General features: G+C 35.8%; 3 protein-coding genes and 1 long non-coding RNA gene across 9 annotated transcripts; 1 reads left to right on the forward strand and 3 right to left on the reverse strand.

Annotated features, from left to right (window-relative positions):
- Positions 1–888: 888 nt before the first annotated feature.
- LOC122307967 (two-component response regulator 24-like) lies at positions 889–2,485 on the reverse strand. The gene is made up of 3 exons (XM_043121102.1): positions 2,352–2,485; positions 1,691–2,023; positions 889–1,433 (listed from the first exon to the last, which is right to left on the reverse strand). Exons 2-3 carry the CDS (start codon positions 1,967–1,969, stop codon positions 1,254–1,256), a joined length of 459 nt encoding a protein of 152 aa, XP_042977036.1. The 5' UTR covers positions 1,970–2,023; positions 2,352–2,485; the 3' UTR covers positions 889–1,253.
- Positions 2,486–9,175: 6,690 nt separating this feature from the next.
- LOC122307304 lies at positions 9,176–14,350 on the forward strand. The gene is made up of 3 exons (XR_006241725.1): positions 9,176–9,470; positions 9,724–11,530; positions 13,951–14,350. It is a non-coding gene; the product is annotated as an uncharacterized LOC122307304 (long non-coding RNA).
- Positions 14,351–14,403: 53 nt separating this feature from the next.
- LOC122307303 (CLIP-associated protein-like) lies at positions 14,404–38,727 on the reverse strand. Of its 3 annotated transcripts, none has more exons than XM_043120092.1 (21): positions 38,031–38,727; positions 37,443–37,598; positions 37,291–37,353; positions 28,622–28,690; positions 25,176–25,341; positions 22,204–22,365; positions 21,886–21,983; positions 21,057–21,131; positions 20,907–20,975; positions 20,744–20,829; positions 20,541–20,658; positions 20,139–20,237; positions 19,696–20,053; positions 17,773–19,442; positions 17,532–17,633; positions 16,517–16,621; positions 16,297–16,371; positions 16,146–16,214; positions 15,945–16,013; positions 15,632–15,733; positions 14,404–14,838 (listed from the first exon to the last, which is right to left on the reverse strand). In XM_043120092.1, exons 1-21 carry the CDS (start codon positions 38,361–38,363, stop codon positions 14,674–14,676), a joined length of 4,209 nt encoding a protein of 1,402 aa, XP_042976026.1. In that variant the 5' UTR covers positions 38,364–38,727; the 3' UTR covers positions 14,404–14,673. The 3 variants fall into 3 exon arrangements, with proteins under 3 accessions (XP_042976026.1, XP_042976024.1, XP_042976025.1); XM_043120090.1 differs by having other exon boundaries at positions 17,773–19,526; positions 38,031–38,721; XM_043120091.1 differs by having other exon boundaries at positions 17,773–19,526; positions 22,204–22,362; positions 38,031–38,719.
- Positions 38,728–41,874: 3,147 nt separating this feature from the next.
- Positions 41,875–59,268, reverse strand: LOC122307306. 4 transcript variants are annotated; one of them, XM_043120095.1, is made up of 17 exons: positions 59,228–59,268; positions 59,003–59,091; positions 58,754–58,859; positions 57,333–57,401; positions 57,082–57,198; positions 56,915–56,988; positions 56,181–56,283; positions 52,723–52,765; positions 46,304–46,366; positions 44,848–45,074; positions 44,154–44,274; positions 43,968–44,068; positions 43,643–43,756; positions 43,397–43,567; positions 43,163–43,306; positions 42,936–43,081; positions 41,875–42,271 (listed from the first exon to the last, which is right to left on the reverse strand). In XM_043120095.1, exons 2-17 carry the CDS (start codon positions 59,064–59,066, stop codon positions 42,117–42,119), a joined length of 1,818 nt encoding a protein of 605 aa, XP_042976029.1. In that variant the 5' UTR covers positions 59,067–59,091; positions 59,228–59,268; the 3' UTR covers positions 41,875–42,116. The 4 variants fall into 4 exon arrangements, with proteins under 4 accessions (XP_042976029.1, XP_042976031.1, XP_042976030.1 ...); XM_043120097.1 differs by lacking the exon at positions 59,228–59,268 and having other exon boundaries at positions 57,082–57,178; positions 59,003–59,221; XM_043120096.1 differs by lacking the exon at positions 59,228–59,268 and having other exon boundaries at positions 41,875–42,267; positions 59,003–59,221.
- Positions 59,269–72,089: the final 12,821 nt, after the last annotated feature.

Raw genomic sequence — 72,089 nt, forward strand, 5'->3', positions numbered from 1 at the left:
ATATATGGAAGCTTGTACTTTATGTATAATATACATATGATAACATTTGATAGTTGTATAAGATCAAATTTAGCTACAATACAAAATTCAGATAAGTGATTTTAAATGTATAGCTATATTGATCTAATCCCTTGAGTTTCTAATGGTTTATTCTCACTATTTTGTTTTTAGAAAATAAACTTTATTTCATTCAATAAAACCGAAATTACAGCTATAACTAATAAATACATGGAAAATCCATATTACAAACTAAATTATTCATTTGTGTGGGACTTTTCCATGCACAAATTTTTTGTAATGGATATTGTATTAACTTTTATAAGCTCTTTAATGACAAAACCTTTTTGAGATCACCAAAATGGAAGGAAAGAACAAAAACCTTCAAAACGTACATGCAGCAACACCACCAAAATTAAAGCTTCGCAAGCCTTGCGCGCGCTGTGAAAAACAATATCCGATATTCATCCAAGATCATGATTTGCAAAACCGGAGATCGCTTGAGGCGTCTGCTAGAACTGTTCCACCGCTTGTAATTTGGATGAGGAGAAAGTTAATTAGGCATGAATTGATGCATGCATGCTACATGCATGTAGTTTCTTCCTTTTTTCTTCGTATATATGTAGATAGATCATCTGCATCCGTCGCGAGGCTGCATGCATGCATGCAGAGCTACCAGCTCACTTATTCCAATCCGGTCCTCAAACCCAATGGCGGCCTAGCTCTTACTCCCAGCTTTCAAGAAAATATAAAGTCTGAATCATTCTGTACATTGGTCATGATTTTTCTACCTAATTTTTTCTTAACTCTGTTTAACTGTTTTACTCCTCCTTCCTTTTGTACTTGGGAGATATTTTCCTTTATTAATAGGGAAAAGAAAACATGGAGAAATTAGGAGCAATAATATTCCGCAGTCCGAGCTGCATATTATATATCAAAGGAGCGATAATTGGAACACTAGTACGTAGTAGTACTGCTACGAAATATAGATTTTTATTTGATTTTGTCGAAGATGCATGCATGGTCTTCCATTATTGCAACTGCATATAGTTTGCAAGACTTGAGCATGCAGAGTACTTTATTGAGGACATTTCCACTTTCTCATGTTGGAAGACATTATACGTTACATGAGTTTCTAGCACTCATTGTCTGCAACCCCCGAAAAGACAAAACAAAACAAAAACAGTAGTTTTATTTGTATAACTTCATATTCCGTCCGTCCTTTTCTTCATCCTTCTGTAGTATTTAGCAATTATTCAACATTTTTTGTTGAGCTTGTGAAGGATTGAAACCAGCTTGGGGGTTGTCAAAGGCTTCTCTTGAAAATCATCAAGCCCAGATTCCATGAACTCCTTTTGTTCTCGCTCGTCTCTTGTGCATGTCGATACTCCAGCAATAATACTACGAACGCCCATTTCTCGGAGTTTCCTCGTTGCCTAAATACATGCATATAATTCAAATAGGGAAATTAAACAAAAGAAAAATCAGTAAAATAGGCAAAGTTCACAAGAACTTTTGCCATTCTTCCCGCTTATTTTTTTTTTAAAATAATAAATTCATAATTAAGCGAAGTATCGATGTTCAATCGCATATTTAATATATGGGTTGGTTTATTCATTACTGAGCATGCATGCATATAAATGATGCAACATTCCTGAAAAAAATATATATAAATATATATATATATATATACCTCGATGCCATTCATGACAGGCATGTCCATGTCCATCAAAATGAGGTCAAAATTGTTTCCTGAAGAATGGAGATCAACAGCCTCTTTGCCATTCCTCACCACCTGATTTTGTATGCCTAGATTTTCCAACATTTTGCTGTGAATCGTTTGGTTTACAGAGTCATCGTCCACCACAAGCGCAGTGATCTTTTTTGCTGCAGAAGTACTTCCTCCTCCGACACCAGTTAGATCAAGCACTCCAATATCTTTCATCCAGTTTTCAGTATTAGTGGACGACATTTTTTTGTTAATTTCTTGATCTTGCTTCCGGCCAAGAACAATCAACTTGCTTTCCTAAACGCACAAAAAACAAACAATATTAATACTGAATTATTTCATCATCTCTGTTAGTGTAAGATTTTGAAAACCAGAAAGAGAAAACAAAAAACAAAAAGAACTTCATTTTACAAGGCCCAAGTGCATGCAAACTACAAACATGAAATCTAAAGGGAAATGAGGTCTATTCATCATTCGTTGCATGCATCAAAAGAGGAAAAAACAACATGACAGCATATATATATATATATATAACTACTTAAATAATAGCATGATCAAAGATATAATGATCTTCAGAGTGAACAAGGAGCGAGCTAGCTAGGCATGGTAGAGTAGTAGTACTTGCCTCGACGTTTATGCCAGCTGGTGTTAGATAGAAGAGAAGAAAATTGGTGTGCTCTCCTTGAGGAGTCGGAGTCCTAGTTTATAAGGGAGGAAAAAGAAGAAAATGGTGGAGATATGAGAGTATCAGCTGGATTTTGTTAAAATTATTACATGCATGCAGAATCTATTGTTGTGATCTTTTCCTTAAATGAAATGTCCATGGCAATGAATTTCAAAGGGGCATCTTAGTTTATTTGAATAAGTGACAACAAAATTTAAGAATTTTGAGCAGAATAGCATTTAGAACTTCCAATATTTACAGCTGCGAAACTTTAAATGCAAACAAAAAACTAGATAACATAATATCCCCACGCAATCCACAATTTCGTTTGTTTCCAGATTTATGTGCCTTTTTCTGTGAACAATTATTGTAGTGAAATTCGCACACAATCTGTGCAATTATTATGGACTGTTTTTAGGAATATTTGTGCTTTCTAATAAGCCCCAACTCAACTTAAATATTATAAAAATAAAAATAAAAAAGTAAATAAATAAAAAAGCCCTACTTTCACTACATGCCTTGAAACGTACGTTTTGTATGTTTATGAAAATGGCAGGTTACAAAGGGTTAAAGGCATGAAAATTAATGATGAGGCAATGTGTCAAATATCATGAGTCGCCAATATCATTAAATTCTTGAGATCTTTGAGATTTGGACGTGTTTGAGTGAACACATGATGAGCTCTCTACTTGATCACGAAACTTCTAGATTTGATGAGTGTGTTTAATGGTGAAGTACCAGAGCAAGCCCGTCTTGAAAATAGCATCCCGATTAATTTTGAAAATGAACAAATACTCGACAATTCAAGAGGATTCAAACTCTAAACTTAGCCTTAATTAGCCACTTGAACCAAATTTGATTTAAGTCATGTGTGCTTATAATTAAATATTGTTTTAAAGAGAAATATTTAGATGATACAACAGCCTCTTGTACCATGCCTGATTTGGATTTAAGATTATTTATTTTTTTTTTTTTGCAATAGCTCTCGTGTGTTTTTAAAATTTGTATATACACAGAGATGCCTCTTCAACTTTTTACCTATAACTAACTTCATAACTTTTTATAATTTCTATATATTATCTATCTTCTATGACAATTGGCTCATAAACAAAATTAAATTAAACCCAAGTGTATGAGAAATAATAAACTTATTAATTAATATGTATCCCAAGTATGTTATTATACAATATTATGCATCTAATTAACGTGGAATCCAAAGTAAAATAAATACAAGAAAATCATATAAGTTTAATGATCTATATGAGTAATAGTTGAGAAATTTTATCCCTTGGACTTCATTGAACAAGAAAAATTTTATTTAAGATATCAACTGTAGCATTATTATATGCTTAATGTGAAAGTAAAATAAGATCTAGATTTTATATTAAACTTGATAAACTAGCTTACATATTAGAATGTAGCATGGGCTTCCAATAGATTACTTGATAGTTTCTATGAAGAAAATTAATTCTGAATATTTTATTAAAATAATAATAATTGATAAATATTATTTCATGAAATACTACAGTCAAGAATCTGAAACATAAGTTAATTAAGTTTTGTTTTTAGAATTTTATTTATACATATATCTAGCAAATTATTGAGATCTATATTTTTAAGAATTTTCATGAAATTAAGATTAAGATTTGTCTTTTTCATTTTACATAAATGTGTCATACGTCAGACAAGTCGGCCTCCCTCTAAAAAACTTTTGGTTCTATTGCTAGGTGTTGTATTAGAACATCCAAAAACAATTTACAAACTTATGTGAGTTGAAAGGATATGTTAAATTATAAAAAAAAATTTATTATAAAATATATAATGTTAAATACTTATATCATCATAGAATATATATATATATATATATATATAAACATATAGTAGTTTATAATGTCCAAATTCAAGTGCTAAAAACTAAGAAAAGGCTACTCTATATAATTGAAACTCGTAGAAACATATTTATTTTATAAAAAGATGCGCATTTACCTAAAGGTAAAGTACTGGGAAAAATAAAATTAGTATATTTGAAAATAAAAGTTAAGAATGCTTGAAATGATAATACAACTAGGAAAATTATTAGGTACTATATATACAATAACAAAAATTATCAGATGTGTAGAGTAAGGATGATATAGTACTCTCAGCCAATTAAAGGATGACATGCCATTAAAATTACTTATATAACCACTACTTTTTAAAGACATGTAATCTTATGATAAATTGGGAGTACTACATGTTTCCACAATGAGATTACCTAATAATTACTCTTATGATTAAGAGTTAGACAAGTACTGTTGAAATGCACTTAGATAAAATGAAACATAATATGCGCATTGGTTCTTTATGATGAATTATAAAAAGGAAAATAAAATTCTAACTTAATTAATTGAGCAAGTTCAAGGGAATCTATACAAGAGTACAATAGGGGAAATTTTATTGAAAGTTAAAGCATCTTAGTGAAGGAAATAATTTATACAATAGAACTCCTACCCGAAAAAGAAATGGAAGAAGGGATTGGGGAGACCTATTCCCTGCCAATACCCTTGGACAGGATAGCGGGACACTTAATCCCACTGGCCACCTCGTAGAGGGTTGCGCTGGCCTCTCTTCTAAGAGGGTGGAGAAGGGACTCCTCATTCTGATCTACAGATATATTGTTGTGGGGATAACCTTGATCCAATGTTGTAGGTGGAAAATCTCCAAGATGGATAATCCAACCATTATAGCCTTCACATAGGGGTGAACCATTGTACCCCTCCATTGTTAAGGGTGTTTGAGTTTTTCATAATGAATAGAGCTTACTCTAACACAACTTAATGCAATTAGAAAAGGCTCTACAATTAGATATGTGCCTATATAATATTGATTTTTAAATAAATAAAGAAAACAAGACAATTTACTATATCTCCATTTCAATAACTTACAACGATCAGTCTCTCCCCATATTAAAAGAGGGAGAATGGGAAGACTACACCACTAAGGTAGACCCAATCCAAGCCACTATGTGAGAGTGCAAGGCCCTCTTCACATATTTAAGGTTGGGGGCTGAGTAGCCAAACTCATCCAGCCTGGGCCCCGCCTGAGGTTGGCTGGGCAACCTGTCCACAATAGGCAGGCGAGTGCCAAGCCTCTTGGGAAAATGGGGGGTGGGTGTTGGGTGGGGCTCTCTCTCTCTCTCTCTCTCTCTCTCTCTCTCTCTCTCTCTCTCTCTCTCTCTCTCTCACACACACACACACACACACACACACATTTCCTGTTCAATCTCTCAGATTCTCTCTCCTAGCGTCTAAACAGAACACCCAGCCATGCGAGATGGGGTTGAGGCTCGGACCAAACTCGACTCCCTGCCCATGCAGATGTAGGGAGTGGGGGTGGCAAGTTGCTCGCCCATTGGGGTTGGATGGCAGGCCTATCCATATCGCCACTAGTGTGGTAGTGTGGAAGGTTCGTCACCACCCTTCAGGAAGTAAGAAATACCTATCACAATTAAAATGTTTTATTGGGTTTTGAAAAATGAGAAATGAAATTATTAGATGGAAAAATTAAAAATTTGAAATTAAAAGTGTTTTATATTTGAATAATGTTTGAGAAAGAAATATCTGAAAAATAGTCGAGAATACTTGAAAGAAAAAGGCTATTTGCACCCGGCACGGAAACCCCCCCGCATACCCGTTCCTCCACGTGTATAAATAAACGCTGCGTTTCATATACATCAAAATCACTAAGGCTTTGTTGTTCATTTCCTTCCCTTCGTCGAACACTCTACTTCTCCCTTCATGTATCTACGAAAATAGAATTGCTTCTCCCTTCATCTACCCACAAAAATAGGTTCGTCTTCTCATCTTGTTCTCGACTTCATCTTCTCAGACAAATTATCTACAAATAACTCAGCACTTCGGACAAAAGTGACAAGAAAAAATGTTAACGAAAAGACCATTCTCTGCAAAAGTGATGTTGAAAACCCAACAACTCGCAAACTCTGAATATTCTCAAAATTAAACCACATTCAAGAGGATTATCAGAGTAAAATGACACAAAGTAGCAAATAAACTTCTTTCGATACCATAGTTGTCAAATTCTTACCGTAGAAATTAAAACGTGCAAACATCGTAGAGTGAGACAAAAAAACCCTTGAAATCATTTGCAGGCATTCAAAATATTGAAACATTCACAACCACGAAAAAATTACTCAATAAGAAATTATAGGTTTCTTTGTTCTCACTTGATTCGCACACAAGTTGATGAAAAATTTTGGTCTTTCAAGGTTCCAAATGACGGGAAATTTAGAAAGACTTGATATCCAAATATCATTAGAATCTGAAAATTTTCTCATCAGCCAAGCGCAACTACTACAAAGGCTAAGGGGGAAAATAGAGCTGTTTCTCCCTTCATCTCCCCACGATAACATACTGCAAGCTTTCTCTCTGTCTCTCTCAAACGGCACTCTCTCTCTCAGACTGCCCGTGCTCTCTCTCTCTCTCTCTCTCTCTCTCTCTCTCTCTCTCTCTCTCCCAGACGGTACTATCTCCTTTCTCTTCTTCAATTGGTTTATTTTTATTTTGTTATTTTTTTCTTTTTTAATAAAGTCAACCGGTTACTCCAAAGGTACCCAACGCCGGGTACCTATAGCAAAACTCTATTTGAAAATAATTGTGTTGCCAAACAAACCCTAAGCTAATTTTGTTTTGTTTATGATTCTCTTTAGATTGATAATATTTTATGGAAAATGCTATTTGTACTTACAAATTTTATATAAATAACAATATGTGTTGACGTGCTAGCTTTTGACAAGGTGAAGATTATGAAATTTGAATTTAAAAAAAAAAAAACTAATAAAATAGGTTTTATACGTAAAATTGTAAAAATATGTAGAACAACTCATATTTTATTTGGTTGGCTATTTGGTTTTATTTGTTTATATGGTTGATTTTTTTGTTTAATATTCTTCTCACGTGTGGATGAGTATAGAGTCAGGATTTGAATTCAAGACTTTTACTCTGATACAATGTAAAATTTTTACTTATCTCCAAAACTGAAATTACTAAAAAGATGTAAATTTTATTATTTAATATTTGATTCTTTGATGGTCGTCTTCTTTGAGGCTTCATGATTTAATTGTGGTTCATTTTTGGAGATGTGCTCGATGAGCCAGAGCAAATGCCTGTCCGTAGTTAAGAGCAGGGGATAGCGAGACTTTACCCCCAATGATGGGAGCAAAATTATATAGGGATTGGACCAAATTATTAGTTTTGTTATAGTTTTCAACAATATATAGTGCATTATTGGACGTATTTCATGTGACTACTTTTATATGAAATTGATACCCAAGTCACACACCTGTGTGTGATGGTCCAAATATGTATTAAGGTGATTTAGAATATGTAATTATTAGGTAGTCTCAAAAGGACATGCGAGATTCTCAACTTACCATAAAATGACGTGGCATCATTAAGAAATTTTACTTGGGTAAGTAATTCATGTCAAATTCTGATTGGATGGAAATAGTACCACATCATTCATACTCTTGAAATACATAATAATTTCTATCAAGGGAACAGAAGAATCTAGAAATGATCAATAACCAACCGATTTTGACCTACGTCCTAGATTTATATTACTGAGTTATTCCATTCAACAGCCCTATATCACACAGGTGTACCTGCTAATGAAATAAAAAATAACAAAAAAATAAAAAGAGATTATGTATAATGTATGATTGCTAAGTAGAATTTTTCTATATTACCGAGAGTCGGAGGTATATGTGTATGGGAGAGCTCTATATTAATAATGCAAGGAAGAATTAATGTCATTTAAGTCAAATGTGTAGACGCAAATTAGGATTTGTTTTTTTAAGGGAAGAATAATCTTATTAATAAGCTCTATAACAGAGTTTTAATACAATCTAGAATCTCTTCAACATCAATAATGACATCGAAGAGATTCTCTTCGACATCTTGAAATAGTTAAAACATGCTTCCCTAGAGCATGGGCAACACCATCTATCTCTCTTTTAACATGCTTAACAGACCAACTAGAAAACGTAAAGAATTTTGTGTAGATTTGAAATGAGTGTGCATTTATTATCCCATCCATGATTGGTATCCCTTATGGCCTTGACAACACTCGAAGCATCTTCTCCTGGAAATCTAGATCAAGACTCAATTGAACTGCTTGGAAAGCAACATACGATTCTACTAACTAGGGGTCTGGATAAAAGGGTCTATTGATCCTCATGATAGCTAGCACTTGTCCTTCACAATCCCTTGCTATTATTCCAATGCCAATCATGCACCTTTGTTTGTTGAGAGCAGCATCCATCCCAGTTAATTTTGATCACATCCATAAGGGAAGTTTCCCACTGAGATCTATCTGCATGGGAAGTGCCAGTAGGAGTTGGTGACTTGAGTTTTCATGCAGGTTTGACAAGTGGAATGAGATACAAAATTATTATATTATCTTATCATTATAATTTTTTCAAATTCTTAGATAAATATAATAAAAATTTTAACTTTTTCAACAATAATAATATTAAAAAAATAATATTTTAAACTTTCATTTAAAACAAAAAATTCTCGTCTCACTAGACAGGTTATCTTGTTTGTTACAGATGAGTTGAAATTAAAGTTGAAAGTTAAATAAAATATTATTAAAATATATTTTTTTAATATTATTTTTTGTTTTAACATTTAAAAAGATAAATTTTAAATTATGAAAAATTTTATCAGAATAGAATAATTTTTTTTTTTTTAATTTGTTTTGCCTTAAATGTATAATGGATTAGCGTGACAACCCAAGTTTTGGTCCCTCCTGACAAAAGGACCTGGTTTCGGACTTGATCCCCCTTGTTGCCCAACTTGATCGAGAAGAGATTGTAAAAGATGAGTCTTTTGAATCTTTGATTGTTGTTATTTGGTCTATAATGAACACCCTTTTGGCTCACCATGATCGAGAAGGGGGAGTTGAAAGTTTACAACTGCTGCAAAAATGACAAGTGCAGGTGTGTAGCACACCTTCCCTTAACACAGACGCTCCAAACCCTTCGGTTTCAAGGAATGGAGGGATCCTCATTATCAACTTCAGGTATCACAGATTTAAAATATTGTAAGGATTGATGACTATTTGCAGGATAGATAAGTAAAGATACGCTTTTTGCATATTTACAGATTCGTTTATCACGGTATGGATTTGCCTTTTTTCTTAGTAATTTGGGACAATGAGATCCTCACATTTCCTTCCCAATCCCTAATTACCTTAATACAAGCAGTGGTATTTTGAATTTTGTGGTGGAAAATTGTCTGAGATTGTCACAATTACTGCTTATATTGTTTGTCAGCCATCTGAGAAATCAAATTGAGGGAATCACATATAGGCAATTGGGGGTCCGATGCAACCGAGAGTTAGGTTTCTTAGAAGAGGGAGCAGAAGAAGAAAATAGAACAAAGGGGAAATTCTTTTTATTATGCAGGCTTTTACAAGAAACTTAAAGAGGACCCAGTTCCATTTTATTCCTTCAACAACAAACCAAAAAGGAAACAAAACGAACAAGACAAGGACAAGGACAAGGACAAGGAAACAAACCAACAAACAACTCAACTTCTGTTGATGTACTGCAATCGAGTACAAGCCAGAAGAACAACATAGAAACAGATAATAACAACAAGGAAACTCAAGGTACGATATGATAGGATCAGCCTGGGAATGAGTCCTCTATTTTGGCATGCGCTTCATTTCTGGTTGTCAATCTCCATTAGGAATGGGATGAACAATTCTGGTGTAAATGGCTTTTCAAGGAACTCGTCAATTCCAGCTGCAAGAAATTCTTGTGCATCTTTTTCACAATACATTGGAGCAATACCCAAAATCTTGCAGCTGATGCCCATCTCCCGAATCGTCCTAGCAGTCTGACATATAATATGGAAGAGCACGTTATCCTTTGGCTAAAGTACCAGAACTAGAAAGTTAATTGAGTATGAAGTAGCATGATCTCAAAGTTGAAGGATGCACTTCTTAGCAAGTTATGATGAAAAACCAGAGAATTGAAGTTTGGTCCTTGTGTTTATGAAATGAAATGGAAGAATAGTATATACCTCAGGTCCACTCATGAAAGGCAGAAACATCTCAAGGACAATGAGATCAAAAGTTTCTCCAGAAGCAATGAGCTCAACTGCAGCCTCCCCAGTCCCCACAGCTTCTACTTCCACGCCGTAGGCGTCCAGGAGTCCACTCTCCATTATCCGGCATGTTCTTGCATTATCCACCACAAGTGCTCTCAGATTGTTCCTCCAGGTCATAAATGGATGCTTCCTCCTTCTGCCATTTCCTTCAGATAAGCCTCCATCCCCATTGCCTCTCATGCCATCACTATCATAATCAGTATCAGATGCCATTCCTTCTTAAGATCTAATTAATACTTCTGCACAACAAAGTGGGGCAAAAAAGGTGAGCTAGATGCAAGGGACACCAATCTATAGCTTATATAATTAAGTAAAATCTATCCAAGAAAATAAAAGAACACTCCCAAATTGATATCATCACAATCTGTTCCCACACCTTCCTTTCTCCCTCAACAAACTGAAGAGCCTTATTTTATAGAAAAATACGTGCATATAATTGATATCCAAGTGAATCAAAGCTACAAAACTTGCAGCTAGTTTGGAAATGGGACCAAAGCACTAAACTTCATGGATGCTACTGAAGCTATCCTACAGAAAGGAGTCAGGACCAACATGTTATGACTAAAAATACAAGAACTCTCTGAAATAATGGTATTGAAAACAACAGTTTGCCTGCATTTCTATGCGCTACATGAGGATACAACACTATTAGATCATAATCAAAAGTAGAAAACTCAAAAGAAGAAACCAGGAACTATAGTACTATTCTAGGGCTTTAGAAGGACAATGCTAGGAACTACAGGCACTTACCACCAAACTGTTCAAAGCTTGATGTTGATGACAATACTATTGCCTGAAAATCAGCTTATATAGATGACTCGGCTAACATTTTTCTCTGTCTTACCATATCCGCTGGGCAAAAAACGTGCAAAGGGTGAGAGGAAGATCAGAAACCCGAGATTTGCGGTAACATAGCTATTGAAAAGGATACAATGTAATCCAATAGCCAGATTTCTTCTTTTCAAGGTAACATCTGAGATTTGTTGCATCTGTCCATTTTAATTACATGAGAACAAATATACTAATGATCGGCAAGTGACAAAAATGCTAATTTTTATTTTACCACTTTAGAATGTGTCTTGCATGGCACACCTTCTTCAAAATTTCAGTTGGTAAGGATTTACCATTCTAGATCAATATGTTTTGCTCAACTACAACAATAACTAGCATTTCACATATCTCCAGAAGTAGCCCTCTTACCTCAGTGGTAGCTTTTTGCAAATTGAGAAATGAAATTTCTCATCTATTGGATCTGATTTCATCAAGAGTGGGATAATGTATTCACATCTCCAGTACATAGTAGCCAATGTGTTGTAGCTATTGAAAGCTACATAACATTTATTGGTGATGTTAAGCATGAATTGGTTTATTGATTGAGGTGAAAACATATTAACACGCTTTGTAGATAAATTTATGCCAATTAAGTCGTGGTAGGCAATTGATGTAAAAACCTTTATCGCCACATTTCAGAATCTTCCAGTGAAGGGAAGACAATAACTCGTGTATCTAGAACCTATACAATTTTCCAAGCATTTGTTTTATCCCTAGTAAGTCGGGTGATGGGTAATTCTATATATAACCATGAAGTGTGTAAACACCATGTAATCGTTTTGAAAAGGAGTGGGGTCCACTGTAAAAATTAAATTTTTCATGTGGGCCCTATGTTTTATTCACTTTTTTCAAAAAGGTTGCGTGGCAGTTGCACAATTTAAAGTTGTAAATATCTTTTCTCTTTAAATTTAGAGTCTCATCTTAAGTTAAAACTTCAAAGCCTCTCTTGCATCGAGATGTCGTAACCCCCATCTCTATCTTTCACTCGGCATTGCGCCGTTTGTGATCTATTACGACGCTCTCTTTTACTTGTCATGCAACCATTAGCCCACCAAAAAATTATATTCAACAGTCCTACACTACAGGTCCACATATCTGTTGAGGAAAAAAAAAAATTCACATTAGCAGGTGTGTAGTATAGGATTGCTAAGTACAAGAATTTTTAGCCCAGGAAATATTAGAAACTATCGATATCCTCTCTCTCTCTCTCTCTCTCTCTCTCTCTCTCCAACTTCTTGATACTTCAATATATTTTCGAAACAAAAAAGTTGTGGGTATGGTGATGTGGGATATTATTTGAAATATGATGTTGTTGTCTTGCTCTAGTTGATCGGTTATGCTTTGATTCTTTGTTTCAGTTTGGTAATTATGATCTTGCGTTGTTTTCTCTAATTTTATTTTGATTTTGATTGTACTCTTGATTTTGAGTTTTTCTATTATTGAACGAGATTGTTGGGGCACCCGCTAGCCCGTACAACGAATTCAAACAAAATCTCAACCCAAGGGTGGGGACAGATTCACCCCCAAAATCCACTCGTACTACAACTAAGATTATCGTTCAATTAACCATAGATGAAATAAATTTGTAAAACCCATGTATAAATCTTCTTTTTCTTTATCTATATGGAGAAGTAACTTCTTTTTATAAGTAATAAGATAATTTTATCACCAAGTAAATAGACATAGTTTAAATATGCAAGAAGTATATAAGAGAAAACACATAAATACAAACTAGAACTAGAAACGACTAAAGCAAATTATGTAGATTATCTTCATTCAATACAAGAGCCTTAGCTCAAAAACACGAAGTACTAAAGAAAAACTCCCTAAGTTCTTCCTTGAGCGTTCTCTATGGTAACTAATATCAACCAAAAGTAAGTATAATTGCATGTTAATGTTTTGCTGGCATAAGGCATTCCCAATTGTTTCCATGTCTTGCAATAGCACCCTTACACCGAAAATATTTAAGATCTCATGCCAAACAACTAGTTGCTTTATGCAAAGAATTCTTAAGGTTGGCTCAAGTGGTAAAAGTTTTGATAATGGTGGTATGCTCCATCTAAGGTCTTAGTTTCAATTCTCTTGGGAGCAAACAATCTCTAAGAATTATTGGATTGAAAAAATCTTCTCTTAAATTATTCGATGTTCACTTGCGAGATTCCTTCCAAGAGCCTATACTCTCGAGACACTATACTTGAATACATGGTGTCAATAAAAAAAAAGTTCCTTTATGAAAAGAAAGAGGCTTTATTTTCTCTCTTTTGGGTAAGTGTGTTAAAAAAAAAAAAAAACACAACCGGAGAACTAGTTGGGTGGGTTCAGTGCAATTCATAACCAATCTAGTTAGGTACCAATTCTTAATTGAAACCAGTCTTAAATCGGTTCAATATCTTTTTTCATATTTTGGCTTGAACTAAATCAAACCGGAACAATATATATTTTAATTTTTTATATTATTTATAAAATACTTTTTATATTTATACTATACTAGTATAATTAGACATTTATGAATTAATAATTGTTTATACTAATAATATCCGCCTTGTGTTCTGTAGTCCTTTGCAGACACTATTTTCTGGCGACGATTTGGAGCTATGGATGCAATTTAAACGACATTATTTGGTTGGTAAAGATGGCTGAAAAGAACACAAGGCGGATACAATATGGTATACAGTACAATAGGCTGAAGCCCCGTCAAATGAACTCAAGTTGACAAAGCTGAGGGTCTTAAGATTGTGTGAGCCGCACATCTTTGAGTCATGAATGAATGAATGAAATGGAGAAAAATGGACCACACTCCAACTACAAATCCCGCTAGAGAATTTGAAATGGAATTTGGGTCGAGAGGTGAAATTTTCCAGCATAAGACAGACTAACCAATGATCTTGTTAACTTCTTTCAAGGGATTCCAACAACCACCCAGTGTTTTTACCGATGCACGTCAGATTTCAGTTACCTTGGTTCATGCATGTATGAGCACACCACCAAAACAAATCTAAAGTAGGAGATTTTCTTCCAAAACCTTCTTCTCCATATCAAAGATTATGTTCTAAGAATTTATATTACAATATCGGCACCATATAATACAATGCAATATTTGCTACCACACCAAAAGCACTGTTCCTCCAGAAACCATACAAACAAATAAAACAAAAGAAAATAAAAAAAGGGGAAAAACAAAGAAATCCCACCTATGCATTGCATCTCACACAATATACAAAATACACAACAATGAATAAGCTAACGCCCATGACCAACAATATCCTTTAAAATCAAACTCAGCTATCATGACTAGCATCTACTGCAGTGCCTGTCCTAGCTTGGGAGATTCGATTAGCATATATTGTAACCAACCGCAGTTGTGTGCTGTTAAGCCCCTCCAAGTATGGCAAGAATGATTTTCCAAGCATGATATAAATATCCACCAGACAGAAAACAACAGTCTGTGCCACCCAAGATTAAGAAAAAAAGAAAAGACAGTTAGAATTAGGCCAGAGGTGGGGTGGGGGGAATTACTGAACATGTTGAGAGCTTTACAATTAGGTACCAAGTTATTTTCTAATTTTCAGAATTCACTTCAATATATTGAGTGAAATGTGATAAATTTGAACAAGTATAAAAAGGTGCATTGCGTGTCAAGTCTCACATTGATTCTTACTAAGTGGAACTAGACTTCTAAATAAATCCAAGGACCTTCAACTGTTACATTGATTAGTCACTTTGAAGTACAAGTGCATATATGACTAGCACTTTTCCTTGGGTCATTACATTGATAATGGGAAAAGGACAAGATTTGAGAAGCATAAAATAGAAATATGGTCAAATGAATTTGTGTTGTGATTAGTTTGAACAATGCTCATTAAGGGTTGGTTTGGTTACATAAAACCAAACAATCTCATCTCATCTCATATAATGATTATAACTTTTGTAAATTCTCATACAAAATATAATAAACAATTCAACTTTTTCAAATCCCAAAACAAAAATAATATTAAAAAATTATATTTTAACAATTTTTATTCAACTTTCAACTCTCATCTCATCTGTGTAACCAAACGAGGCCTAAATATTGTATATGAACCCTTCCATTTCTCGCCAAATAGCTCAGTTCTGGGGATAAGTATGATACATGCCATGTGATTTATATTTTTTACTCCACTTCTCTCATTTCAAGCACACAGATATAGTGCATCAATGCATATTCTCAAGTGCAGATAAAAAATATATATATGGTACCTTGCGAACATCTGCACTCTGATTTCCAAACGCTTCAAAAAGAGCAGGCAAAAATGAGGTTAACTGAGCCATCAGCTCCTCTTGTGAAAGCCGACCCACAAGCTGAAAAGAAAACAAAGAGTCTTAACAAAAAAGTGTAGATAAAAATTGCAAAAAGAACTAAAAGATAAATGGTGCAAAAATAAGGTCACTTGATTCCTCATTTGAATAGACAGGTGGTCCGCATGCGTTAGAAAACTTCTATAGGTCTACAATTAAAATCAATTACCTAGTGAGACACAAAATCAAATGACTGGATGTTCCAGGGAAATACCTTGGTCAAACAGTTTATGCAAGTAACAAGAGTTTTCTCATCTTCAGTAACCAATAAAGGAACAATAACCTGCAACATCATTAAATGCGAGCATCTCTATTATGATACCATAAAATACAGGTCAACACTCCTTTTTGTTGTTGGGGCGGTGGAGATGAGAGAGAGAGAGAGAGAGAGAGAGAGAGATTCCAATCCACATACACTTAAACATCGGAAAGGATCATACTGAGACAATATAATAGTCAAGCAGTGCTCTGCTTCATTTGAAACCTGAATGTGAAATGGAAAGAATAAGATTTGGAAAAGTAAGCAAGTGCAGAGAAAATGAAATATTTCAACAGAAATTAGTTACTTTTGGAACAATATCCGTCGTAACATGAAGCAGCTTCTCAATCACTATCTCAACAGAATCTTCCATTGCATCTTTCTGGAAACATGAAACCACAAAGAAGAAAATAGGGGATGAAGGCAGTATGAGATACCCATCAGCAGGAAAAAAGAAAAATGTAAAGATAATTAAAATTTAAAATAATATGAACATCAACAGCAAAGAATCAGTATGCGTAACAAACCTGGTTTTTAAGCATCTCAATAATCAATGCAAGAGAAAGTTCTCGAATTGAGGAGTCAGAATCATCTGACACCTCAAGCACAACCGTCAGAATCTGATTGAAGTACTGCAAATACACAATAAAACAACCATTGACATCAAATTACATATATCTTAAGATGTTGCTAAGTTAAAGGTGACATGATACCTTAAGTTCTGTTTTTCACAAGCACAGAGATAGTTCACATAAAAGTACAGCCAACTCTACAACTATGCTACAACGAAAAGGTAAAATAATGGATAACAAAATGAAGCAATATGGCCGCATGTGCTTGGCCGAGCATCACCCAATGAAAAATTCCATGCTATTTATCTAATCAAAGATAATAAATAAACCCCATTAAACATGATAGTATATCAAGACTGTATTTCTAGAATAAACCTTATTCTAGAATATTTCTAGCTGTCAGTTACTGCCAAAATGGTTGAATTAACTGTTCTGCAGAATAAGTTCAGAAGTACTATTAAGAAATAATGCTTAATAAATTAAGTTGCTCAATTATGACCAAGAAACAAGATCTTCTCAAGATAGTAATATTCAATAGAACAGGATACATATTGGCAGGGAGAGTAGAGTGTTCTAAAGTAGATTAGATTTATAGGTAACAGCCTACTACAGATAAATTAATTTTAATTTCCAACCAAAAAGATACCATAATAAAGGCTCCAAACCTTACTAGAACAAGAAAGTGGATTAACTCGAGACACATGAAATTCATTTGAGAATACAATTTCTTCTGCCTGATCACTAGGAGATTATCATCCAATCTAGCTTTCGTTCTAATAACAAATGGGTACACTCCTAATTCTAGCTAGGTGTTTCTCCTGTATACGACCCATGCACATGGACTATGCGTATTGATATTATCAATGAAATTTATGATTATCAATCAAAAAAATAAATCGGTACACACACTAGCATGCATTAACTTATGAAGTACACCATAATCACATGCAAGCATGAAAATTGAGTATACCTTAGTCCAAATTGAGTGATCATTAGCCATGGAAGCTACAGTTAACTGCTGAAGAGCACCACGCTTACTTGCTGTAGGGCTCTCATTATTCCCATTACTTATCTAAATAAAAACAAAAGTAACCTTCACCATTAGTGAAATCTTCTTAAAGTTATATAATCAACATTAAAAGATGCCGAAGGAAATCATTCTGAGAAAAATGTAATGAAAAGTTTTACACTTCAGATATCACAGGACTCACCAGATGAAGAATTTGAGGAATGCTTAGTTCTGTGTCTGGCATACCACTAATATCAACAGCTTTTGGTTTATAATGATTAAGGTCAAACTCTGTTGGAGCTTCATTGGCATGGCTCAAGAAATCTGCATTCCCCAAGTGGTCTGACTTCATCAGACCATTGTTGTCAGGATGAGTAGACAAACCTTCCACGTTAACATTATTATCAACATTTTCTACTTGGCTTGACCAAGAGCCTACATCCTGACCAGTAGCATTGACTGTGTAAGATAGCTCCTTGGTTTTGGAACCAAGACCATCAGCATTAGAACCACTATCAAAACTCTGACAAAGGTTCTCGTGAGTTTCATCGAAAACTGCTTGACCAATATGTCCGGTGGAACCCCACTTCCTCCCACCATCACTATCAATGGAACCAGCCAAATACCTACTGTAGAGATGACTCTTTTTTGATGCACCAATATATCCTTCTTCAGAGGATGTTCCAACAATATCAGATGGATCGTAAGAAGACTTAGATCGCTGTCGCTCTTTCTTGTTCTGCAAAGAGTTCATTAGGTCCACTTCAATGCGAGGAGTGTACTGTTTAAGGGATCGTCTCAAGGAATTTTGCTCTTCAACTGATAAACTATGTATAAAATTCAGGACTGCTGTTGAATCAAAGTGGGAGTAAACTGATATAATGCATGTAATCGCTGCTTCCTTAAGCTTAGTGTTCTTGTCATGGACCAAAGGAGTCAATTTAGCAAGCCATAACTTGAGAATACCAGTATTGCTATAGCCTTCAGAATTCATTGCATGCTTGTTAAAGGAACTGATGGCAAAATCAATAACAGCTAATTTGGCCTTTGGTGATCGCTGTTCATCTAGTGACCGGAGCAAAGCCGGTAGAAGAGAATCTATACTGTAAGTTTTGCTTACAATTTCCAAAGTTGTAGCGCATGCTTGCCTAACTAACTCTTTTGGGTCAATCAACCGTGAGAAAACATGAGGTAAGATCCTTTCAACGTAACTCTCAAACGGCTTCCGGCAAGATGGAATAATATCTGCAAGTGTTAAGAGAGCAGCCTGTGCAACTTTATGGTGGGGATCATCCAAGTGCTGGAAAAACAACTTCATTACCTTCTCGAAATTCTGGATTACTTCTTGAATACCTTTTGGGCCTTGCTGCAGCATGGACCGAAGATAATTGAAAGCAGCAACCCTAGCAGACCAATCAGAACTTGTACTGAGTCCTTCACTCAGAGCATCACTAAGTGATGCTGGACCATCTACATAATTTGACATCTCCCCAAGTGACAGCTGGCTGTCATCGAAACTCTTTCTCCTGCCTGCAGACATCCGTCCAGAAACATGCTTTCTTAAAAGCGGCCTCTGAAAATTGGGAACATAACTGTTCTGTGATTCCCTAAAGTTCCCATCTTTGTACGGCGTATCCACGTGCTGCCTGTCAATGTTGGGATTCATAAATCGCCTAGCCTCCCTCACGTCATTATTCTCTTCAGAAGCCCTCTTAGCTGAGTATGATGAAAATGCCGGCAAAGGATCTGCCACATTATTTCGAGATGACACTTTACCAGAAACTTTAGAAGCTTGAATCTGGGTTATGATGTCAGACAAAACTAAGCCGCCATTTCGGTTACCACCTTTGCTGATACCAGAGGCAGCTGACTCTGGCATTAAAGAGTTTGAAGTATGGTTAGAAGCTGGGACAGCAGGAGGGAAGGGTGGATCACGAGATGATGGAGGGTCAACTCCTGCACTAGGGGCAATAAAAGAAAAATTTACCACTCACAAGCTGTTCAAACATTAACTATATTATACAGTTAATCAATACTGCATCATCGCATGAGTGATGAGTTCATAGAGACTTGACAACAATTTTGGAATGAAAGAAAAATATTAATAAGCAGAGTAATTTGGTACCTAGATCCAAACTTGATGATCGGAGTGTTGAAGAATTATGCCTCTCCGACAAATCCAAACCTCTAAGCATGCTCTCAATGGCAGTGACCTTCTGTTTGCTAGCATGCAAAACACTTTCAAGACTCCGTTCACTACCTTTACCATGTGACTTTGCTTGTGACAGAAGAAGACCAGAAGACAGAGACGTCCCTGACTGAATACTTGAACTTCTGTCCATTGCAACAATAGCAGAAGTTCCATACCCAGGTAGATTCGAGGGAGCAGAAGATTGAGAGGTAAATGGAGTCAGTGCACCTCTATCACGGATGGAAGGAGAAGCATGTCGCCTATGCATGCCTCCATCCTCTTCGTTTATTATCTGAGCAAAAAGATTCATTTCAAGCAATGGAATTTTACCAAAGAAATCAAGCAGAAACATCCCCAAGGGGAAAAGAAATATTTACCCTTTGAATGACAGGATCGAACAATGAAAATAAGCGCCGGGAACGCTCAGGCCAAGTTTTTGCAAACATTCTGTAGCACATTCTTGCAGTTGATCGTACCTGCAAAGTTGAATACATTTGGCATTTATAATTACTTTCTCCGGGAATTATTTGGATAACTATATATTTTTTAATGTAGCATGTGTATACATTTAAGGGTATTGGAATGAGTATGTAAGACAAAGTGAATTCTTCACTACAATTTGAAAATTAGCATTCAATTATAGAAAGCTGAAGGTGCCCAAAAAAATCAAACAAACATGATTCACCACCAAACCATGCATGCCAACCCAAAAACCATGGAAAATGCACGTCTAAGTCACTGGAACATAGCAAAATTATAAGAACTCCAATCACAAATACCTCACTCATTGCATCTGCGACACAACACCTTATAAAATCTTCATAGAGATCGGCTGATCGCTGTATTTCAGGAGCATCAGCCCAATATTCCAATATCAATAGTGCATATTCACAACACCTACCATACAAAAGAATAATAAAAGTGAGTGAACCATGACACATACAGCTATATTATATAAGATTTTAAAAATGGTTAGCCATGCCTTGCACGAAGTATTGCACTACGGTCATTTTTTGCAGAATCAGCTATACGAGGGAGAACACGGGCAACTTTACAATTGCGCAACATCTGTAAATCAAAAAGGTTCAGATGAAAGAAGAAAATACAAAATAACAAAGGAAAAAAAAAAAAGAGTTAGGCATTACCGTTTTTATGCAATTATCTGAAGACTCTGAAATTACAAGTACAGTGATCACAACCAGCTTGAAAAGAACCTGGTTATTGCATCATAAGATTATTAGAAAACTTTCATCATATTAAGATTGCTATAGTCAGGAAGAACAAGTTGAACTTACGGGAATGAACATCTCGGCACATGCCTCAAAATCTCCCAACAGCTCCTTCGACAAAAAGCATAATAGATGGCACGCCTAGAAATGATGAATTAGAGGGAAATAAATATACAAGAGCTACATACAACCACAAAGATTTTAAGAGGGATGGAAACAGATATGGATTGGAATGGAGGTGCTACTTGGTTGTAGTGCAATTTTTCAGTCTTTTTTCATACTGTAGTATGACCAAAAAATTTGGTTCTTCTGAAATTTCACCAAGACATTGGCCATGGAATGGTATAGATGTTCCCTTCTTTTTTTATATAAGTAAAAAGATATTCTATTGATATTAAAATAGGCATAGCCCAAGTACACAGGAAGCATACAAGAGAATACACCCAGTTAGGAAGTAGTTACGGATACAAGGTAGTACGGATTAATGCATATTTTAGCACACAAAATACAGTTTTTCCCCTCTTGGAATTTATTTATACAGTAGCTAGTGCCAATCAAAAGATATATCCCAACAAGGCATGAATAGAAACAAAGTATCAATGGGAAGTAGAGATTTTTAGTTCCAGAACTTAAACTCAAATTTGAGTTCCGGCAATATGTTCAAAAGTTCAAAACACTTTAGTCAACAGTAAAAATCAAAAGGCATTCCACTTGAAATAACAAAAACAATTACGAACAACATTAAACAACCAAAACTCATAGATAAGAAACAGAAACTTCAATTCAAATCTCCTGAAAAGAAAAGGGTGAGCAGGAAAACATACTTATTTTTTTATAAGTGGAAGGGAAGGAACATACTAACCGGCACCTACAATGCATGAAAATGCCAACATACCTGCTTCACTATGCTGGACCTTCGATCAGATAATTGTGCGCTTAGAGGGCCAACAAGTTGCTTCAAGAGTCCCCGGAAGCATGGATAGTCAGTAGCACCTGATGGAGAAACAAAATAATGATGAAAAATTATAGTAAAAAAGACACTTTTATTCATCAAATGAAATAATGATGACAAATAATAAACATTCTTTAATTAATCAACACTCTGGGAATCTAAATGATTAACAGAACATATCACTTTAGGAGAATAGAAAATGTTCAAACAGATGCACGGACAAATGTGCAAGCAAAGAGACAAAGAGGATGGTAAACCAACCTCCAGAAACAAGGCCTTCAACTTTCTGCATTGCAGCTATCCGAATAGACCAGTCTTTTTCTGGTACAAGTGTTGAAGCAATTTTCTCAATTTCCCGTATCAGCTCCTTCTCTGAGTACACTTTAATAGGTTCTATAGGCTTTTCTGTAATATCTCCTTCTGCTGCACAGAAATGGCGCTCACAGTAATAATGTCACCAGTTACACAGAGAAGGCAAGAATATATCAATATCTAAAGAAATGCCCACAATGTGAAAAATAGACTTTGCAAGTAAAGTATAATGAATTTTTTCAGAAATGCCCATATGCTTCACATATGATTCAACATCTTTTATATAGCAACAAAAAGAACAAAGCAAAAAAATTACAGATGATCTAACATCAATAGTAAATCTGGGGGAAAAAAAAAGGCAGCCATCAACAATTCATTGATACATACATTGAGATATGGTTGAATATATATATATATATATATTTTTAATGTCGGGAACCTCTCCAAAGTAGGACCCTTCAAACCCACCCCTGCAGAGTAAACCCTGGTTCTCATACACAGCACCCTCGGAAGTTTCTCTACATGAAACTGGTTAAATCGATGGCTTTTCACCGGGGGCCAAAGGATTGTTTGCACCCAAGAGATGTTGAACCTTGGACTTTAAAGGAAGTGATACCCCAAGACCAAGGCCTTCACCACTTGGGCCAACCCCTTGCGGTTTATGGTTGAATATATGATATAAAAATTCCAAACAGTTACAATCCACCTCTACAGTTGCAGGGAACACAAATGCTTGGGTGAAAATTCAGTATTTCCATCAAATACATAATATTTGACCATAAAAATTCATACAAAGAACAAGAAAAATTCTTAATATTTCCTTAGGTCGCTGGTTCGAATCCAATAGGTCGGAATTATTATTTTCTTTTCTACTTATCAAAACAAATATTATTTTCTTTTGTTTTTACTTGTAAAAAAATTAAAAAGAACAAGCAAATCAGTATTGAACAACAAAAATCTAAGAAGGAAAAGTACAAGTCCATATGACATTTTGCAAATATGAAAAGAACATCTTCTAAGGGCCATAATTGCAAGGACCATTAAACTCCAATTTCAAGTAAGGTGACCTTACAATGCTTTTTGTTTTTTTATCGGCACTGGGTGTCCGTGAACAGCATCCCGACTAATCCCAAGAGTACACAGGCCTTTGGCAAGGAGTTTCCCGTAAGTGCATTTCGGGTAACTCAAGGGGAAAATCCCCCAGCCCGATGGCCCCTAAAGATTATTTGCACCCAAGGGGATTTGAACCTTAGACCTGAGGGGGAGCATGCCCAAGCCCAAGACCAAGACCTTTTACCACTTAAGCAAACCCCTAGGGGTTTGGGTGACCATGCAATGCTACGATTGTCAGTTTCATCTTTCCACAACTAAATCGCTCACATACATTGGGAATATATAGATAAGTTTGCTTACAATCACAACTTATCAAAACAAGTTTGTTTACTATCACAAAATATTGAATACAAGCTTTGCAGGATGGTGTTCAAATGAGGTGAATGGATCACATGCGGGTGGCATGGGGGGAAGCTATGGGAGCATATAAGAAGAGGATAGGAGATTTTCTCTAGACACACTCGTCTTGTAGTGGTTGATGGGTCTAGAATCAAATTCTAGTATGACCTATGGTATGGTGACGGGGTTCTCAAGGAAGCCTACCCAAAAATCTATGGAATCGCATAGATGCAAGAAGCTTCAATTGCATATCTCTTAGAACTATCAAATGGATTTCCCCAATTTATTTTTATTTTTTATTTTTTATTTTTTTTTTTTATCAATAAACAAGAATTCTATTGATGATAACAAGCATAGCTTGAGTATAAAGGACATATAAGAGTGAAAAGTAAGTTTCTTCATAACCACACAAGATTGGAAAGTTGATGCCTTCAATGAGTTTTACAACCTTTTATACTCTACTAGAGTGGGTGGGAGAAGTAGATAAGATCTTCTGGCACCCTTCTAAGAAAGGAAATTTACCGTCCATTCATTCTATCATTCCCTAGTTATCCAAAATTTGAATCCATTCCCTTGGAATATTTCAAAGACTAAGAGCATGTTTGGATTGAAGATGGTATTTTGAGTTTTGGGAGTTTTGGTACATTTTGATGAGTTTTAATGCCATTGTATATTTGGGAATAAAATCATTTTTTACTGAAAAAATGTTTGTGCCTTTAGAGATAGTTTTAGTTGCCAAACATGGCCTAAGGCACCCCTACAAGTAGCCTTTTTGGTGTCATATGTGCAAATAGAGTGGGGAGACTACTGACCATCCACTACTTCACTGTGAGGTAGCCATGACCCTATGGAATACTTGCTTTGCTAGAGCAGAATTAGCTTTGGTGATGCTAAGGAGGCTGGCAGATTTCCTCACAAATTGGAGAGGTCTACATTGCAATCAACAATTTACAGCAAAATGGAAGATAGTCCCTATTTGCCTATGATTGTGTCTTTGGAGGGAAATGAATGAAAGAAATTTCGAAGATAACGAGTGGTCAATGGATGAATTAAGAATTTTCTTTTTCAACACTTTATTCCATTGGACAATTGTATTAGGCTTTAATGGTTTGAGTATACATGACTTTCTTGTAACAACTACCAATCATGCCTAGGTGTCGCTCTTGTATAGGTCCCATGTACATGGGTTATGCATATCATTCTCATAAAAGAATTTATTGTTTACCATTAAAAAAAAAAAAAAAAAAAAGAAAGATTCCATCATCTTCTCTAAAAAGAAACAATATAACCACTACTACCAAAGATGCAGACAAACTATTGTTCAGACTTGTAATTTGAAAATAATACCGTTCTGACGATGATTTGAAAAGAAAAAAAAAATGTTCTACATAAGTAGAAGTGCCGGAATATCATTTATCATACAATATAAAAGCAGAGTATTCACAATATCTGAGGAAAAGGATCCTAACCTCCAAAAAGAGACATCTCCCTTGATGAACTCTTGGCCTTTGGACTACTTCTCTTGGGATTAAGGCTTGCTGATTTAATCTCTACAGCAGCAAAATTACCTGTAATTCCATCTGAAGAGCGAATTTGTGGTTCTATTCTTTCTAACCTGGCATTGATATCTTTTACCTACAGTTACATTTTGTATCGTAAGCTAATGATCAACAGATGGGGAGAATATATCTTGCACCCTCTAATTAACACACGTTTTCAAAATGTACGCTAAACTTCAAAAAAGTGAGATATTGTACCCTCAAACTACTGCCAACTGCAAATGAATGAATGAAAAATATGTAACATGACATAATTGTAATGGTTGGATCTTAGTAGAGGGTGCACGTTACAATTTTATGACAGTTGGAGGATGCAATGTGTATGTAACATCCGATCCTAAAAATATGCCCTATTTATTTATTTTCATTATTTTGATTTATTTATTTTTATTATTTTAATTACTTCCGTTTTTTTTTGTCAGTGGATCTGTTTTAGAGGGTTGTTTTTCTGTTGGGAGTCTCCTTATCACTTTAGTTATCTTCAATTTCCAGTTTGAATAGATTCCTAGATTAGAACCAACACTTCAAATTCAAACTTTATCTTTATCTCCAGATCACTCGTGCACCTCATCCTTTTCCTCTCTATAAAACCCACAAGACCCTCAGAAGGAAAAACAGATAACATTTTAAACACCAGCCCAGTGTAACTGCCTCTGCAACCAAGAAAACCACCCTCACAGCCAACCAACTCGCCGGAAACAGCCACAGAAAGTGCCGACCAGCCCGATCCCGTCGAACCCACTCCCTTCCGGTAAGCCCACGCCGGAATCTTCTCTCTCCCTTTCTTTGTTTCGGTTTGACAGATTCTCTCTCTCTAACTCTCTCTCTCTCTCTCATGTCGCACACCAGACACTGTCGGCCTGCTTGTGCCTCTGTGACCAGTACCAAGACCCACCAGCACCTTCATTCTCCTTCTCTCGGTGAGTTCCCATTTCCATCGCATCACTGTTTTCCTTCATTACTCTCTGACCCGTGTGTTCTCCAGAAGGGTAGCCACCCTTTAGTTTCTTAATGGGCCCTTGGGCTTTAAGCCCATTCGGCCAGATGCCTGGTTAATCCTTAAAAGGACTGTTTTTTTTTTTTCACAAGCCTTGGGCCTTCCTATCTTCTAAAGAAGCTGTTTTCACAAATTAGTATATTGTTTTAAAGTGGACTGGTTGTGTTTACAGAAACTATTTTAGCAACTTAAATGGGTTGTTTTCTTTATTTGAGGCTGGGCTGAAAGTTAAGTCAGACCAAGTTTTACAACTTGTTTTTATTAGAAACTATTTAAAGTGATTTAAAGTATGTTTTAAAGCATATTTTAATATATATTATTGAGCCTTTTATTTTAGTTAATATTCCCATTGTCTATTTAGATCAGATTTTAGTGAACTTATTAGGCTATACTTTAATTAGAAAACCAACGAATATGTTATGAGTTTTGAAAAATACTATCTTATGTAGTCTTTGTATAATAGAATAGTTATTAAATTATCTCTTTGGTTTTATTTTAAGTATTTAGAATGCTACGACACGTTTTTCTAGAAATGTTAGTGACGATTAGTGTCTCGTATAGGTCACAAGCTACGACGTAAGATTTTGGAAGTAGCGCTAAGAGGTAATTAGTATGATCATACAATTGCATGTATACTGTAAATTCTCTAATAGTATGTGAAAATATAATGTTTTTCTATGCTATGCTACGAGCTAAGTCAAGGTTAGATTCCTTTTTATGATCTTGGATGAATTATGACATTATGCTTGTATGAATGAAATGTTGTGTGATAGAGTAAATAATTCTAAAATCATATGGAAGCCATGAGATGTTCATTAAGTCAACTATGCCATATAATAAAGTAGCTAGATTATGTATGCCATGCTCATGTAGTACCTAGATCATGTATGCCATGTTCATGTAGTGATAGATCATATATGCTATGTAATGTCAATTAGATCAAGTATGTTATGTAAAGTTCATATAGATCTCAGATCATGTATGCCATGGAATGTTTATGTTTAGATCACATTGTGCCATGTACAAGAATATGCCATGTATAAGGATATGCCATGTTATGCTATGCCATTTACAAGTATATGCCATGCTAGAAAAGTTCATGATATTAAATAAGTTCTCATGCATTAAGAAAGATAAGATGTTTAAGGGTGACACGGACCTAAGCGTGTCCACCACAAGTTATGTTAAGACGATGCCACGGACCTAAGCGTGGTTCACCATATGTTAAGTGAAATACGGACCTAAGCGTATTTCACTTCAAGTTACGTTAAGGATGACACGGACCTAAGCGTGTTCATCACAAGTTAGGTTAAGGGTGACACGGACCTAAGCGTGTTCATCACAAGTTATGTTAAGGGTGACACGGACCTAAGCGTGTTCACCACAAATTATGTTATGCGGTGCCATTGACTCAAGCATGGTTCACCTTATGTAAAGTGAAACATGGACTCAAGCGTGTTTCACTCCATGTCATGACAAGTTATGGGGTGCCACGGATCCAAGCGTGGTTTACCATATAATAAGTGAAAGACAAGATAAATAAGTAAATTATGCATTTACGTTTATATGTTCGCCATGATCATGTATGTTTTCGCTCATGTTGATAATAAATAGACATGCTAGGAGAATCTGTGAATGATAAATGTTTGTTTGAAGAGTCTTTCAAAAATTAAGTCTTGTTAAGTTATATTTTACGGTATGATATACTATTTACTGAGTATTCGACTCATTTTTTTTTGTTTCTTTGTTTGTTTGTTCTCTTCTATGTTTAAATGTTACATATGATGATTGTAAGGTCGTAAAGCTGGAGGACCAGGGGTAGACCTAGTGCAAGGATTTATTTCTTTTATGTTTTTATGATAAAAAGTCACGCGTAGGGTTAGTTTATGTTTTTATGTTACATTTTCAGTTTTTAAGTTTTCAACTAAACAATTATGTTCAGTTTAATTAATGTTTTCAATAAATGCGATATTCCAGGATATGAATCTCTTTACCGGGCTATATATGTATGTACGTTAGTAACATCTCTATCCTACGGGATTACAGTGTAGATTTTTGTAATTTAGGGTGCGCATTGCAAAACCCATGTTAGTTTTTATTTTATATATAAGTAAACATAAGCAAAACGCATGTTAGGTTAGGGAGTGGGAAAATTGTATTTCCCCTTAAAATACATAATAGCCTACTTTCCTGGTTAAAAATGTAAAGCAACAACTAATCTTACACCTAAACCTTTATTGCATATAACATTATCTAAAATTAGGCGGAAAAAGTAGCCAAAACATGCCATGCAAGATATAAAATATGAAGGAAAGGAGACAATAAATTAAGATGGAAGCATCCTTCATTAGAAATTCACCATGGATGCAGGAAGATGGTGACGCTGAAGTTCATCACGGAATTGAGTCCCAGCCTGTGTATACATCTCCTACAAACAAACAAACAGAAAAGCTCAGACTAATTTGTCTACGGTCCATCACATCCATATTTTATTTTATTTTTTATTGGTAAAAAGCAAATTGAAGATAAAACATTCAGAGTGTCTGAGCTCAGACTAATACGGCATTAACCTTCAGAAACATAGATTTCCTTATCATTTCATGCAACACATCAAGTTAACAAGTATACACATACAACAGCATCTTGCCTTCCATTAAACATCCATTTATTACATTCTTGTCATAATAGACTGTAGAACTGCCAAACCATTATTTTTACCATAATAGGCTGTAGAACTTCAGAAGAAGGCAATTTGAGGTTAACTCATTCTATGACATACTGAACCTAGAAGCTCCATGGCCCTTTCCTTGGAAAAAACCACATGGTGGAACAAATCTCTCTCAAGACTAGCTTTCTTTGTATGGACAATTAGCTCTAAGGAAGATTTTAATAATGAATAATCAGGAGGAGGCGTAGAAAGGTGATAGATTGGTGTATTTGCAAGAAGAGTGGAGAAGTTACTAGGGCTTTGTGGATATAATCTTTCACCTTTTAGGGATTGATTGGGTGATGCCCCCAACAAGTAGCGGAGTTAATGGGGGCATAGGGAGGAAAACTTCTTTTTTGATATGTAAGAAATAAATTTAATACGAATGAAATAGGTATAGCCCATGTACACAGGAAGTATACAAAAGAACACCCAAATAAATTCTAGATTAGGGACAAAAAGTCATGAACATTGTTTCCATCAAGTACATTGGTTGAGAACCAAAGCATTAAGGTGTGCATAAAAAAATTCTGAAGCTCTGCCATTGTGCACTCCCTATCTTCAAAGCACCGCTCATTCCTTTCCAACCACGTACACCACATGATACACAACGGAATCATCTTCTACACTGTCGCCACTTGAGGATGGCCTTGAATCTCCTTCCAACAAGCCAGTAAATCCACCACCCTCGATGGCATTAACCAATCGACATCAACTCTTCTAAAGATCTCATTCCACAGCCCCTTGTCACCTCACAATGTAATAATAAGTGATCCATAGATTCTCCATGCCTTTTACACAAATAGCACCAATCCATCACAATGAGTCCCCTCTTCCTCAAGTTGTCTGTGATCAAAATCTTATCAAGAGAAGCAGTCCATACAAAGAAAGCTACATTGGCAGGCACATGAGACCTCCAAACCCTCTTCCAAGGGAATGAAACATGGCTTTGTGTTGTCAAGATCTTGTAGTATACCCTGACAGTACATTTTTTACTACCATTGACCCTCCACTACATCTTATCCTCCTATGTCGTAGTGTTTCCCATGGAGTATAACAACCTGAAAATTTCTGAAATGGTGTGCAATTCTCAATCATGAATATCCCTATTAAAAATGACATTCCACTAGTAAGAACCATGAGAAAATACCTGCATATCTGCCACATAAGCCTCACTATTAGCTGCAATACGATAGAGTGCTAAAAATGTCCTATGAAGAGGGCAATCTCCACACCAAACATCATGTAAAACCTAATTTTGGAACCCTCTCCAACCACAAACCGGATATGACTTTTGAAACTCTGTCATCCCCTCCTAATAAATTTCCATAATCCCACACAATTACCCCCCCCCCCCCCAAACAAAAAAAAAAAACCAAAAAAAGAATGCTCGTGCCTAGAGTCAATAATCTCCTTCCATAGTGAATCCCCCTCTAAATGGTCTCCATAACCATTTCCCCAACAAAGCTTTATTAAAAGTCCTCAAATTGCATACTCCCAAGCCACCGTACGAAATTGGGGAACAAACTTTGTTCCAATTAACAAGATGGAATTTCGTTTCCTCCCCCACTCCCCCTACAAAAAAGCCCGAAATAATTTCTCGATCCTAGTCACCACCCCTACAGGCAATGGAAATAGAGATAGGAAATAGGTGGGGAGGTTAGTTAAAGTGCTCTTAATTAAAGTGAATCACCCCCCTTTTGATAAATACAACCGTTTCCAACCAGTAAGCATTTTCTCTACTTTCTCCACAACCCCATCCCAAATAGCTTGAGCCTTAAAAGTCACCCCCAACGGAGTCCCAAATATTTTATAGGCAAAGACACTTAACAACCCAAGAGACGCACCAAGCTGTTGATATTGGGCACCACACCCAACACAACAATCTCAGACTTACCAAAGTTCACCTTAAGCCCCGACACTACTTCAAAACATAACAAAAGTACTCGCAAAGTTTGAATCTGGCCATGATCCGCTTCACAAAATAGGAGAATATCATCTGCAAATAAAATATGTAAGAGTATGATAGGGCCACTAGTGCCCTTACCCACCGAAAACTTGGAAAGAACCCCTCCTCCAACAACTGCATTCACCATACTGCCAAGTGCCTCCATAACAACAACAAAAAGAAGAGGAGACAAAGGATCCCCTTGCCTCAATCCACGTGAATTGTTAAAAAATAAAGCAAGAATGCCATTAACTAGCACCGAAAAGCGAGCGGTAGAGACACAATGTCGAATCCAAGAAATCCACCTATCACCAAAGCCACACCTCCAGAGCAAGTACAAAAGAAAATCTCAATTCACATGGTCATATGCCTTTTCCATGTCAAGCTTGCAAAGAATACCTAGAACTCCTTCCCGCAACCTATGATCAAGCACTCATTGGCAATAAGAACCGAATCAATGATTTGTCTCCCCCGAACAAATGCATTTTGAGGCTTAGAAATAATTTGTTCCAAAACCGAGCTAAGCCGATTAGCAAGGACCTTCGAGATGATCTTGTACACTTTGCTCGCAAGGCTTATGGGGCTGAAATCCTCAACTGCCATAGCCCCATGTTTCTTGGTATAAAAGTGATGAACGTCGCACTGAGGCTTTTCTCGAACTTGAAAGAATGGAATTATATAAAAACCTGCATAACATCACATTTCACAACATCCAAACAAGTTTGAAAGAATCCCATCAAAAAGCCATCCAGGCCCTACGCTTTGTCCTTAGCCATACCACGAATGACCTTATAAATCTCATCTTTGTCAAAAGCTCTTTCCAACCAACTCGCACTCTTTGAATCAATAGACTCAAACAATAAATCATCATGCTTCGACCTCCAACAAGCCGATTACGCGAGGAGATTCTCGTAATAATGCACAATATGATTTTCTAATTCAGCAGGGGAAGAGAGCACTTGAGTACCTGATTGAAGTGTCTCGATAGCGTTACTGCGTCTATGTGAATTAGCCACTTTATGAAAGAATTTCGTACATTTATCACATTCTTTTAACCAAAGGGCCCTAGATTTTTGTCGCCACGAAGTCTCTTCCATCAATAACACCCTCTCCAATTCAGTCACAACCAAACTCTTCCTCAATAAGGCCTCCTCCGAGGTGTCTCCCATCAATTCCCTTCCCTCTAACTCCTATAATAACTCCATGAGGGTAGTCTTCTGATTGTCAATGCTACCAAACACTTCCAAGTTCTACTTCTTAAGATCTTGCTTCAAAGCCTTAAGTTTACATGCAAGAATGAAGCTGGGAGTACGTGTGAACTGATAAAGACCACCAAGAACGCACCTTCTCTACAAAACCATCAGCTGCTAACCACATATTTTCAAACTTGAAATACTGGCATCTTCCATGGATACCTCCACAGTCTTACACAATAGAAAAATGATCCGAGCACATTCGGGGCAACTGCTTTTGAGACAACTCCGGAAAGTAGGCCTCAAACGATGAAAAGATGAGGAACCCATCCGATTTCAACCATCCTGACTATTTGACCAAGTGAACTTGCCCCCGAGAAGAGGGAGATCCATAAGGTCCAAATCAAATACAAACTCAGAGAACTCTTCCATGGCTAACGAGTTGCGATAATCCCCCAAACGCTAACTAGGAAAGTGAATAATATTGAAATCTCCACCCATACACCACGGCACCTCCCATAAATAATATACCCGCCAACTCCTCTCATAGTCTTCTCCTATCTCTATCCAAGTTTGGCCCATGTGTGCCCGCAAAAGCCCATTCCCATCCATCTATAGTATTTTTAAATAAATTAACAACCGAAAAATTCCCAACACATTTCTCAATTGCTTCCACCGCTCTTTTATCCCACATTTAAAAAACACCACCAAAAGCACCCAAAGAGGCCAAATAGGACCAACCCACATACGAACACCCCTACAAACTATGGATGATTCTTTCATCAACAACCCGCAATTTTGTTTCTTGAAAACACACCACATCAACCTTCCATGACCGCAATAAGGATTTTATGCGAAGATGCTTATTGCGATCGTTAAGCCCCCGGCACATTCCACGAAAGGATCTTAGGCTTCATAAGTACAAAGAGTGCCCCTTCCCATTCAATCTATCCCTTCCCCCCCCCCCCTCGCTTCAATTTTTTTTTTTTTTTTTATAGGTAAACAAAACTTTATTACTCAAAGAATAGGCCTAGCCCAGTATATACAAGAAACAGCCCTTTTAAGCGACCGCAAGAGAGACCAGAAAATCATGAAGGACCATTCCATTGAAATCAACAGCTATGGCCCAATTACAAAGCGTACTAAAGAATAAAGCCAGCAACTCCTCTAGCAGTAGCTCCTTGTCTTCAAATGTCCTCACGTTCTAAAACACCACATGATGCAAGTGGGATCATCCTCCAAACTGCTGATATCTAGGATAGACCTCCTATGTTGGGCCAGCAAGCCAAGACTGCCACCATGGTCCCCAACATGGCCCAACCCAACTCTACTCTACTAAGCACCTCATCCCACAAAGCCCGTGCAATCTCACAATGCAACAAAAGATGATCTACCGACTCGCCCCCTCCCTTACACGTACAGTACCAATCTGCTATGATAACGCTCATTTTCCTCAAATTATCAGTTGTGAGGATCTTACCCAAAGCGGCTATCCACACAAAGAAAGCCGCCTTGAGGGGCCCCTTATGTCTCCATATCCTCTTCCAAGGGAACCGACAATTGGGATCTTGAGAGAGAGCATTATAGAAGGAGCAAACCGAGAACATTCCTTTCCGGTGAGGGACCCACCACAACCCGTCTTCTTGTAGATTGCTTGGCTTCACAGAGTACAAGAGACTGTAAAAATCCACAAAACTGTTCATCTCCCAATATTGTGCAACCCTGATAAATTGATATTCCAATGAAATTGCCCACCCGATATTCCCATAACATTCGCCACTGAAGCCTCTTTGACGCTGGCAATTTGAAAAAGAGAGGGAAATAAATCTTGTAAAGTCGTATCACCACACCAAATATCTTGCCAAAATTTAATCCTGGTTCCATCCCCCAACTGAAAGTGGGTGTGCCGAAGAAAGACCGTCCAACCTTTTCTAATATGTTTCCACAACCCCACTCCACCAACTCCTCTAGCTTCTTTAGTACACCACCCCCCCCCCCTCTCCCAAATATATCACCATATTTGCACCCGATCACCCCTCACCACAAGGCTTCCGGTTCCTGAATATATCTCCACAACCATTTACCAAGGAGTGCCTGATTGAAAGTCCTCACATTTTTAATACCCAGACCACCATTGGATATAGGACGACACACCATTTCCTACTTGACCAGGTGATATTTGAACTCTTCCCCCAAACCACCCCACAAAAAGTCACGTAATTTCTCAATTCGGCTTGCTACTCTTACTGGAATAGGAAAAAGAGATAGAAAATAGGTAGGAATGTTAGAAAGAGTACTCTTAATCTTAATCAATGTGAGCCTTCCTCCTTTCAACAAGTATATTTTCTTCTAACTCGCTAGCCTTCTCTCTATTTTCTCAATCACTGGCTCCCAAGGGAGGGACAATCTTGCCCCTACCCCCAATGGAAGACCCAGTTATATCAATGGGAGGGAAGCTACCTTGCAACCTAACGAACAAGCCAGTTGCCGTAAATCTGGCACCACTCCAATTGGTACCATCTCGGACTTGTCAAAATTCACTTTTAACCCAGACACTGCTTCTTAATTAATAGAACAAGTGAGCCTTTTGAGTTCCTTATCTCGCTTTGTGGATGACTTCGAGCAACCATCTTCAATGGCTACAAGGAGGGCTCTAAACTGTTCTTCAAAGCCTACACAAGAAACCCCAATGCATATTTGTATCTCCTCTACCTTCTTGAACACCCACTCTAATACAAACAATTATGGGTTAGGGCTAGTGTAGTGTGCATAAAGGAGTTGGTTCATCATCACCCCCCCCCCCCCACCCCAACCAGAGTGCCCGTTGTCACAAGTAGCCACTAACATTTTTGAGTCCCTCATACTCGAGTTTGATATGATATTAGTATAAAATTATTAATATAAAAACCCCTAGCCCTCTTTAATATAGTGTGGTAAACTCATAGAAAAAATGGTGGCTGAGACGGAGAAATTCTGGACAGCAATTAAATCAGTTTTATGGCTGGTTTGATAGGTGATTGGAAGCTAACAGTTAGGGAAGTTTCATGGTATTCTAGGAAAATAGATTGGTTTAAAATAGCAAAGAAGGAAGAAACAAGATGGTTTTAGAGAAGATGTGTCCCTGAGTAAGGATTTGATTTGAGAACACATGATGTTTGAATATCATGCAAGTCAAGAGTTAGTGGTTAATATCAAATACATGAACTTCAAACCAGCCATAAACAACTAAAAACGTGTGTGTAATGAAATAAGGGTAGTGGCTTGAAGAGTGTACATACATTTCACCCCTTTATAGGGTAAACACCACATAAACACCTTACAAGAAGGTCAAGAAACTTCTAGACGTTAAAGTAAGAATAACATAAATGAGCTGCCATTCAAAGGTAAAATGTAATGCAAAGAAATCTTTTTTTTATATCTAAGTAAAAATAACTTTATTAATGAGATGTAATGCAAAGAAATATTTGATTTCCTCCACTATCTTTGTGCTGTTCTTGAAACTCCAATTGTATCTTTCTTACAATATGCATCACATAAAACAGATTGGGGTCATTATCCACAAGATCCTATGTTGATCACTCTCAAATCTTACTCCCCATCATGCTAATAAATATACCACCCGTCTATGCATCACCCAATCTAATCCAAAGAAGACACGAACATGCCACATAGTTCTAGATCTCACAACGAGGTAATAAATGATCCATGGTTACCCCATACCTCCAACTCCAACACATGCAACACCACTCCATTAACACGAAATGCCTCCTAGGTTTTCCAAGGTAAGGATCTTCTCTAGTGTAGCCAAATAAACAAAGAAAGCTACTCTTAGAAGAATGGCCTTACTCCTCCGGATGGATTTCCATTAAATATTAATGGAGAGGTTCCCCAACATTAAAAAAAATATATATTAATGGGAGCACTTCGACAAGCATTTTGAGATGCATTTAAGCTGCATCCAATATTCCTATTGTAACGCCCCAATGAAAGACCCAAACCACATAGCCTATACTCCAAAAGGACTAATCAATGATACAATTGGAACATCATTGGAACCTTATAAAGAGTAAGAACTTCTCCTTCCCAAGCAATATGGGATCTCATACACCACTTACCCTTAATCTTATCATATAGGGGTATCATAATCTAGCCCCCTTAAATTCCCAACTTCCTCGTCGGGCTTGTCCATTGTAGGTGATACAGCTCAAGTCCCCCATTTCTGGTTGGGATAGGCCCTAATACCATTTGTAACGCTCCAATAGAAGGACCAAACCACATAGCCTATACTCCAAAAGGATTGGTCAAAGATACAATTGGAGCCCCATTGGAACCTTATAAAGAGCAAGAACTTCTCCTTCCCACGCAATGTGGGATTCCATACACCACCTACCCTTAATCTTACCACCTACCCTTAATCTTATCATATAGGAGTATCACACCTATAATTCAATTTTTTTTTTTTTTTTGATAAGTAATAAAAGCTTCATTAAGATAAAGATGGGCATAGCCCAGGTACACTGGAGGTATACATGAGCATACACCTATTTAAGAACTAGAAACAGAAGCAAGAAAATCATGGAAGCTTAGGCCATTAAAATCTAAAGCAATGGCCCACAGAAAAAGAGTCTTCCATAAGAAACACCAAAACTCTTCCGAGGAACGTTCATGATCCTCAAAAAGTCTCTTGTTTCTTTCATTCCAAATACACCAACAAATACAAATTGGACACCTATAATTCAATTTTTTAATAAGGATAAAGTTCAACATAGACTATGAGCAAGATTCTACAACTGAAAGCAATGTCAATTCAGTACCATTTACTCATTTAAGGCTCTTTTAGTACTTCTTTCATGAGATCCTCCATATAGAATCTAGAAAAAAAGGCATAGCCCCTTGAAGATGAAGCTGTCGAAGCTAAACCTTACTGAGATTTGCCCCAGTAGTTGCCCCACCTATTATATCTATTTCAAGTGGAAAAGGAAAAATCGAGTCCTTAAATTTATAGGATGAAAATTTAAATTTCAGCCAGATTAAAAAAAAAAAAAGTTACAGCAATTATAGTTGTGTATTAAGAAAAGGCAAATCGAGCACATAGAAATAGCAGTTTGATGTAAAATGCAAACAAGCAAGGCCAGGCGAGAGTTGATATAAAACAGCGCACACCAAAGGACAAGACCAACCTCAATACACAATATAGCTGCCTCTCTAACACCAGGATTTGGATCATTCAACATCTGCAAAATCTGATAATTGAAGAATTTATAAACATGGTCTGCTTTCCCCGAAAAGTCAGAATAAACACAAAAGACTGCATTGTTGTCAATGATTATACCGGAGGAAGAATAGCCCGCTGAAGAGGAAGCTCGGTAGCAGCAAAAAGACCAATTGCAGATGTGACGGTACGCGCAAACTCTTCTCGAACCCTCCAGCTTTTGTGCGTCCAGGCATAAGACCCTGCCCTTTCAACAATTATCGTTGGAGAAGAAACCTGCAGCACAATTAGCCCCCATATTTTAGCAATAAACATCTTGCTCGTTTTACATTAAACATTCCTAGAGTTAGCTTATCCATTGATGTTATGAAACCCCGAGAACTGATGCTTTTTTAGAGATTGAACTAATTAACGCTATTTGGAAAAGTGTGCCTTAGCCTAACTTGCAATAAATATTGGAAAAGGCATACCCCAAAAAATTGCGTAGCAATCGAAAATGCCTAAATTTGAATTGGATATTTGCTTAAACGGGCTTAAAACAGATTTATTTTAATTTGATCATAACCAAACAAATTTATGACAAAAATTCAATCATATCCAACACCTTTTGAGCCCACATCGCCTCAAATTGCACTCAAACAACCATGCAATGCTTTAAAATTCAATCTCACGCGCACACGTATCAATGTAGGCAGCCAGGAGTGGTACCTGCATTAGAGTGAGCAAGAGCCGTCGGGCGGCGTCGCGGACGGACTGTTTGGCATCGCCGAGGCGGTCCACGACGGCAGGGACGAGGCCGTTGAAGTGAAGCTTGAGGTGGTCTCCGGAGAGGACGGCGGCGGAGTCCAAGGCCTGGAGGGCGCCCTGAGAAACCTTAAAGTTGTTGTCCTTGAGGAGATCCATGCAGCAGTCGACCAGGGCCGAGGTCTCGGAGGCAGTGAGGCTCTTCCTGGAAGCTTCGAGGACTTCGTGGAGCCGCTCCACCCCGGCCATGCGCTCCTTGGTATCCTTGGCACGCGCAAGCTCCAAGGCATCCTCCATTGTTGCTCGGATCTGGTGCGATCCGCTTCAGATCTGAACGCGATTCGCCAAAATTGAGAGCATAGAAGAGGAGAGCGGAGACAGGGGGGAGAGAAAGGCTAAATGCAGTGGAAATGTTGCTGGTGGAGCAGTGAGTGTAAGAGTGAGAGAGAAGGTAGCTTCGCTGATTGACGGAGGAAGATTGATGAAGCGAATGCCATTGTGGTTTGGGGGCACGATGGTTGTGGAATTCACCATTTGTTTTCCTCCAAATTTACCGGATATACCACTGTCCCTTTGTCGGGCGGGTTTGCCCGTATTTTTTGACATTCATTTTTAATAGGTAGTTTATGTGGTGGCCCAGATGGCGATGGGCTTTTGGGTTTGTGGCTCCGAATTCGGAGTTGGAACTCTGGTGGGGTCTTTTCGTAATGTCAGTAAAACTTGGGGGAACATACCAGTAGCCTTCTACTAGTACTGTATAATCTATATTTATGAGGTTCTTTAGACCTTTAATGGCGGAATGGAGAAAATGACGTGCCACTTTGTAAATTTTCGATTATTTTTATTATTTTGATTTAAATTAAGATATTTTTAAAAAAATGATATTTGGTTTTATGGTGCGCAACCTTGTACACTTCTTTAAAAAAAAATAAATAAAATTTTTTTAATTATATAAATCATCTCATCACATATCATTTAATCATTATAATTTTTCAAATTTCTACATAAAATATAATAAACAATTCAACTTTTTTTCAAATTTTAAACAAAAATTATATTTTAATAATATTTTATTCAACTTTCACTTCATTTCATCTATATAACCAAATAAGGCCTAAATCTATAATCAACATAGAAACTTATTTTTTTAATAGTAAATTCCACTTTTTTTTTAAATGAATATCCGAGACTTATATATCCTATAATTGTATCGAACATTACACATATTTTTATAGAGTAATATTATATATAGTCTTAGAGTTTACAATTTGCATACTCCACTTAAAAACAAGTTGGACCCACAATTAAAAAGTAAGTTTTTTTTTATGAATTTTATTTTTTTTTTTTAAAAGCGAATATAGAAGATTTACGCACTCTAATTGTATATATCATTTTTTATTTTTATAACTTATAAAAATATATTTTTAAATAAGATTGTAAAAAGAGTTATTTATATATAAATACAGAATGCCAACACCAAATGCTAACTTAAATATAAGTTTGGACAAGTTGTGTCCGTTACATTCCCTTTATGCTCAATTGTTTCTCACTTGAATGTTGCAGATACTCCAAGTAACTTTTGTTGGCAATATTTAAATATATGCAAATTGCTATCCTAATTTAGGTTGAATAGCACAACAAATCTTTACATTTTGGTTATGGATAATGGATTCAACTTTATTATTCAAAGGATTTCAATGCATGTATTTTCCATCCAATAGAGACCATATATTTTGTCTTCAAAAATGCTAAAGCCACACATGGGGATCCTGACGATCTTGATAGTGTTTTTCTTTTTTTACTTAACGATTAATAAAATATTTTTTAATGGTGTAATTTTTTTAAAAAATATATTTAAAAACATGAAAAAAAAACAAAACAAAAAAAAATTACTATTTCGAAATCCCAATCAAGATCCCCCATGTGTGGCTGTAGCGCCACTCGTCTTTGTGGCAAGTAGTTGTAATAAAGAAGTTGTGAGAATACATTAATTTTCCTAATATTGTTTGGGGAAGAAATTGATAAAGCTAAAGGGCAATCTTTGGTCGATTGAGAGCAGTAAAGTAGTAGATTGTCATGTATTCTATCAAAAGGATGAAGAAAAGTTCGCCCCAAGTAGAAAAAAACTGCTAAATTGTTCTATAGATTTCATGAACACATTGGCTTCAATTTTAATGTAAAAGTTATATGAAGTTTGTTGGATACTGATTTGGTTAAACTTTTAACTCTTAAAATTGTAACATATTTTGCAACTAATTTTTGTCGCCCATTATGGTAGCTTTGGTAGGTTTCAAAATTAACGTTGAGAACAAGTTCCACCAGATATTACCAACAGATTGGTTGTTAACAGGTCTTTCATAGTCATCATAACAAAATGTTTGTTAGTGAATTTAGGAAGGGATAGGTTTCAAAAGGGGATGATTGGCAGAGCACAAACCAGATAAAAGGCTAACTTCTATGACAAAGCCACCCCAACAACTCCTTTTGGACATAGCTCAAGGGGGGAAAAAGGTATCCATGATTCCATGTTCACTTTTGTTTAATCATGTTAGGTTTATGCTAATACTATAAGATATGATTAGTGTTATAATTAAGTGGGTTCTGCCACCTGTTATGAATAGTACTTTGATCTTTTACAGCTTCTCTGATTATGTTTGTTGGTAAGCGATGCATCTGAGAATAAGGGGCAGCAAATAGCAATGCTTAGAAGTACCTAATCTCAGTTCCAAGAATAAAAAATGGAAAAATACACCTTGCACTCTCATATTCTTAAAAGAGTTTTACACTTTTGCATCTAAAACTACCAAAAACGTCTGCTAAATTAAATGAAGTTTTAGTCTTAAGTAAATGCAATCGTGAGACAAATTTGGCTTCATTTTAGTACTACCATTCTTCATGGACAAGAAAGCTTTTGCATCCCACCACAACCCCACCCCCAACCTGTCCAACTCCTTAAAGGTAGGATGTCTTTATCACCTTTGTTCCCAAAAACATGTTTCACCACATCCTGCAGAGACCTAGTAAAAGATGACTGGGTCGTGCGCTAAGCCAATAAATAACTTCCGAAGTAGGTGGACCATAGACTTTGTAGCAGCAACTCGTTTGGCGTTTTATTCTCATGAACCAAAGCCATCATTGAGAATGGTACTACAAGATAAAGAGAGCTACCATCTTAACTTAATAGGGAGCAATTTACTTTTCTAATTTGTTTCATTTTCAGGGACGGATAGGATTGCTAAACTAGAAACAACAAAACCTTCTAGTTCTAATCGAAAGTCCAAAAGTGGGTCGAAGTAGAAAAGTCTTAAAAGATTGGGAATGTTAGATACGTTGGCCTAATGTGGCTGCATGAGCACCCGAAATAATGTCTTGTGTGCTCAACAAGGCAATCCATGCCTTTGTCTTTAGACCAAAGTTTCATTTTCACTTACTCTCTACCTAAAACTCATTGTGTGAAGCTTAATTTGGTATTGAAGAAAAGCTGGACAGCAGATAAATGGAAACCGGCTATATAAGTCAAATGAGATTCAAGCAATTCAAATAAGTGAATGGGCATTGACCTATGAATGTCCTTTTGGGTAGTAGTAACATCAACCAAGACAAAAGGACAGCAAGAAGAAAAATAAACAAATCCTCAGGGACACCATGGTTTGTAAACATAATGCCAGAGGAATATCTTCTGCCACGTAGTTTGTGATAGAGGGCACAAAGTAATTAAAGAAAGTTATATTCCAACTAGCAAGTCATGTTTACGAAAACTAAAGTGAAAATATGACAAAGGAAAAGAAGCTACAAGAGGCCAAAAAAGTTGACACGGCTCAAATCAAATTAGCATATATTGTACAGACTCACTAAAACAAAATTGTTGAGCATTAAACAACATTAATCTATTACATACTATGCAGGAAAAATAGAGCCAACAAGCATCATGTACAAATTACATTCAATATGCTTGATTCCTGGCACAACACCAGTGCACATTGATCAGTGACTATTGTGACTGCAATAATAACCACATTTGTTGCATAAAACATGATAAAGCATCGGCTTCTAGGGATCATCATCATAATGTGCATCTGAGGCTGCTGATGATGATGGAAGAATTAAAATTGGCCTTCCATTATGTTCAATTCCTCTAAGCATGGATGCATGAGCTGGGTGATGGGCCGAAGTATTTCCCGTCAAGTTTAAATGCTCAAGACTACCTAAATAACAAGTATAATACAGTCAGGTGTCCAAATGTTCCCAGATTTTGAGTGGGGGATGAAAGCACTTTGTGTGTGCTAACAATAGAATGCTACTGTTACGTTCACACTATATGGAGGAGCACTTGCAAAACAAGATACATATTTATTCAATTTTTGTGTAACATGGCTTTCCAAATGGATGGTACAATTAGATTCGTGCAGCATATGATATTGTTTCGAGTATCTTGGTTCTATCAAATTGAAGAAATGATGGGACATTGTTTTCTGAACAAAAGAATATGCGTATAGTCTGTTTCTTCACATTGGCATGTTGTTTAATGATCTAAAGCTACAAGTGCAACAGTACAACAAAAATGGCAATAGCAGATGCAACTCAAATTGATCAATACTCTATCTTAGCTCGATGAATATAAGGTTGAGTAAGAAAATTTCTCTGAGCTGCCCTAGTGACTTATGTGGAGAACTAAGTAGATATAACATTGTTTGCATCTTTGTATACGTGGTTTACCTTAGCCACATGATTCACATATACAAAACAATACAAATTATAACATTTAATCTAATTTCATATAATGGCATTATCTAATAATGTTGATACTTATAGAATGAAACCATAATACCGATGCAAATTTTAAAATGACGAGTTGTCTAAAATAATTACCTTTTGCAACTTTCAGTGCAGAACAGATGATGGTTAAGGATTCTACAGGCATAAAATTATATGCTGCATTAACTTCAGTAAGTTCTGGAGCCACTGTCATGAGTTTTGACAAAAACTTGGCAGTTTCAATCCCGCCACGGTTTTTGCTGCAAGGAACCCATTAATAAATTAATTTCCATGAGCAACAACAGAACTTGAAGAAAGGCTACATAGGTATCAATTCAAACCTTATGTTGATTTTGACTAGCTTCAACTCCTCCGTCATACCTTCTTGTAGTTCCTTAAAACCAAATGACCCCAATTCAATACCTCCAATATTCAGAACTTGAATAGATGAGTGCAAGAATTTTCCCAAAGCTACTGCTACCTGGCTGGAAGACAGTAAAACAAGCAAAACATTTATGAAGAAGAAAAATCAGTGATAAAGCATAAGTTCTATTCTGGTGTCAACCAGAACAAACCTGCCAAGGAAATTATCCGCCAGAGATAGAGACTTCAGTGGTCCTTTAAAGGTTGAGAGGGCATTTAGAAGCTCGGTTACTGCATTGCAAGAAAGGTCACATTTCTCCAGATTCAAATCAGCCAAGGAAGAGCATCCTTCAGAAGCTTCAACAAAATAAGGGATTAAACTCCTGAAATTTCAAAGACAGCATGTGAGAATCTGAGAGTACCGTGCCCAAGAACACATGCAAAGAAATTCAGTTCACCTGATTCCTTCATCCTCAATGAAATTGTCACTTATATCTAGGACCTCCAAGTTAGGCATATGAACCAGGGCATATCTTAGACTGCCCGCATCATTTTTCTGTAGATTGTTACCCCTAAAATCAGAGAAGTAACATCAAAAACAATTTCGACATCCCTACAAACATTACCAGCATTTTTTGTGGCAGTTCATATTTTTTAAGAAATGGGCACAAACCCAGGGGTATAACTTGTGCTGTCTAATTTTTCAAGATGCTATAACCACCGAGTTGGTTGGGGGGATGATAATATTCAATAGAAGACAACTTTACTTTGATGGTGTGGTACCTCAGGTTGAGAACACGTAAAGATTGCAAGGACCTGCCAAAGGATGATGAGAAGGGGTCACTTGAGGATCTTTTGTTAAAATCAGAAAGCCATCCTGATATCTGCAAATGTCGGTGAAGCTTTCAGTTGGTTTACCTCAAAAGAATATGAAGGATATAAACGATCTGATACAAATGCATAACTCACATTGTTTTCTGAAAGATCAAGGACAGATATGCTGGAGGAAGTATTCAGAAGGGTATTGAAGGCCATATTTACAAAATTTCGGCCAAGTTGGCTGTCACATAATTTTAACGAACGCAAGGACCTGATAGCAAAATAACAGACATAATGAGTAAGAGCAGACACAATTGGAGTAACTTGGTTCATTAAATTCAACCAGATATTGAAGTATATAGAGTCATAGACAGCTTTAAAAGCTTAATGCTTATGCATATCAGACATTCTTACTTCCTCTTAACTGGCAGTCATGGATCATGCAAGTAATTAACAATTTTTTTCATAATTCTTTGCAATGTACAATATGACCTCTGTAGTGTTGGTCAAAGTAAGATTTTTTTATTTTTATTTTTAAAACTAAAGAAGAAAAGGCAATAAATACAAAATATCTACAAAAATGCTGTGTAGTGTGCACTTGACATAGCCTAGGCCATGACAGCTTGAAAAAAAATTAGAACCCAAGCACTCTGAGAAACAAAGAACAAAATCCAAGTATTTCTGCAGATTTTAAGTCTTGAAATATCAGTAAATTGTACTCATGGGGTCAGGCTGCAGCATTGAGTTACAAACTTCAAGACTCTGGAGGAGCTTATAAGTACATTAGACTCCCTAGGCACTGAAGCTGAAAAATAAACAAACCATTTTAATAGAACAGATGTACCTTCCTGATGATAAAAATGATTCAAGCCCCATAGGTAATCGAACTTGGTTGCTCTCAAGAAAGCTTGATATGATTGAGAAGTTCTGTATTCCATGGGTCTGGATACCCTTCATTATTAGAGAATTACAGATTGCATTGAAGAAATCTGAAGAAAGCTTGCAGTGAATGAACTCAATAGATGTTAATGTTTCACTGTTCTGGTTCAGAAGTCTGCAAATCCCATCAAACTGCAAAGGCATGTGTGGCAAATTAGCACATTAGCAGTTGGAAGGAAGCATTTAGAATTTCAAAAAAGCTAAAATCTTCAATAATAGTAACGAAATTTAAAACATTAGCCGGTAAGGTGCTTGAACATGAGCACTATATGAATGAGTCCTGCCTTGGAAGGTTCCCCGACATTAAAAAAAAAAATGTATATACATATGAAGATGAAACTTTCTTTCATTACATGGTGTGTTGTGAATGTATTTTGTTAAATGAGTGTGGTAACACTTCTAGGATTTTAAGCATGCCTTTCTGACCAATAAACATCTCATCAGCCCCAACGAGTTCATGGAAAAAGGGCAGATTTGGATCTTCATGTCCACCAAGAATCTCACATGCCACTTGACCAACTTACACCACTTTCTTGAGAAATTTTGGTGACGATTCATTTTCTTTTCTTGTAAACTATCAAGAAAAAAAAAAAACGATTCATTTTCTTGTAGATTCCATTTAGATGATCCTAAGACAATGATTTTTTCCCTCGTGTCATTGAGTACAGACTGAGATGATATTTGCCTTGAATTGGCATCCCGTAGCACCATTAGCCAGTCTTCATAGCTTATATGCTGTCCGAAACAATAACTTCCCTTTTTTATTTCTACTTGAGATGTCCAGGTTATAGGGTGATGATGTGTGCCTTCCATGTTATGAAAACAAGTTAGATTGACCATAGGTCCACCTGGTTTCTTATCAGGCTTTTAGACAATCTTTCACATTAAATGCAAAAGAGTATAATTATGCATGCATTTTGATAGAAGGGCTTATTTAAAGTGATGAATCCCTCACTAAGATGATGCTCCAACTATGCATTGGCAAATTTTTCTTTTGTATGCATGTGTAGAGAGAGAGAGAGAGAGAGAGAGAGAGAGAGAAGAGATCAGATAGAGTAAAAACAAAAAAAATAAAAAAATACAAATAAAAATAAAACTACCCTATCTCTACTCAATTACCAAGGATCATGAATGAACCAATGTTCCTTGGACCACTATAATTGTCATGAACAAATGGAATTAAAGTTGCAACCTTGTTATCTTTGTCTTCAGTTATTCTTGTTTCAATTTGTTCTTTTGTAGTGTGTAAATACTTTCATCCTTTTAGCAATGAAGTTATTACTCTCACACTTCACATCTATAGTTAGAGGTGCATAAGCGTTCTCTAAACTTAAGAACACAGGAAAAAGAAATGATCTTACATGCTCTTTGGATCTAATCCACCTGAGCACCAAGCTCTTTAACTTGCAATTTCTCAATAAATGCTGCAACAAAATAATGTTAGAGGTATCTAAAATAAAAAAATGCCAACAAATATCAAGTATGTATACAGATACATATGTGCACATGCACATAAACTGGCATATGCACATGTGCTGCATGCATGAGGTCAAACAGCCCTGATTCTTTACGCCAGCAGAAAAATGTGTAAGACAGTTCATAGCCCTCAGCTACTCTTTTTTTTTTTTTTTGCTTCCAAATAATTTACTCAAGGAAATGTAGCACTCAAAACCCTATTACATCAGTCATATACAGAAAGGTTGAGGTACAATCTTAAATACTGGTTTATACGATGGAGGTAAAGGAACCTCCAATGGTGACAGCAACAATGGACAACAACAATATAGCCGTTGAGGAGATTCGGGATTTGAATGCAGGAGATGATGGGGAGGAAATTATGGGTTTGTCATTGGTGCCTAGTGAGGAGGAATGTTTAGGGTCAGGTGTGCAGTTGGGAGCTATGTCTGGCGAAAATGTTGTTCCCCTTGTATCTCTTCCTCTGATAAACAATATAGCGGATTCATCATCGGATTGGGTTTTGCATAAGATTAATGAAATTCAGCAGCGTGTGGGGATTTCATATGAAGGATGTGACGACCAATTTACAGCACTACACACTGACATTGAAGTGGGCCACTCGCTTGAAACCAAATCAAAATTTAAGAAAAACAGGGAGTTAAAGCGTCTTTAACTATAACACTAAGGGAAGTAACTATAACACTAAGGGAAGTAGTTCAAGTCGAGGGAAGACTAAAGGGAGGGCATTATGAAGCCATCCTCATAGAGGGAGTTTCGGGTGAAGTAGTAGTCTTAAGGGAAACAAGGGGTGGGGGTTGGGGAGATGTGTTTTGTTTCCATTCGAGCTTGGTGTATTTTGGATAGATTTCTAATTTTCACAGGCTTATTGGTCATTAGGGGCTCTCTAGTATGGGCTCAGTGTTTTTTGTATACACCAAGTACACTAGTTATTGGTCATTAGGGGCTCTCTACTTGGTTACAGGATAGATTTCTAGTTTTTATCCCTCCTGAGTCCTGAGCAGGAGGTTAAAAGGCTCCCCAGAGACCCCCAATCTGGGGGAGGAAGGCATCGAAAGGAGACCCTACAAGTGGGTTGCTCTTGGCTGATCTCTGATCCTTGCAAACAAGGCACCGCGGTGAAGGTGACAAATTTGCTGGTGGAGACGTCTTTTACCTCGGGGATTAGTCGAGAACCAGAGCCTTATCTAGGGTAGTGAAAGTTCTCGGATACACGTCATCGAAAAAAAATATAATAATATTTTTACTTATAAAAAAAATACTGGTTTATATGAACAGTGAAACTTTTTTGTGGGAATTGGATTGTCATGTGTCATGCCTCATATGCTGGTGGTTTTTCTAGCAAGCTGGAGACGCCTCCAAGGTAATCCACAAGTGGCAGAAATCTAGAAAATGGCTCCTATATGTTTTTTTTTTTTATAGGTAAAAAGAGATTTTATTAATCCACGATTCCACGTAATTAGGCAAAGCCAGAGTACACAGGAAAATGGCTCCTATATGTTTGTGTTGGTGCATTTGGCAGAAGAGAAATGATAGAAGCTTCAAGGATCATGAGAGGACAATGGATGATCTTAAAGTTCTCTTTTTTAAAACGTTGTTCTTATGGGCAGGGGTCATTGATTTTAATAGACTGTCCATGATTTTCTACTTCCGGCTGTAAACACTAGTTAAGTACTTCCCATATATACTTCCCATGTAAGTGGGCTATGCCTTCTCTTCTTATGAATAAAACTTCTTGATTACCTATCATAAAAGATTAATATGTCTGTCACATTTTCTTTCCCATTTCTTTCCTACTTCTTGTGCCAGCAGTTGTACTAGTAAGACAGTTCATAACCCTCCTTGCAGAAAAACATGTTAATTTGTTTTTTCAAGTAACAAATTGGCATTGGGTTGAGGTGTGGGGGGAGGGGGAAATAATGAAGTAAAAAGTGCTACTTATTTTTTCTTTTTTCTCTCTTTTAAAATAATTTATTCAAGAAAATGTAGCACCCAAAACCCTATTACATTAGTCATATACAGAAAGGTTGCAGCGCAATCTTTTTTTTTTTGGCACAATCTTAAATACTAGTTTATAGGAAATGTGATCATTGTTGTAAGATTAATATAAGATATCTGTCCACATTTTCTTTCATAATTCTTAAAGGCACATTTGTTGAACGACTTAAAGCCTGTAATGAAATAACTAGTGTACTCATTTTCACTTATGCAAGAAAATAAAAAAAACTATTTCATTTGTTTGTTTGCTTTATTCTTCATGGGAATAGTTATTCCTCGAGATGAGAAATATCTATTCCTTTCCCTTTGGTAATAGCACATAAATTAACATTAAAATTATAAATTATAAAACTAAAACCGAAAATTTCTAAAAAGAATAATAAAAAAAGGGCAGGCAGAGCCTAGTGTCACCCTCGGTGCAGCCACCACATGAGGGAGTGGAGGAGCATAACAGGTGGGGAGGGAAGAGCTCCACACTCTTCATTTGGGGCTGGCAACCTTGTCCTTGGGTCAAACTAATGAATAGGAATTATTATTCAGGGTTCTTTTCAAGTATTACAACCAAACAAATGATGGGAATAACTATTTTTAACTTCAATGTTTACTTGCCAAAGGCCTGTGGCCTGATTGGCATAACCTCCAGCTTCCAAAATAAAGGTCTGGAGTTTGAAACCCCCCCTCCCCCAAATGTATCAAAAAATTAAAAAAATTCAATGTTTACTTATTAAAAAAAAAAAAAACTCTTTCATTCCAACTTCTTCCATTCCTAGTAATATTTGTTCCTTTTCCTAGGGAAATAGTCATCAGTGAATTGAATGTGCGATAAATGTATCAAAAACACACATATTAAAGAATATGAAACATGAACATAGAGGAAAACGACTCTTGATGAGATACAAGAGCTGCCAACTTAACAGTATAATAACTATGCTATAGACATGAAGAAAGGTTGATCATTAACAAGACAAAAATGCTAAAACTCCTTGTCTTGTAGAACATCGCTCCAAAGGTCAACCATTCTATTGATCCCAACTCACCTTTGTTGTACAATTTCAAGAAAACGAGACATGGAAATACACATATGATTGGTACAATCAGAGATGACATGCACTGCAATAAATTACCTAAAGTTGATACCCAATAAGTAGGCATGTTCATACGGGCCGGATTTTTTTCCGGCCCGGTCCGGAACCCGGATAACCGGATTCCGGTTATGGATTTCGGCCCGGATCAAATCCGAATTATAATACCCGGACCTATACGGTCCGGTTGCGGGTAAGGAAACCGGGTTCCGGATTTACAATCCGGTACCCGGGTTTATATACGTTGAAAACAAATACACCCTTAGAAAGGGTTCGTCTTCTAATTGAGCTAGGGTTTCTGCCGTCTCTCTCTCTCTCTCTCTCTCTCTCTCTCTCTCTCTCTCTCTCTCTCTCTCTCTCTCTCTTCTTCGATCTGTGATAGCACTCTCTGCTCATTATTCTCCTTCCGAAAAAACCCTACATGATTCCACAGTCCGTAGTGCGTAGAAGACGACGAGGTAGCTCTCTTCAAATGGGTTCCTCATGCCGGCAGAGTCCTAACAGAGACCCATAGCACTCTCTGTGCTCAGGCCTCTCTTTCACGCGAAATCGCCTCATCCTCGTGACCCAAGATTTGTTCTCTGCGATTTTGGTCCCTTTTATTCCGATTTGGGTTTGTTTTATTACAATAAGAAAATGCTATTTGCTGATGTTTCTTCTCACCCTCTCTATCTCGCGTCGTCAGATACCTTGGAATGACGATGATGAAATGCTACGGCTTGTGTAGCTTTTGTTCAGGTAAGGTTTGTGCTGCGACATTTTGTGCTAGATCTGGGTTTTTTTTTTTTTTTTTTTTTTGTTATTTCGTTAAACATGGGTATAAAGTATATGCTGTTAGTTTGATAGATCTTAGGAAACGTGAAGAAAAATCCAGAGTCCTTGATGTTGATTATAGTGATGAAGAATTTTGAGTTGTTGTTGAGGTTGTTGCTGAGTTTCCAGGACGAGGTTTATCTTCAATAGGTATGTACTTAGGTATCACTTTTTGTGAGGCCAGAAATCATAGGAATTTACTGCCTTTGAATAGAATTACACTTTGCTCCTAGGGTTTTGAGTGAGATCATGATCATCAGAGTTCAATCAAAGATTCAGATTTCATCTCTCTTTAATTTAATAATGATATGGATTTGGAAAGTGCACCATTATTAATGTTAGAACAAGTGGATGGATCATATATGGCCAAACATTGAGTCAAGTGTGTGGTCCATGCATATGCATGGGTGGCTGTTTAGATTTCCAAACAAATAATCATTTCATAGAAAAAATTCTCAAATGATTCTACACATTTTAGAAAATGCTAAGATAGATGAGTCATGGCAATTTAGAAATGTCGTCTTCACTGATCTGTTAGAGGAGGTTCCAAAAATGGGACAGCTTGATTTGACAGACTAATATGGAAATGCCAAACCTATCATGGTTGCCTAATTGTAGCATTTGACAGGATATTTCCGAATCAGAGTCATTTTCATCCTAGGTTGGCTAAGAACTAAGATCCAGACATGCTTAGCTTAAATACTACTTCAGGATTGGTTTTCCTATGTATCTAATATCTAACACAGGCCTCTAAGTTATAGCTCATCATCATATCACCTAATATTCACGCCTAACTTAAAATGTTCAGGATTTTTTTATGCATGTTTGATCTATTTAATTCCTTTTTTCCACCCCATTTTCGACTTGGGTTAATGACTAAAGAGGTATTATTTGAGAATAAGGTTTTTATTAAAGCAATGATCTGCCCCCAAGTTGTTTAACATTAGGCTAAAGTACTGTTTAGCTAATATTACATGGACTGCTTTTGACATTGGAATCACCTTTTGCTTTCATACTTGCAAGATAGATGCTCTATGTTGCCACTGATTTATTGATACATGTTGCTTGTTTTGCTGTAGAAATACATGGAGGATTCTGCCTTCCAAGGTAAATGTTTTGTACTTTTTAGGCCTGATATGGAAAGTGAGCAGATTACTATGTATTTGCTGGTTGATGCTTTTTTAAAGTCAGAGCCTTTTCCCTTTTAATATATTCATTTGATTAGTATATTCTTTTTAGCTTCTGGCTTGTATATTTTTTGCCATCTTCTTCTGTGTGTTCCTTAGATTTGATCTTTTCTATTGACCTTTTCTTTTCTTCAAACATTGGCCTTTAAGTTATTGATGTGACCACTTATTTTACTTCCATCAGCAGTTTTTTGTGTTTGGAAGGAAACTTAGCAAATATAGCTAGGAAATAATATTTTTATAACTATTTGGGCTTGCTGAAAACCAATACCTATTGACCCCCCGTTTCCCTTCAAGATGATGGTACTGAATTCTATTCAAGATGATGGCTAGTTGGGAAGGTGCTGCAGGTTGTGGAGCACTGGAGGCAATAAAGCTGAGTGGAGGATGATTCCTTTGTGTTTGTTTTGGTGTTTATGGCTTGAGAGAAATGGGAGGTGCTTCCAAGATATCCGCACATTTTTGTCGATTATATCTCAATGGCATCATTTTTATAGACTTCATATCTCATAAAAATATCTTGTAATTTTATATTTTGTAATGTAATGTAATATGTAGTGGATTGCATGCATTTTAGTTTTTCATTTTTATATATTTTATTAATCTGGACAATGTTATACTTTTTAACATTACCTCTTAGAAAAATTTTCACAAAATATAAGCATTAAAAAAAAAAAAAAAAAAAGGTATGATTTTCAACATTATTTAAAAAGTTTCTATAATAAATATAGGTTTTTATATAAAAAGAATTATGCTTTTTAACAATGATTTAAGATCTTTAATATAATATAGGTTTTTATTAAAAAAAATTATACTTTTAAAGCCCAAATACAGCAAAAAAAAAAAAAAAGAGCGGTTTCAATCCGGAACGCGGAATCCGGGTTTTACAAAACCTGGGTTCATCCGGGTTCCGGCCCGGATCTGACCCGGGCCAACCCGATTTCGGCCCGGATTTCAAATCTGGGTTCCGGGTTGGGTATACCCGGATTTCCGGGTCGGAACCCGGATGAACAACCCTACCAATAAGTGTGTGTAATTTAATAAGTCACCTAATCATTGGTCAATATTCATAGTCCTTGAGGATCATTTTACTTAGCTACAGAAGTGATCCAAAACATGCATTTAATCCAACACCAATTGAAACAGAAATGCCACATTCAGATTTAGAGACTAAAGACCACCTCAAAAAGTTGCTGGCAATATCTCCTACTCATCATAACTTACACAAGTTTCTGCTGTGCAGAGTACACTTTGAAGTCGTATGCATCTGCACAAAGAAAAATAATTATGTAACAACCTAAACCATCCATACAACTCAAAATTTTTTAAATATAATAGACATGCTAGGAAAATTATTATAGCCAACATGATCTTTTGTTTTCAGTAAGAAATTTCATTAGAAAGTGGTACCTAATGTAACCAACTGTACCAAAAAAAAGGCCAGCCTGAAAGTTGCAAAAAAGTTCAGCTGATCTATAAAAACCCAAAAAAAAAGGGGGAACATAATGCAGCCAAAAGCAAGATCCACTCATGCAGCGATCTAAGAAATAAAGATTCGAGTTAAGACAAACAAAAATAATATCATTATCACCTTGCATTACCCCATTTGCAATAAATATTGAGTCCATTGATCCACAGAGTGCGAGATGGTTGGAAAGACCCTTTGAAGAAGATGAGATTTACAAGGTTATTAGTGGTATGGCTAAAGATAAACCAAAGGGTCCCAACGGTTTCTCAATGGGATTTTTCCAAGGGTGTTGGGAGATTGTGAAAAGTGACGTTATGCAGGTTTTTCTTGAGTTTCATTCCTTCAAAAAGTTTGAGAAATGCCTCCATGCGACATTCATTGCTCTCGTACTGAAGAAGCAGGGGGCTATGGAAGTGGAGGATTTCTGCCCTATAAGCCTAGTGAGCGGGGTATACAAGATCATTTCCAAGGTTCTTACTGAGCGTTTAAGCTCAGTGATGGAGCAAATTATTTCTAAGCCTCCAAATGCTTTTGTTTGGGGGAGAAAAATACTTGATTAAGTTCTTATTGTCAATGAGTGCTTGGATCATAGGCTAGAGGAGGGCGTACCAGGTATCCTTTGTAAGCTTGATATGGAAAAAACATACGACCATGTGAACTAGGATTTTCTCTTTTATTTGTTGGGGAGGTGCAGCTTTGGTGATTGGTGGATGTCTTGGATCTGTCATTGTGTTACTACTGCTCGGTTCTCAGTGCTAGTTAATGGCACCCCTACTAGCTTTTTCAACAATTCTCGTGGATTGCGGCAAGGGGATCCTTTGTCTCCTTTCCTCTTCATTATTGTTATGGAGGCACTTGGTTGGATATTGAAGGCAGCTGTCGATGGAGGTTTCCTAGCTGGTTTCTCGGTGGGTAATGATACTAATGGTTCTATCATAATCTCACATCTATTATTTGCAGATGATACGCTTCTCTTTTGTGATGTGGATGTTAGCCATATTCAAGCTCTACATGCACTTTTGTTAAGCCTTGAAGTCGTATTAGGGCTTAAGGTGAACCTTGACAAGTCAAAGATGGTGGCGGTGGGAGCGGTGCCAAGAATCAATAGGCTGGCAAATCTCTTGGGATGTAAAGTGTCTTCTCTGCCCATGAAATACTTGGGCCTCCCGTTAGGGGCAACTTTCAAAGCAAGAGCTGTTTGGGATGGAGTTATAGAAAAAGTGGAGAAAAGGTTGGCTGGCTGGAAACAGTTGTATCTTTCGAAAGGGGGCCGCATTACTCTTATCAAGAGCACTTTATCTAATATCCCGACCTACCTCCTTTCTCTTTTTCCACTAGCTGCAGGGGTAGCGACTAGAATTGAGAAATTATTCCGGGCTTTCTTGTGGGATGGCATGGGAGAGGAAACAAAATTCCATCTTGTAAAGTGGAATAAAGTTTGCTCTCCAATCTTGACCGAAGGATTGGGAGTGTGCAACTTGAGGACTTTCAACAAAGCGCTATTGGGTAAATGGTTGTGGAGACACCAATTGGATAGGGATTCATTGTGGAAGGAAGATATTGACCATAGACATGATAGTGGCTAGGGGGTTGGTGCTCTAATGTAGTGAGGGGGGGTATGGCGTGGGCTTGTGGAAATTTATTAGGAGGGGCTGGTTGTGTTTTGTAAATCATATCCGTTTTGTGGTTGGAGAGGGAACCAGAATCAGGTTTTGGTATGATGTTTGGTGCAGTGAGAATGCTCTTGTAAGTGCTTTTCCAGCTCTTTACAGCATTGCTATTAACAAGGAGGCTTTTGTGGCAGATCTTCATGCATTTTCTCATGGTCATCACCAGTGGAATGTCCTTTTAATAGGGCTAATCATGATTGGGAATTGCAAACAGTTTCAGAATTTTTCAGGTTGTTATACTCCACTGGGAGGCTAACAGCACAGGGGGATAGGATACAATGGAGGTCCAATGGCAGCAAAAAGTTCACTGTGAAGGCATAATACAAATTATTGGCATCTCAAGGTGTTGAAACTTTCCCGTGGAAGTGTATTTGGAAGTCTCGTGTGCCTTCCAAAGTGGCCTTCTTTGTATGGACTGCGGTGCTTGGGAACATTTTGACCACGTACAACTTGAGGAGGAGGGGGCTTATAGTCATGAATTGGTGCTATTTATGCAAAAATCATGGAGAGTCAGTGGATCACTTATTATTGCACTGTGAGGTGACAAGAATGTTGTGGAATGAGATTTTTAGAAGAACTGATGTTGCTTGGGTAATGCCTCCAAGGGTGGTTGATTTACTCGCTTGTTGGAAGGATATTCACGGCTGTTCTCAGGTTGCAGCAGCATGGAAGATGATACCGTTGTGTATCATGTGGTGCATTTGGTCAGAAAGGAACGCGCAGTGTTTTGATGATAGGGAGCGTACTCTGGTGGAACTTAAGAATTTTTTCTTACAAACATTAATGCTCTGGTTGTCAGCCATTGTGCTTAATGGGACTAATGTTCATGACTTCTTTTCTTTAACTTAGCACTATTAGAATGCACTTAGGCATTTCTTCTGTATACTTCCTGTGTACAAAGGCTTTGCCTATCTTCATTCACTTCAATAAAATTTATTTCTTACTTATCAAAAAATAAATAAATATTGATCATACAAAAATAATATAATAATCATGTAACAACCTAAACCATCCATACAACTCATAAAATTTTAAATATAATAGACATGCTAGGAAAATTATTATAGCCAATATAATCTATTTTTTTCAGTAAGAAATTTCATTAGAAAGAGGTACTTAATGTAAACCGGCTGTACAAAAAAAAGGGCCAGCCTAAAAGTTGCAAAAAAGTTCAGTTGATCTATAAAAACCCAAAAAAAAGAGAGAGGGGAGAAAAAAGGGGGGGGGGGGGGGGGGGGGGGGGGGGAGTTCCACTCATGCAGCGATCTAAGAAATAAAGATTCGAGTTAAAACAAACAAAAATAATGACATTATCGCCTTGCATTACCCCATTTGCAATAAATATTGATGATACAATGTACAGAGTGAAATCAAAGGTATATGTATGAAAACAATCAGGATAAGAAGACGCAATAAAAGCATAAATATCCACAAGGATGGAGAGCCGAATACATAAGTTATGATGCAACTATCTTCCAGCTAATAATGATTACAGAACATTGGCATAAGCTCTCATAATATAAAAACTAACGTTAAGAAATTACCTAGAGTAGCTCCCAAAGTGTTGGCAATGATAAGATAACTTCAAATAGTCAGAAGTTACAAGATTTGCTTTTCCATCAAAACCAATATATTTCAATGAAACGTCTACAAAGAACAAAGAATAAGGAAACAGATTGTTTATGAACATAGCAAGGTATCAGCAACTGCAAGTATATACCCACGAAATGGACATTTAATAAAGGATGAGACAAGTCTTGTTTTATTCTTTTCTCTATAACTAGAATCTTCATACCAGTTGCAAAAGGAAACATATAAAGAAGAAAATGTTAGTGATGTGTGTGTATTCACTGAAACTTGGTAATGAAATTCAAAAGCCCAATGGAATCAAGGGGGAGTTCTCAACTATTGAACCCTTGTTCCTCAAGCTCTCTGCAAGAGGCATGCAATATTAACGTGGCAAAATTTAGTTCCAGAAGAATACATAGATCACCATTCGTCAAATGCAATATGTTTCAGACATGCAAAAGAATATATGAGATAGAATGTTTCAAATGTGCTATACGTAGTTTCAGGATTATAATCATCAGTAAAAATGGCATAGATACAATTATTATTTATACATGAACAGAAGCAGGTGATGATGCCACTCCAGCGCAGGTGGAAACTTAAATCCAGTTTGTATTACAAGGTTCTACCATGATCTAAGGTGGAAGCCACCTTTCACCAAGAATATTCAAGTATAACTGAAAGAAAACGAAAGCATCATAGTTAGTACCTGGAATCTGTATGTCACCGATACATCCATAAAAAGCTGGAAGCAGAGCCATCTCAGCTGCTTCATCTAGGCAACTGTTCAACATCACAAAAGGGTTGCATCTTGAGCAGAAGCCATCAATGACCAACAATACAAACTAAAGTGTTTAAGTCACCAGATGGACATACTCTTGCAGATGAGTTTCCCAATACATCTGTTGCCAGTCAACTGGTGCAATCTGGTCAACAAGATCAGGCCAACGCAAATTGAACAAAGCCTTCCATGCTGCATTGAAATTCCAATACCTATGATAAGATAAAAAATTAAAATAGTTCCTTCTTATGACTTTTTCTTTCCCATGTATCCTCTCTCAATTGAATAAAGACTATAGAACATCATGTCATTGAAGAAAATATGACCCTATAAAATTCTTCCAAACCTTCCGCGTTTCCTTCCATTTCTAAAGCAATCATCAGTAAATTCATGGTCATTCCGGTCGTCAAATGGCCTGTTCAAACAAGAAATAAAATAACAATCTTAGAATAAAAAGAAAGGGCAAGCAAAAAGGCAACAAGTAGTTCCTACTTGTCATTCTATTGTTGTTAATAGGGTCCCCTTCAGGTCTGCAGTTCTTGTTACTATGTTGTTTAGATTCCAACAGTTCTTACTTATCAAATTAAAAAATTAGCTCCAGCAGTAGAAAAGTGAAATAACTATATTCGCATAAGTGCCTAGTATCCTACTAAGTGAAGTCTCATAAGTGTTGTCCTGAAAAGTCAGGATGCAATTCTTCCTTCTTTAGGTTGAAAAGGGTTCGAAACAGAAGGACTTCTCTCCTATAAAAGTTGTCTTTGTGGTATACTCCATGTATGTCTTAGGGCTCATTTGGAGAGTGAGATGAGATGAGAATTCTGTCAATAATAGTAAGAACCGTAAGATAGTTTGTGAATAGTAGTGAGATAATTTAAGTTAAGTATTTTTTGAGTTTTGGGAAAGGAGAGAGAAAAAGTTGAATAAAAAATATTATAAAGTTAAAATATTGTTAGAATATAGTTTTATAATATTATTTTTGTTTGGGAATTTGAAAAAATTAATTTTTTTTTTTATATTTTTCTTTGAAAGTTTAGGAAAGTTGTTATGATTAGTTTAAAAGTTTTGTATTTGAATTATGTTTGGGAAAGAGATAGGATAAGATGAGAATTTTGGGATGAGATCTGTTTCCAAACAAGTCCTTAAGGATTGAACGTTTGGGTGCAAACAATTTCTTGAGGCATTTGGATTGGGGGAATTTTTCCTTGAATTACCCAATGTGCACTTTCAAAAAGGTCCTTGCAGAGAGCTTGTATACCCCTAGGATTAGGAGACTTTGTTTCCAAACACTTAGTGACAATAAAGAAAAACTTAAAAAAAAAAATAAAAAATAGATCTTGAGAAAAAAAGAATGTTATCTTTTTTCTCTTAGGAAATCATGACGACATATCACCACAACCCAAATAAAAGAGTTGCACCTTTATCAGATCTCTCATTAATGTCTGAAGGCAATTATTCATAATAATCATGGTCTTAGATGTCCTACTAAACTCTTCAGGCGATGCATCATACAGTTTACAGTTACACATCCCCAAAGCTGGCAGAGGTGGGCTTTGATCCCAAGTCTCTACCACCGCTTCCAGAGACTTTAGCATCTGAGCTCACTCTCACCTCCATCATCAATTTAATTTAAAAATAAAAATAAAAATAAAAACTACACTAATGCAAAAAAATAAAAAATAAAAGAAAAAAATGTTGAACTCAACGGCAACTACAGAAACTCAAATGGATATCTTATATTAACAAGTTCTCGGTTAGAAGTCGGCGTACATTTCCGTCTGCAGCTTTTGCAATGTCAATGGGGGCAACCTCGAAACTAAGGTCTCGAACAAATCGTAGGGGAGCTCGTAGACAACCGTTACAAGATCATCATCCCCTACAACTCCAAAACCAAACAAATCAGTCATTTCGGAGATTACACTACCTTCCTACTACAAATTAAGCATTCAATTTAAAAAATACTTATATGCTTAACATAATATTAAAAACCATAATTCTTTAATTAACAAACGAAATTACCATGGATGAGTTCTTTCTTGATTGACTCCATGCATAAGGATATCAAAGATGGAACCTTTCTCATTCTTGAAGTATGAATTTATCACACCCTGCAAGAAAATAAATTTTAAGCTAAAATAAAATTGAGAAATATCTAAGCTGTATGGTGGTCTGCTCGCTTTAGCGCTTTGAAGAAGAACCCGGGGGATTGGGAGATACTAGAGACATTCGAGTCAAGAGACGAACCAACGGCGTCGTTCCTATTGTGATTGCAGTCCAATTATTTTTTGTTTTCTACTTCTATTATTTTTTGGCCGCCATATTTAATGTTTTTATTGCTTTGTTTCTAGCGCAAGATGGTCCCTCGAGGAATTAAAAAAGATCTTGCTACAGCCACGTACAAAAATCATATATGGCGGCCACCGAATAATCTGTTCTCTTATCTTTTTTTTATGCTTTTTTTCTACAATTTTTTATATCTTACAATATTTTTTAAAAAAAATTTACGATATTATTTAAAAACACTTTATTAATTATTAAATAAAAAAAATTGGTAGCCACCATGGCTTATTATTAGTATTTTCCTTTTAACAAGAATGGAGGAATCAATTCAATTTATTAATTGAATAGTTTGTAGAGTAATTTGTCTCCAGTTTCAACTTGGTTTCGAAATCATGTTTAAAAAAAAATGAAATAAAAATATGTTTGGTATGAAGTGACATCTATTTTATCACCTCTATTATAAAAGCAATTATTCGTCTATAAATGGTTATTTGTGTTTGATGGTTATATGACATGTTTACCATTGAGTTTTAGAGTTTTTCTACAGATCCACAACTGTAATAGTTGCACACACTGCACAGCATACATGGGGTGTTTTTATTTATTTTTATTGAAAACATGCGATCTTTTTAAAACATAGAGAGAGAGAGTATTTGCATTTGAATTCCTCTCACGAAACTCCTCCTCCTTTGCCTGCGATCATCTTCCTCCGCCCAGTGCCACTAGCGGCTCCATTTCTCTACCTAGTTACACCGAGCAACGCTGCTTCATCTGTATAGAGCTGCCACTTCCCGAGAAATCATTGGACAAAGCAAACAATGTATTTGGACCCCGAAGAAACCCCTCCCTCGCCAAGCAACCTGCCTCGCATCTAACCTTTGCCCAGCGCCACCTCGCAATGTCGTCCCTTTGTTCAATGCCACCCCACAAAGCTCAGCCATCTGCTCAGCGTCGCCCTTCCCCGCGAGCTCATTTAATGCAAACCAGCGACACTGTTTCATTGCTACTGTTGCTTATATGATGGTAACATTTTTTCGAACCCCAATAAACTTCCATATGGTTACTTTTATCTCTGCACTGGGAAATATGAGTTTTGGATTTTGTGAGATAGATATTACAGATTAGAGCATGAATAAAACACAATGTTGCATGGCTTTTGACCTCTGGTTTTGACCTCTGCTTTCATAAAGTGAATTCATACATTGTTTTTGCATATAGTTGATTATCTATATTGAGAATCACATGCCAAAAAAATTCTTTTAGTTGTTTTTCCCCCTTTGATAACTTTGTTTTGGTTCTTTTGGTTGACTATGATAACTTTGTGGTAATTGTTAGATGTGTCAAGTGTAAAACTTAAGCACTGGAAATATACAACTATTTCGAGGGGTTTAGCCTTCAATACTGAGCAAAATGATTGCAAATGAGTTGCAGCAAACAGAAGGAAATTAAGGAAAAAATAATCAAATCCAAGCAAGGTTAAAGACCAGTACTAAATATTTGCTGATAAACACCGGGTCTTCACTATCTTAATATTCTTTTTGGATGTGGATCTTGTTTGATATTTCTTAATGCTACTGAGACAAGTCAACCTGATTCAGCCAAGCCAAGGTTAACATTGGAATCTTGATGTTGATAGAAGGTATACATATTAGAACAAAAAGTGAGTAATTCATTAAGAAGAAGACAGGATATATAGCTATATCCACTTGTATTCAACTTCTTAACTTTTGCTTATCAGAAACCAAACACCCATTACCCATGTCTAGGATCCAACACAGAAAATAAACATTTTTGGATAGGATGACTCTACTAAAAAGCATCATTCACAACAGTGAGCACCAATGTTCCTTTTTACGATGTCGTTGGAATGGCATTGGGTTGATCTATCTGTCAGCACCTTCAAGCATATTACTCAAATACAGTTAATCAATTAAGATCAATAATGCACTTTGATTCTTTGATGAGGTGATTGACTCACTAAAAAATGAGTAGCACAAAAGCTATCCCAAGTGCATGAGGATGTCGTGTAATAATTAGGAATAAAATTCCTAAATCGTCTCTTCGGAAAAAGTTGTTTAAATCTAAACTCGTATAAAATTGTGAAAAGTTTCACAAATAAAAGTTATGGTATGTAAATTGAATGAAATAGTGCAATGGAAATAAAAAATGCACTAGTAATAGACTAGATTCATACTTTTAAATTTTTGAGTGTCAAAATGAAATGTAAAAGACTAACAAATTGAAATTAACAATCAAATAATCAACTAAACTGAACAATCTTAATTAATTTGAAAATTAAACAATAAAATTGAAATTATTAAGTCCTAATTAAACTTTAATCAATCTAATATGCAATGAAACTAAAAGATTAATAAAATTAAGTTAAGAATTAAACTAGATTAGAAAGTAATTGACAAAATACGAACTGAAAATTGAAAAGCCCCCAAAATCAAGATTCTAGAGTTTATCCTTGTATTCAAATCACAAATTCTCAAAATTAATTCATAGCAATTTTGGCAATAATTGCCTTCAGTCTTTTTGGGTTCTTGTTTTCTTGAATAGTGTATTTTGGGTTGGAATGAGTACAACACAAAGGTCGGAAAAGCATGAATGCATTTTTCGACGGGTATGTGCATTCTAGTACGACGTTAAATGAATTTGTCGATCAATTCGATAATGCTCTTAGAAAGAAATTGGAGGTCAAGACAACAGTTGATTTCAATTCTAGCAACTAAACTATCCCCTGAGTCTCCCCTTTCAACATTAAGAAGCGGTTTCAAAAAGTATATACAAATGCAAAGTTTAAGGAGGTCCAAAGACAGTTGATGGGCCTAATGTGTTATAATTGTTAGTTGGTAAGCACACATGGTTACATTCTAACATTCGATGTGCAAGATTAAATATCTTTTGTTAAGTAGACGAAAACAGTCCACTACTCAATTTACTATAATAAAGATGAGTGTGAGGTAAAATGCACTTGTGAATTGTTTTGAGATAATGGAAATTTTATGCAGGCATGCACTTAGAATTTGTCACTTGAAGAAAATTAATGTGCTGTCTGATATATATTTCTTGGATCGCTGGAGAAAGAACTAAAAGAGGCATTACACATTAATCAGAAGTAGTTATGATGACGTGTGGAGCAGATCAAACACACAGAATTATGAACTTCTCATTAAAGGATGTTCGAAATTAGCATCCAAAATTTTCTCAAATAATGACAGAGTCCATACATTCCTGTGCTATGTTGATCAGTTTGATAAAACATGTGAAAGTTTGACACATGAGTCGACATTCCAATCAACGAAGGCCAACCCAAAGGTGTCTTGGATAAGGGTAAGAAGTTATTAAGCTCCAATGTCATCCAAGATAAATGGAGACCCCCAAATAAGAGGAAGGTTCCACACGTGGAGAAAATGACAACAAAAAAGAAAGAAACAAGTAATAATTCTCAAAACTTGCATTATTAATAATTAGTATTCTGATTCTAATACCACACGTTGGATGGCAGTATTCTGAAAAAGGAAGGTTCCACATATTGTGTTTCATGTATCAAAACTTGAAAGATGAAACATAATTGGATGACAGTCCAGGATCTTAACACCACCAAGTTGATGATGGGGTTGGTGTTAGAACATAACACAACATAATTAAACATGCGATGGAACCATGAAATGAGGTTAATTGTAGCTTTTTCAATATTTGTTTTTTATTAAAGCAAGAAGGTATTACTTAATTCCTATATAGAAAATAGTCCATCATTTATTTTCTACTGTGCTTATGAATATACAGTCTCGAGATAGATATTTTCACAATTCTTTTTGAAATTGGTTTTACGAAATTTAGTTAACTATTTTTTTTATTAGTTCATCCATGTCTTTTTGGATTATGGGGCTAAAAATTTCTCTATTTTGCTTATTTTCAGGTTTGATTTGTCAGGAAAGTGTAACAATGAAACAATGAGGGAGGAAGTAGAAGAGATATGCAGGGCTCAAGTAATGATTATTTCTATTATTTTGTTCATTGACATCTTGCTTTGAACATTTGACAATGTTTATATAATCTTGATGGCTTTTCTTAGTGTGCAGGTTGTTACAAAACTACATGCTTAACTAAATATATGTAACAGCCCGCTAAAAATTCAATTGTGAAATTTCTATTAACTTTAGGAACCTCGTGAAAACCCCATAAGTTTTCACGAATCCATTAATCGTATAGGTTTTTGTCTAACTACATAATTAGTGTTATTATTTACTATGGTATCAGAAGTGTGTTTTTGATTATTGGAGATAGTTAGAAGTGTCAAAATGTATTATGGTTTGTGCCATTAGACTCGGAGGGTTATTTAAAGTCTTATGGCGCAATAATATTTTTTCATATTTTCGGACAAAACGTCTGTTCAAAACTGTAGATATTATTGGATAAAAAGAAATATTTTGAGGTAATTTTCATGAATATTATTGGATAAAAATATTTTGAGTTGATTTTTATAGATATTATTAGATAAAAATATCTTAAGTTGATTTTTTGTAGATACTATTGGATAGAATATTATGAGATAATCTTTTATAGATATTTTGGATAGGAGAAAACTACACTCAACTCTCAACTCCAGTCTCATCTCTTCCATATCTCATTCATAAGTATCTCTAGCCACCTCTCTCCACGAAATTATCTTCATTTACACTTTCTATTGAAAGAATATCAAACACTCTCTCTTAGACAGCTTTTAGGAGGTCTTTTGCACACACATTTCGAAGCTTTTGTAAGTGTTTTATCATAAAGTCTCATCATATAAGTTGTTTCTTTTTTAGTCTAATTTACATGGATATCTTATTTGTCTCATTTGAAAATCATTTGGTCAGTCAAATATTATGTAAACTATAGAAAGGTCATTTTAGGAGATAAACTGGAGAATATGTTATAGTTTGGAGTTTTTGACCAAGCTAATGGATAGATATTGGTCCGAAATTTTTATGGAGTATTTTTAACATGTATATGTGACTATTGGTTGAGGATTTTTGCATGATTAAAGGTTTTGATGAAAGATTTTCTTAGATTTAGAAACTTAGAAACTGGAAGAAGAAAAACAGTTTCTGTTTTGAGAAAGTTTAACTCTTTGATGGTCTAAACCTATTCTAATGACTTTAATAATTTTATTGGAGGATCCTAAGTATCTTATATACATGTTATATTATTATTTTGAAGATATTTGATGTTAGTTTCAAAGATATGAAATTTTATGCAAAGAGATATTCAAATAAGCCAAAGTGTAGATATTCTTGGCTAAATTTATATTTTGGTTAATTTCTAACCATGTGATCTTGAATTAGAAGCTTATATATGTTTTAGGACATCTTTTTAAACCATGTAATGGTTTGGTTTGAAGATCATATATTTATAAGACATAGATCAAGAGATTTATCAAAACTAGTTGAGGAAAAAGTTTCTATTTTTGGACTAAGTGTAAAACCAAAAACTCCAAATGTTATTTTGTGATTTTGGTGACTTTAGTTTGATGATTTAAAGCATGGTTGATGTTAGGATGATATTATGAATATGTTAGAAGTAAGATTTGATTTTTGAAATTCTTGGAGATGTTTTGATTTAAGGTCAAAACTTGTGATTCAAGTGCTTGGATCTTTTTACAAAAAAGTTTGATGTTAATTATTAGATTTTTCTAAATGGATGTTTTAAGTATGGTTTTGAACTTAGGATTGGAAGATGTTTGTTGCAAAATTTTGGTTTAAGCATGAGTTTTGAAGTTGAAAGGAATTGCAACAAAAATCAAGGGAAATGGCCTATGGATGTTTCGGCCATAGTGTGTTCTTCATAGTTGTGTTTTGTTTTAAATTTTTCTGAATTGATATTTAAGTTTAGGACAAAATTTACATGAAGAATGTAAATTTTGGAAACTTTTGGAATTAATATGCAAAATCCTTAAGTTATGGGTAAAACGGTCATTTTCCCACATGTAGAGAGTAAAATGAAAATTTTACTCTTTAAGTTAGTATTTTCCATATTTCAAATTATTAGTGATTTAGTTCTAACTTTTAGAATCACTAATTACAGTTCCTCGTGGTCGCACTTGAAGTTTTATAAAAAACGCGGAAATCGAGGTAAGTTAGCTTTTAACTTACTAGCAGTCTACTGTGTATGTGTGCTAAGTAAAGGAACTACAGTGTATGTATGTGTGTTATCATATATGTCATGCCATGCCAAGTTATTACGTAATTGTCTATTATACAGAATTTATTCTGTCATCAATTTTTATCTGTTATATAATATATTCTGTCATGTATTACTATACATTACAAGTATGTCATGTTAAATATGTTGTCTGTTATATGTTATGCCATATTACGAAATATTTCTATCTCAAGTTGGTCATGTATTTCAAGTTATGTTCAAGTCACGTTATGTTACGTCAGGGCTTCAGTCCTTTTGTATTCTAGTCACGTTTCATCTTGAATACATTCAGTTTGTGTAGAATACATGGGGCCACAACAACTGTGGAGTATGTATTTAACTGCAATTGTGATGCGTAAAATACATGGGGCTACAACAACTGTGGAGTATGTATTTACACGTAGAATACATGGGGCCACAACAACTATGGAGTATGTATTTTTCATGTTAAGTCAAGTTTGTGTAGAATACATGGGGTCACAACACCTGTGGAGTATGTATTTACACGTAGAATACATGGGGCCACAACAACTGTGGAGTATGTATTTTTCATGTTAAGTCAAGTTTCAGATCAAGTTCATGTCAAGTCAAGTTCAGTTCATGTTTCAATTTAAGTTATGTCAATTATGCTATGTTGTACGCCAAGTTATGCTTTAATTACTTATGAATTTGATTATGCATTTATGCTTTTACTGTCATGCATGCATCATTAGCTTGTGTGGAAGTTTTTTTGTTAACTTACTGAGATTTGTAATCAAATCTCACTTTGGTAGTCCCAACTACCATTCCCCTCGAATGGTAAATCTTGTTACAGGACTTGAAGGAGAATCAGGAGCTGATCAACTAGACACAGTTGACTAAGCGACGGTGCGACGTCAATGTTAATATAGTAGTTAACGTAAATTACTACTTGTACAATGGAGTTGCATCTTTAGTACTTTTTGGATCATAACCATTTTGGACTAGTGTTGTGATCTATTCAATGGGTCTTTATGTATGAAGTATGTTTTAAACATTTGGGATATTTTCAATTTGGTGCATAGTATTGATAAAGAAAAAAATTATCCGCTGCGAATATTGCATAATGTTATATGCATGTTAGGAACATTGCATCTTATATGTCATGAACGGGGGCAGGTAACCTTGTGTTGCATGTCTCGACGCTTCAAATGTCCGTCCGATCTCAAATGAAATTTGGGGGCGTCACAATATATATATATATATATATATATTTATTGTCGTGTATATAGGTTGAGAAGCACCAGCTAGCTAGTTTTTATTACTTTGCTCATCACATGTGAAGACTATGAGTTTTTTTGGTCTGACAAGAGATTTGGGCTAGTATAGAGGTGTCAACAAACCATAAGGTTCGGCCAGATTTTATGTCACTTTACCTTTGAAACATCTTTTGTCCCATTAGGGATCAATGACCACTGTTATAAAGGTAATCATTTGCTTATATGATTGTACTTAAATGTAGAGTTTTATTGTTTTGCTCATAACCTATTCTTGTATAGTATTATAAGTTGGGTGAAGGCTTTTTAATGCAACTTCTCATTTTTGTTTCCTTAGTAATGTGCTTATTGGTGCTCTGTGATAATTATAGTTTATTAAGAAAATCAATATTTCTTACATCTTAATTTGCTCTTAATAGAGGTTGGGGACCAGTTTTGGTGGTGTTTATTGCCGTATGCATTGAGATATGCAGCAAGTTTGAAAGTGAAAAGGATATTTCTATTAATTTGATATAGTGATTACTATTTTATCTTTTCTTCTTTTCTCAAGTTTGGATACCATCGTGGGGAAGAAGATTCTTTAATGTTTCAAAGAAATCTAGTAATTAAAATATTTAAATCTTCTATTATCCATATAAATCATAACCGAATACTTTGTTGCTGATTTTGTGCCTACAGTTGTATTTGGGAGCATATTACTCAAGTCAAAGCACTCAAAAGTTTCTCTTGCTGTTATTTTGGATTAAACACTATGGTGCTGTGTTGACAGAGGCTGCATTGAAGATGTTAATCTTTTTGGAAAGATTTTGATTGGATCTCATTATAGTTCATTCATGTTATGTATTTAGATAGCTATTTGTATAAATGAAATTTTTTAAAGTATTATTCAAAAGTAATCTTGTACTTGATGAAATGTTGAAAGGTTCCACCAGTTTGAAGAAGTACTCTTTAATGCATTTGTTAATTTGATTCTACCACTGAAACAAACGTAGGACCAGATATGCATACAAATGAACTATAATACTTGAAATGCCTTGATGGCAGGGCCTATGATCAAGATGCTATAATACTTAAAATTCAATTCTGCCAATGAACTCTTGGTAGATGTAGCGACACATGAGTAAGTTTAATAAAAACTCAAGTCATCATCAGCTAAGGACTAGATCATGGAAGCACACATGAGTAAGTTTAATAAAAACAATACTTGAAGTGCATAAACTAGAAAAGTATACAAAAACCAAAAACATCAGAATTTCGAGCAACATAACTAAATAAAACTTCACTAAAGTCTACAAAGTCAATTGAAGTGCACAAATTATCTTCATTGCATAGGGTCATTTAGTACCATACAATTTACATTCATGCCATGTTCACAACCTAAGAACGATGCAAAACCCATCTAATCTAATCTAATCCATACACTGTACTTTTACATGGAATTTATATGAACCAAATAAACACTACTACAAATGTAAGAACCCAGTACAAATATAATAATTTTTGCTTTTGTTTTTTTAGATTCTTCGCTATCTCTCTCATTTTATCTTCCCATTTTCGAACGTTATATTCACACTGTAATACATCATCCCACGTCTTTGAAGCCTTATTTTCTCTTACATGAAAATTCTCATCTGGTAAATGAAGTATATCCACCCATACGAATAATTCACACTTTGCATCTCCCTGTACATAGTATGAACTCTCAATTAACACGATAAAATACACTTCAAAATTAGCAAATTCATATGCAGAAAAGAATAAATATAAAGTTGTTTTGCCGTATTATAGTTTGGACAGACAAAAAATCTTTTTCCAGGATTTTTCTTAGTGTGGGATGTCTTTAGTGGTGTTTTCTAACCACACCAACAAGTTGGTGATTCCATCACAAAATTATTAGCTAAAGATGATGATGCTGATGATGCCATAACTAATTCTAAAAAAGTAAAGACAAATTTAAACTCAAGAGTCTGACTCATTTACAGAATTGATAGTGAGTGATGGTAGGACTTATGATCAGGATTTATAATGTAATGACTAACTTGCTTTTTCCTATTGTGTAAGGCATGCCAAGAAAAGATGTTCTTGCTTCATTAAAACAATTACATATTAGTTGCAGCAGTATTAGAATAGGTGATTTGAATTATAACATTGATTTACTATTATTTTTTTATTAGATGTTGAGAGAGAGAGAGAGAGAGAAATTCAATATCGAATGGGGTCCATTATTTATTCTAAGGGTAAAAAAAGAATGATGATCCTCTTGCCCCATTATCATTAAAAGCATTTCCCAGCTTACATACAAGGATATCAAATTATATTCTGATAGCTAGTTTTTGTGTCATATAACTACAATTTTGGCTAAGAACCATACAATTGCATATTCCATATTCTTTAATTAAAAATTTTCATTTCTATAACCTTCCAATAAGATCTTATCTTCTTTGCCTCATCAATTCATTTCCAAACATATGAAAGAATTTCCACTAACAGAAGATTGCAACAAGGGAATAAGTAGGGGGAAGTAATTTCTTGTCTATTTCCAAGAACTTTCCTAATCAATTGCTTCTATCAAAATAATCTATTATCCTTTTAGATCATATGGGCCCTATAGCATAAAATATTGCTTGTTTTAATATTTTAGGCAAAACCCCTCATAACTAATTAAAATCGTGTCTCTCTATACTTTGTAAGGTCAATTAACCATTTTGAGAAAATGTTGGTTGGGATTTATGGATGTTCTAATATTATTAATTCGATAAGAATGTTCTTTGTGACTAAGTTTTATAAATTGTGCATCCACTCTAAATGTAAAATATTAAATGTAAGCTATCAAATATCATACAATCAAATTCTAGAATTTCATATAACTTAACCCTAGATTTTCATATGTAGAAAGCATTTTATAAGAATTGATACCTTAGCCTGTGGCCGCAAATCTCTTCAGCAGAAATAATTCGGAATGTAAGGGGTACGGGGTAAATGGATGGTTGATGGCAACGGAGATGTTGGGCAGAGGGAGGGTTGGGGGAGAGAATGGGCGACATGAGGGGGGGTTGGGGTAGAGGATGCGCGACAAGGGTGTGGGGGTGGGAGGAGATGAGGACACAGAGGTGGGGGAGAGAAGCTCGACGTCTGTTTTGAAATCCAATGGGTGAAATGAAATCTGAGAATGAGAGAGGAGGGGGAATAATTGGTCAGTGGGAGAGGAGCTCGTTGGTCTATTTTGAAATCAAATGGGTGAAATGAATCTGAGAAAGGGAACATGCACCTGGGGAGAAATTGGTCATTTCATGTGCGCCATGTATGGTGTGTTTTTGGTTGACACCAAACAGTAGCTTATGCCAATATTTTCACAGATAGATTAGGTTTTGTTTCAAGGGGAAATGTTGGTATCCCTATTACTTGTGTGTCTTTGCTTTACTTTGCTTGATGGTATTTATATAATCAACGTTGATAGCAAACTTAAAATTGTGTGATTATCCATACCAGATGTGAAAAATCATGTGGCTTCTACCTAAAATATCCCTAGTTGTGCAAAGGGAGATGTGCCTTTGAGGTCATTTTTGGTCCTTTTATTTGCCCAGTCTTCAAGAACTTCAGTGTCTTCTTTCTAGTGCCTTCATAACTTTTTACTTTTGCTTTCATAATCGTCTCTAATATTGTTCTTTTTTTTTATGCTTCTTTTTATTCTTTTTCTTGTTTTTAGTTCCATAAAATTCTCAGCTCTCTCAACTATAACACGGTTTCTCTCCATAGAATCCCAAATTGTTCTTTGTGTTCAAGACAAAATCATTTTTTTTTCCAGGTGTGAGTATGAGTTTCTTGGTTTCATGGATGGTGACAACACCACCTCTTCAAAGCGAATACCACCAGGTCTACCGGCATCTCATGCTCCTTGAACTCCGAAATTTGAGGTAGTATTGGAAAAGCAACTCTGGTAATAAAAAAACCTTTAAAATCTCTATCATTAGGTTGCTGTGGTTGAGTCGACATGTGTGTTTAACAGATGCTCACATTGGGGCTATTGGGGCTAGCACGGTTGCTCTTCAAGGTAGTTGTCTTTGGGCAAGCATTGTCCTAAGTAGTGTGTTGACTGGACTAGCTTTACTTAGTGATCCCGAGCAAGGCTTATTTTCTTGTGCTGCTTGTTTATTCCGACCAATGTGTTGACTAGATTAGTTTTGCCCAATGATTCAGAGCAATGGTTATTTTTTTGAGTTGCTTAGTTATCCCAAGCAATGTTTTGCCTAGACTTGCCTTGCTCGGTGATCCCAAGCAATGGTTATTTTCTTGCACTACTCAATTATATTGGGAATTGTGTCGGCTAGGGGTGGTAATATATGACAAGATCCATTAATACATGAACACAACACTATAATAGTTGGTTTGGGTTTAAAATGGATTGACCTATTAAGACACAATTGTTTAATAGGTTGATAACGAGTCAACTTGTTTTGATACGTTATAAGGCATTAAGATAGTTAAAGTTACAATTATACCCTTATATCTAAAAGTAATATTTTTATAATTTTAATTTCGATATTTTTATTATTTGGATTGTAATTTTGGATTTGTAGTTCGTTTTATAATTTTTATAGATATTATAATTTTAACATTTATATAAAATTATACTAAATTTAATTAGGTTAAACTAGTTAATTTCAAGTTTATTCAATACATTTACATAAATGGGTTGAAATTGGTTGACACGATATGATTTGTTATGTTAATGGCTCGTGTTAGGATTTGATATTTTGATACGATAAACTTAACGTGTCGGATTCGGATTTACCGATACGGTATAATATACATACCTTGACACAACATGAACATGACCTGTTAACATGATTTAACATCCCTAGTATTGGCCGAACAAGTCTATCATCTAGCAAGGGTTATTTGCTTACATTACTTGGTTATCTAGAGCAATGTTTTGATTGGGTTGGCAAGTTCTGTGATCTAGAGCATGGTTTATTTTCTTATGTTGCTCAGTTATCCTGAGCAATGTTTTGCCCAGACTGGCCTTACTCGGTGATTTTAAGCAACGGTTATTTTTTACTCTATTTAATTATCCGAAACAATATGCTAATTGCTCAAAATAACTTTGACAACAGATTGCCTGAGAATAGAAAAGTTTGCTTAGATCGACCTTGGTCGGTAATCCTTAATAGCAACCAAGTTGCAACTACTATTACAAATCGATAAAAAAATAACAAAATAATTAGTTATCAAAAGCTAATACTAATTCAATTTAATTTTATTCAATTTAAATAATAAAGCATTGTCAAAAGGATGGGAGGGTCGAATTCAAATCAACTAAAACTGAGTGCATTTCTATCACAAAAATTTAGATATGCCAATCTGTTTTCACATTCTTCAATAAATATTTTTCGATCTGGTTG

Source organism: Carya illinoinensis, chromosome 4 (assembly GCF_018687715.1).
Source record: "Carya illinoinensis cultivar Pawnee chromosome 4, C.illinoinensisPawnee_v1, whole genome shotgun sequence".
NCBI classification, from domain to species: Eukaryota; Viridiplantae; Streptophyta; class Magnoliopsida; order Fagales; family Juglandaceae; genus Carya; species Carya illinoinensis.

Bases quoted from the DNA above. Each gene is read 5' to 3' on its own strand.
- LOC122307967 (XM_043121102.1), bottom strand. From the start codon at position 1,969: ATGTCGTCCACTAATACTGAAAACTGGATGAAAGATATTGGAGTGCTT. The intron at 1,434-1,690 runs GTATATATATAT...GCATGTATTTAG, and splicing joins CTGTCATGAATGGCATCGAG to GCAACGAGGAAACTCCGAGA.
- LOC122307303 (XM_043120090.1), bottom strand. From the start codon at position 38,363: ATGGAGGATGCCTTGGAGCTTGCGCGTGCCAAGGATACCAAGGAGCGC. The intron at 22,366-25,175 runs GTTAGGATCCTT...ATTTCTGTGCAG, and splicing joins GGAGATGTCTCTTTTTGGAG to CAGAAGGAGATATTACAGAA. The intron at 16,622-17,531 runs GTATACTCAATT...GTGTATTTGCAG, and splicing joins ATCACTCAATTTGGACTAAG to TACTTCAATCAGATTCTGAC.
- LOC122307306 (XM_043120095.1), bottom strand. From the start codon at position 59,066: ATGAGAAAGGTTCCATCTTTGATATCCTTATGCATGGAGTCAATCAAG. The intron at 57,199-57,332 runs GTTTGGAAGAAT...ATCTTATCATAG, and splicing joins AATGGAAGGAAACGCGGAAG to GTATTGGAATTTCAATGCAG. The intron at 45,075-46,303 runs GTAAGATCATTT...ATGCCTTTGCAG, and splicing joins GGATTAGATCCAAAGAGCAT to TTTGATGGGATTTGCAGACT.